The following is a 72,089-nucleotide window of genomic DNA, read 5'->3' as shown; positions in this document are numbered from 1 at the left end:
CTTCTTGCCCGTGTTTCTCACCATAGAGAATCTGCCTAAGTTGAGGCACGCCACCATGGCATACTCCTTCATGCCAAAGCAAACATCCTCTCTGTTCACCAAGAACATCATCTTCTTCGAGTTTGAGTTATTTTTCCTGAGTAGAATTTGATAAACTATTGTTTTTTATAACAACACGCCGATGCTCTGAATAAATATTGGAATTGGGTTTTCAGAACCTTATCCATAAGATCCATTGCAACAAACTTCTGGGGAATTTTTGTCAAACTGGTTTTCCATAAAACTCTACTAGGAAATTATTAGTCATGTAAATAATGGTTTTGGTTGACGACATCTTTAAAAATGAACAATAATATTTAGAATAAGTAATGAAAAAATAAAAAACCGTGACAAGGTTATATAAGATCGTGACAAACATGAGAGTTACAAGGTTTGAAGAACATGACAGTAACAAGATTTGACAAACATTATAGTAACAAGGTTTGACGAAAAACACATACTTAACTGAATAATCAAGACGAGGTTTGAAGGAACGACGAGACGAGCTTTGATGGATGAGTTGAGGCACCAGTTATGATGAGCAGCTAGAGACGGAGACGACGGGATATGAAATCTTCAAAGTGTGGGTAGGGAGAGAAATCGTCACGCACTTATAAATTTTAATTAGAGTTTGGCGTGCAGACACGCGTTGCGGGTTGTCTGGCCCTCTACATCTTCGTGTGACACACTATACAATTCGTTTGACGCACTCTACATCTACGGACAAGGGGTAGACATTCTTCAACCTCCATGTTTTCCACCAAAGAAAATCTGCCAAAGTTGAAGCCTATCACCAAGGCATAATCCTTCATGCCCCAGCAGGCCTCCTCACCATTGACCAAGAACCTTATCTCCATCGAATTTGAGCTAATTTTTCTTATAAGCATCTAATGGAGTATGGTTCCTGAAAAAAATAATGTCGGGGCTTTGGAATTGTGTCTGCAAAGCCCTATCCAAAGGATCATGGTGAGTAAACATCTCTTTTATCTTTGCCAAGTCGGGGCCAGTGGATTTCCATGAAACACGACCAGTAAAATCATTAATAATGGTTTCGGTTGGTGCCATCTGCAAAGAAACAGTTGGGTTGATTAATATCATATACTCAATGTCAGACAAAAATTAAGAAAATTGCATTTACATACCACGCAATTGTGTGGGAGTACCACGCAATTCATTTGGCGTACCACACAATTGAGTTGGCTGGCGTGCCACACAATTGAGTTGGCGTGCCACGCAATAGATTTCTCAGTATTTCAAACTAAAACCCTAAACCTATACATTTCAAACTATACTATTCTCAACATTTCAAACCTTAAACCCTAAACTAAAACCCTAAAACATTTCATACTCAACATGCAAGAGAGGGAGGAGTAGTCGAATTAACCTGAGAAATGTTGGGCGAACGTCGGGGAGACGGGCTCAGCGTCTGGGGGCTTGGCGATCGTCGAGGAGTCGGGCTTGAAGCGTTTTGGCGATCGTCGGGTAGTAGTCGGGCTCGAGGGGTTGTGCGTCGTACTATGGCGAACGTCGGGGGGAGTCGGGGATGGTGTAGTTGGGGGAGTCGGGGCTTGGGGCGTGCGAGTCGGGGGGAGGGCTTGGGGGAGAGTAACGGTCGCGGGGGGAAGAAAGAGAGAAAGAAAAGTGAAAATGGGGGAAAAGAGGTTAGGGGAATAAAACAAAAATTAATTAAGGGTAAAACTGTCCAAATTTTAAAAAAAGATTAAATATAAAAATTGAAATTACTAAGGTCATTTTTTACTTGTGATTCGTGACGCATAATGTTGGTTTATAGTGATTGTGATTTGGTGAGTTGTGATTTTAATTACTTGTGAAAGAAAAGTGAAAATGGGGGAAAAGGGGTTAGGGGAATAAAACAAAAATTAATTAAGGGTAAAACTGTCCAAATTTTAAAAAAAGATTAAATATAAAAATTGAAATTACTAAGGTCATTTTTTACTTGTGATTCGTGACGCATAATGTTGGTTTATAATGATTGTGATTTGGTGAGTTGTGATTTTAATTACTTGTGATTCGTGACGTAAAATTATATTTTGTTTGGATTATAAAAATTATGTGTATGAGAATACTCCATTTCTGCATATTCTCTTACTGAGTTGGTTTACTCTTACACAAAATTTTATTAGACTATATTGTTGCTGCGTGGATAAAAAACAAAAGTTTCTGCGTTGATAGAAACAAAAAAATTCTAAGAGATTGAGAATGATCATTATCAATGTTGGTTTTATGGTGATTGTGATTTGGTGACTTGTGATTTGGGACATATAATTATATTTAGTTTAAATTATAAAAACTATGTATGAGAATACTTCATTTCTGCATATTCTCCTACTTAGTTGGTTTATTATAACAAACAATATAATAATACTACATTGTTGCCGCGTAGATAGAATCACAAAAATTCTAAAATATTAAGAACAATCACTTACTATTGTTGGTTTTATTTTGATTGTGATTGGGTAGTTTTAGATTTTAATGACATGTGATTTTGGACGATTAATTATATTTGGTTAAAATTAGAAAAAATAATTGTATGAGAATACTTCATTTTTGCAATATTCTCATATTACTTGGTATATTATTACAAATAATATGATAATACTATATTGTTGTCGTGTGGATAGAAACACAAAAATTCTAAAAGATTGAGAACGACCACTTCCTATTTTGGTTTATAGTGATTGTGATTTGGTGACTTGTGATTTGAATTACTTGTGATTTTTTATGTATGATTATATTTGGTTTGAAAATATAAAACTGTGTATGAGAATACTTCGTTTTTGCATATTTATTTAGATGGTTTAGTCTTATAAATAATATAAAAAATTAAAAATTGAGAACGATCACTTCCTAATGTTGGTTTATAATAATTGTGATTTGGTGACTTGTGATTTGTGATGTAAAATTAAATTATGTTTGGATTATAAAAACTATGTGTATAGAATATTTCATTTCAACATATTCTCTTATTTAGTTGATTTAGGCTATATTTTTGACACTTGGATTGAAACAAAAAAAAATCTAAAGATTGTGATCATTTACCAATGTTGGTTTATAGTGATTTTGATTTGAATTGGGACGTATAATTTTATTCGGTTTGAAATTATAAACGTTATTTGTATAAAATACTTCATTTCTACATATTATCCTATTTATTGTTAAATCTTACAAATAATATGATAAGAATATATTGTTACGGCGTGAATAGAAACACAAAATTTTTAAATGATTGAGAACAATCACTTACTAATGTTAGTTTTTTAGTGATTGTGATTTGGTTGGTTAAGATTTGAATGAATTGTGATTAGAACATATAATTATATTCGGGTTGACATTAAAGCTATGTGTATGAGAATACTTAAATTTTGCATATTTTCATACTTAGTATGTTTATTAATCTTACAAATAATATAATTAGACTATATTGTAGTGTCATGGATAGAAACACAAAAATTCTAAAAGATTGAGAAAAATCACTTCCGAATGTTGGTTTGTTGTGATTTGGGACGTATAATTATATCTAGTTTGAAATTATAAAAACTATGTGAATGAGAAAATACTTCATTTCTACATATTCTTCTAAATAGTTAGTTTATTCATACAAATAATGTGACAAGACTATATTGTTGTCGCGTGAATAGAATCACAAAAATTATTAAAGATTGAGAACAATCATTTACTAATCTTGGTTTTATACTGATTGTGATTTGGTGGCTTTAGATATGAATGACTTGTGATTCGGGACCTATAATTATATTTGGTATGAAATTATAAAAACTCTTTGTAATAGAGTATTTATGATAAGACTATATTATTGTCGCGTAGATAAAAACACAAAAATTCTAAAAGATTGAGATCGATCACTTCCTAAGTTTAGTTTATAGTGATTGTGATTTAGTGACTTGTGAATTGGAACGTATAACTATATTCAGGATGAAATTATAAAAACTCTATGTAAGAGAATATTGTATCCGCGTGAATAGAAACACAAAATTTCTAAAAGATTGAGAACGATCACATACTAATGTTGGTTTTATAGTGATTGTGATTTGGTGACTTGATTTGAATACGTATATTCGGTTTGAAATTATAAAATTTTGTTTAGGAGAATACTTCATTTCTGCATATTCTCGTACAAAGATGATTTAATCTTTAAAAATAACATGATAATAATATATATTGTTGACGCGTGGATAGAATTACAATAATTCTAAAAGATTGAGAACGAATTTTTTTTTTATAGTGATTTGGTGACTTGTGATTTGAGTATTTGTGATTTGTGAAGTAAACTTATATTCGGTTTGGATTATAAAACTATGTGTACGAGAATACTTCATTTTTGTATATTCTCTTACTTAGTTGATTTAGTCTTACAAATAATATGATAAGACTATATTGTTTCCGCGTAGATAGAAACACAAAAATTCTAAAAGATTGAAAACAGTCATTTACCAATGTTGGTTTTATAGTGATGGTAATTTGGTGACTTGTGATTTGAATGACTAGTGATTTGAGACGTATAATTATATTCGGTTAGAAATTATAAATCTCTGTGTATTAGAATACTTCATTTCTACATATTTTTCGACTTAGTTGGTTTAGTTTTACAAATAATATGATAATACTATATTGTTTCCGCGTAGATATAAACACAAAAATTCTAAAAGATTGAGAACGACCACTTTTTATTGTTGGTTTATAGTGATTGTGATTTGGTGATATTCAAATTGAAATTAAAAAACTCTATGTATGAGAATATTTTATTTCTGCATATTTTCCTACTTAGTTGCCTTAGTCTCACAAAAATATGATTATACTATATTGTTGCCTCATAGATAGAAACACAAAAATTCTAAGATATTAAGAACGATCAGTTACCAATGTTGGATTTATAATTATTGTGATTTGGTAACTTGTGATTTGGGACATATAATTATATTTGATTTGAACTTATGAAAACTTTGTGTATGAGAATATTTTATTTCTGCATATTCTCATACTTAGTTGGTTTATTTTTATAAATAATATGATAAGACTATATTGTTGTCGCGTTGATAGAATCACAAATATTTTTAAGATATTGAGAATAATCACTTACTAATGTTGGTTTTATAGTGATTGTGATTTGTTAGCTTTAAATTTGAATGATTTATGATTAGGAAATATAGTTATATTCAGTTTGAAATTATAAAAACTCTATGGATGAGAATACTTCATTTCTTCATAATCATTTACTTAGTTGGTTTAGTTTTACAAATAAAATTATAAGAGTATATTGTTATCGCGTAGATAGAAATACAAAAATACTAAAAGATTGAGCACGATCACTTCATTTTGTTGATTTATATTGATTGTGATTTGGTGACTTGTGATTTGAATAACTTGTGATTTGTGACGTAAAATTATATTCTGTTTGAATAATAAAAACTATATGTATGAGAATACTTCATATCTACATATTCTCATACTTAGTTGGTTTAATCTTAAAAATAATATGATAAGACTAAATTATTGTCAATGGATAGAAACACAATTTTAGAACGATCAATTATTAATGTTCGTTTTATAGTGATTGTGATTTGGGGACTTGTGATTTGAATTTGGATGTAAATTTATATTGGGTTTGAAATTATAAAACTTTATGTATAAGAATACTTAATTTATGCATATTCTTATACTTAGTTGGTTTAATCTTACAAATAATATGATAAAACTATATTGTTGCTGCGTTGATATAAATACAAAAATTCTAGAAGATTGAGAACGATCACTTAATTATTTTATTTTATAGTGATTCTGATTTGGTGACTTTAAATTTGAATGACTTGTGATTTAGGACGTATCATTATATTCGGTTTGACATTATAAAATATTGTGTATCGGAATACTTCCTTTCTGCATATTCTCCTATTTAGATTCTTTAGTCTTACAAATAATATGATAAGACTATATTGTTGTGGTGTTGATAGAAATACAAAAATTCTAAAAGATTAAGAAATATTACTTACAAATGTTAGTTTATAGTGATTGTGATTTGGTGACTTATGATTTGAATGATTTGTTATTAGAGACATATAAATATATTCGGTTTAAAATTTTAGAAACTCTGTGTATGAGAATACTTTATTTCTGCATATTCTCCTACATAGTTGATTTATTTTTTAAATAATATGATAAGACTTTATTGTTGACGCGTGAATAGAATCACAAAAATTCTAAAAGATTGAAAACGATCATTTACTAATGTTGGTTTATAGATATTTTGTGACTTTTATTTAAATGACTTATGATTTGGGACGTATAATTATATTCAGTTTTAAATTATAAAACTATGTGTATGAGAATACTTCATTTCTACATATTCTCTTACTTAGTTGATTCAGTCTTACAAATAACATGATAAGATATATATTATTGTTGTGTTGATAGAAAAACAAAAATTCTAAAATATTGAGAACAGTCATTTACCAATGTTGGTTTATATAGTCATTTATCAATGTTGGTTTATAGTTATTGTAATTTGGTGACTTGTGATTTAAATGACTAGTGATTTGAGACGTATAATTATATTCGGTTTGAAATTATAAATCTTCGTGTATTAGAATACTTCATTTCTACATATTCTCCGACTTAGTTGGTTTAATTTATAAATAATATGATGAGAATGTATTTTTGTCGTGTGAATAGAAAACAAAAATTCTAAAAGATTGAGAACAATCACTTTCTATTGTTGGTTTATAGTGATTTTGATTTGGTGAAGTAAAATTATATCCGGTTTGAAATTAAAAAACTCTATGTATGAGAATACTTTGTTTCTGCATATTTTCCTACTTAGTTGAATTAGTCTTACAAAAATATAATTAGACTATATTGTTGCCGCATTAATAGAAACATAAAAGTTTTAAAAGATTGAGAACGATCATTTACCAATGTAGGTTTTATAGTGATTGTGATTTGATGACTTGTGATTTGGGACGTATAATTATATTTGATTTGAAGTTATATGAACTCTATATATGAGAATACTTCATTTCTGCATACTCTCATACTTAGGTTGTTTACTCTTACAAATAATATGATAAGACTATATTGTTGTCGTGTTGATAGAATCACAAATTTTTTAAAAGATTGAGAAAAATCACTTACTAATGGTTTTATAGTGATTGTAATTTGTTGGCTTTAAATTTGAATGATTTGTGATTAGAACATATAATTATATTCAATTTGAACTTATAAAAATTCTGTGTATGAGAATAATTCATTTCTGTATATTCTCATATTTAGTTGATTTAGTCTTATAAATAATATGATAAGACTATATTGTTACCGCGTGGATAGAAGCACACAAAAATACTAAAAGATTGAGAACGATTACTTCCTATTGTTGATTTATAGTGATTGTGATTCGTTGACTTGTGATTTGAATTATTTGTGATTTATGATGTAAAATTATATTATGTAAAAAATTCTATGTATGAGAATACTTCATTTTTACATATTCTCATACATATTTGGTTTAGTCTTACAAATAATACGATAAAACTATATTATTGCCACATGGATAGAAACATAAAAATTATAAAAAGATTGAGAACAGTCACTTATTAATGTTGGTTTTATAGTAATTGTGATTTGTTGCTTTAAATTTGAATGATTTGTGATTAGGACATTTAGTTATATTTAGTTTAAATTATAAGAACTTTGTGTATGGGGAATACTTTATTTCTACATGTTCTCCTTCTTAGTTGGTTTAGTCTTACAAATAATATGATAAGACTATATTGTTACTGTGTAGATAAAAACACAAAAATACTAGAAGATTGAGAAAGATCACTTCCTATTGTTGATTTATAGTGATTGTGATTTGGTGACTTGTGATTTGAATGACTTGTGATTTATGACATAAAATTATTTTCTGTTTGAATGATAAAAACGTTGTGTATGAAAATACTTCATTTCTACATATTCTCTACTTAGTTGGTTTAGTCTTACAAATTATATGATAAGACTATATTGTTACCACATGGATAGAAACACAATAATTCTAAAAGATTGAGAACGATCAATTACCAATGTTGGTCTTATAGTGATTGTGATTTGCTGACTTGTGATCTGGACGTAAAATTATATCCGGTTTGAAAATTTAAACTTTGTGTATGAAAATACTTATTTTCTACATATTCTCATACTTAGTTGGTCTAGTCTTACAAATAATATGATAAAACTATATTATTGTCGTGTTGATAGAAATACAAAAATTCTAAAAGATTGAGAACAATCACTTAATTATGTTAATTTATGGTGATTGTGATTTGGTGAATTTAGATTTGAATGACTTGTGATTTAGGACGTATAATTATATTCGGTTTGACATTATAAAAATATGTGTATCAGAATACTTCATTTCTGCATATTCTCCTACATAGTTTTTTAATCTTACAAATTATATGATAAGACTATATTGTTGTGGTGTTTATAGAAATATAAAAATTCTAAAAGATTGAGAAAGATTATTTACAAATGATAGTTTATAGTGATTGTGACTTGTGATTTGAATGATTTTTTATTTGAGACGTATAATTATATTCGGTTTGAAATTATAAAAACTTTGTGTATGAGAATAATTTATTTCTGCATATTCTCTTACTTAGTTGATTTAATCTTTTAAATAATATGATAAGACTATATTATTTCCGCGTTGATAGAATCACAAAAATTCTACAAGATTGAAAACAATCATTACTAATGTTGGTTTATAGTGATTGTGATTTGGTGGCTTTGATTTGAATGACTTATAATTTGGGACGCATAATTATATTCAATTTTAAATTATAAAAATTGTATATGAGAAACTTCATTTCGGCATATTTTCTACTTATGTTGTTTATCTTACAAATAGTATGATAAGACTATATTATTGCTGTGTGGAAAGAAACACAAATATTCTAAAAGATTTAGAAAGATCACTTACTAATGTTGGTTTTATAGTGATTGTGATTTGATAACTTGTGATTTTAATGGCTTGTGATTTGAGATATATAATTATATTCGGTTAGAAATTATAAAAACTATGTGTATGAGAATACTTCATTTCTGTATATTCCCTTATTTAGTTGGTTTAGTCTTACAAATAACATGATAAGATTATATTGTTGCCGTGTGGATAGAAACACAAAATTTTTAAAAGATTCATAATAATCACTTATTAATGTTGCTTTATAGTGATTGTGATTTGGTGACTTGTGATTTGAATTATTTGTGATTTGTGACGTAAAATTATATTTGGTTAGGATTAAAAAACTATGTGTATGAGAATACTTAATTTCTGCATATTCTATTACTTAATTGATTTTGTCTTATAAATAATATGATAAGACTATATTGTTGTCGCGTAGATAGAAACAAAAAAATTCTAAAAGATTCAAAACAGTCATTTACCAATGTTGGTTTTAAAGTGATTGTAATTTGGTGACTTGTGATTTGAATGCCTAGTGATTTGAGACATATAATTATATTCAGTTTAAAATAATAAATCTCCGTATATTAGAATACTTCATTTATACATATTCTCCGATTTAGTTGATTTACGTTTACAAATAATATAATAAGACTATATTGTTATCGCGTGGATAGATACAAAAATTCTAAAAGATTGAGAACAACCACTTTCTATTGTTTGTTTATGGTGATTGTGAGTTGTTGACGTAAAATTATATCCGGATTGAAATTAAAAAACTCTATGTATGAGAATATTAGTTGACTAAGTCTTACAAAAATATGATTAGAATATATTGTTGCCGCTTGGATAGAAACACGAAAATTCTAAAAGATTGAGGGCGATCATTTACCAATTTTGGTTTTATAGTGATTTGATTTTGTGACTTGTGATTTAGGACGTATAATTAAATTTGATTTGAAGTTATAAAAACTCTGTGTATGAGAATACTTCATTTATGCATATTCTCATACATATGATTTATGACGTATTATTATATTCAATTTGAAATTATAAAAATTTTGTATATGAGAATATTTCATTTTTGCATATTACCTAATTAGTTGGTTTAGTCTTATAAATAATATGATAGGGCTATATTGTTGTCGCATAGATAGAAACACAAAAATTCTAAAAGATTTAAAACGAACATTTTCTAATCTTGGTGTATAGTGATTGTGATTTTGTGACTTGTGACGTAAAGTTATATTATGTTTGGATTATAAAAACACTTTGTAATAGAATACTTCATTTATGTATATTCTCCACTTAGTTGATTTAGTCATACAAATAATTTGATAAGACTATATTTTTGCCGCCTCGATAGAAACAAAAAAATCTGAAAGATTGAGAACGATAATTAATCAATGTTGGTTTTATAGTTATTGTGATTTGAATTGGGATATATAATTATGTTCGGTTTTAATTAATAAAACTCGGTGTATAAGAATACTTCATTTCTGCATAATCTACTACTTAGTTGGTTTAGTCTTACAAATATATGATAGACTATATTGTTGCGACATTGATTGAAATATAAAAATTCTGAAATATTGAGAATGATCACTTACTATGTTAGTTTTATAGTGATTGTGATTTGATGATTTTAGATTTGAATGACTTGTGATTTGGAACGTGTAATTATATTCGGTTGGACATTAAAAAAACTCGGTGTATGAGAATACTTCATTTCTGCATATTCTCGTACTTAATTGGTTTATTAGTCTTACAAATTGTTAGGATCGAGATCGCTAAAGGAGACTAGGGTCTCACAAAGGTGAACGCTTACACACACGCTAGTTGATAATAACCATGTTAGAGGTTAATATCGATCTCTATTCTTCGCAAATTGTCACAAACTCTTTAACTGAGTTCAAGTGCGGAAGTGTTTGTTTTCAACTTGAAGCAACGAATAATCGGTTTAGAAGATAGTAAATGAAATAAGACACAACACAAGATTTATGGATGTTCGGGGATAAACTCCTATGTCACCCATTTTCTCAAACTTTTGAGATGGATATTCACTAGAATATTTGATCTGTTTATAACACGTACACAGACTTAGTCGAACAATCAAGGCTTAGTCATTGTTTGTTTTCGAACTTTCAATAAATTCACTTTATTGAACAAGAACAAATTCTGTCAACTTACAATAATCACCACTCACACAGAATAGGTAATATTGTAACACACTTGAGTTTCTAACACACTCTTTGAGAACTGGTAAGTTTCGAAATCTTGAGCGATTTGATAGCAAAGATTCAAGATGTCGAAATAATGCTTGTTCAAAGGTAAAAGTCCGGTGTTTAAGCATATGACTTATGTCTTCTTAAGTAGGCAAATATATCAATGGATATATTTGTGACTTCAATGGCTATGTCTGCTTCAAGAAACCACTATTCTTCTCTTTGATTGGTTGAAGCCTAGAATAATACAGCATATGATATATTCTTTGATCTTGCATGTATTTTGATTATAAAAAGTTAAGATGACATTAATTGGATTATTATTTTCTAGGAGCATACAACAAGGATAATTTGTCTTCTAGTGTTCTTGATAGTCTGAATTTTGTTGGAAGACACTGCTATTAAAAGGACTTCCTCAAACTTGCACCAAAATAGAAATAAAAAGACTGAGGTAGTCTAAAGTTGATTTCTACAATTACCTGATATTCTTTCCCTTTGGGATATTATTTGGAATGTTAAAACTCCATCTAACATATTTTCTTCTTCTTTTCAGGTGAAGTGTCATTCATGGGATCCTCTACCATTGTCCATGAATATACACATTTTATTCTTTTGTAGATTGATATTTGAGCCAATATATAAATATATGTTTAAATGACCTTTCCATTTCTATTTGAGAACAAATATGAATATTTTATTATCCCATGCAATGTTTTATTGGTAGGGCCACAAATATGCTCAATTTTAGATACAGTTTCATGTAATGCAATGAAGATGTATATAAATAAATTCTTCTGATTCGTGAGAATTCTGTCTCTTCCCCCATAAAGGAAAAAAAAACTCATTACTTCCCTTCACCCCTTCTCTAATGGAACTCACTAAAAAAGAAGAAAAAGTATTAGAAAGTAAGTTTTTCCACTATATTCTAATTCCTTGCCTTCAAAATTCGTTTGGCCGATCACAAGAAGGAATTTAGTTATCTCCCAAGAGGAGCTAAAGCAGCCTATGGTTGACCTAGAGGGTTATTACAAAGGTAATGAAGAAGCAACCAAGGAATGTGTTAGGCTTATCAAAGAGGCTTGTAAATCTTAGTCATTGTTAAACAACAAAATTCATCATCGGTATCAACAACAGAAATTAACCACAAGAGTTAATTTATCTGTAGTTACTTTACTTGGGTATATCAAAGGTCGCATTGATTAATGTATGTATATTTATTGATCATTATATTATATATTTAATCATGTATTGTAACCCCACCTCAATCTTTTTCTAACTCATCTACTCCCACATTGGTTGAATCCACACCTATTCCTAGAAATCCTCTTCCTCGTACTTCACTTGTTCGTGCCCCTACATGCTCCATTCATCCCAAGGTCACTCGAGCCAAAAACCGGATTCATTCCTTAAATATCAACTTTGCCTCTAGTGTTGAACCTATATGTGTTTCATCGGTCAATAAAGACCCTGCTTGGAGGGCTGCCATGACATCTGAGTATAATTCTCTACTACAGAACAACACATGGACTCTTGTTCCGCGAACTCAGGCTCGCAATGTGATTGGATACAAATGGGTTTTTAAACTTAAACGTAAAATTGATGGGTCAATTGAACGACACAAAGCACGACTTGTTGCAAAAGGTTTTCATCAACAATCTGGAATTGATTATGAGGAAACCTTTAGTCCGGTTGTCAAACCAACTACTATCCGAACCATTCTATGTGAGTAATGCTTTTCTTCATGGCACATTACTTGAAGAAGTTTATATGGCTCAACCGCCCGGATTTATACATCCTGATTTTCCACATCATGTATGTCGTCTACAAAAGGTCATTTATGGACTAAAGCAAGCCCCGCGTACTTGGCACTCCACGTTATGTAGGGCTTTATTATACATTGGCTTTATTGAATCCAAATCCGATACATCGCTTTTTATTTATCACAAAGGCAATATTTTGGCTTATCTACTAGTTTATATGGATGATATTATATTTACGAGAAACTCTTCACCCCATCTTATGTCTACGATATCTAAATTGTGTAAACTATTTCCTATTAAATACATGAGTGATATTCATTATTTTCTTGGAGTTGAAGCTACTCGAACTCCTACCGGTTTGTTTCTTAGTCAAGTTAATTATATTTCCACAATCCTTAAGAGAGCTAATATGGTGGATGCAAAGCCACTTCACACTCCTAGTGCCACTAGGTCTTCTCTTTCCAAACATGATGGTGAACCCTTGAGTGACCCACTTCTCTATCGAAGCATTGTTGGCGCTCTTCAATATCTTACTCTCACATGTCCTGAGTTCTCCCACCACTACTCATTGGGCAGCTGTAAAACGAATATTACGTTATCTTCGGCATACACCGTATCATGGATTACAAATTCGGTCATCGTCACAACTTTCTCTTACAGCATATTCTGAAGCTGATTAGGCCGGATGTCCTGATGATCGTCGATCCACCACTGGCTATTGTGTATTTATTGGAGACAATCTCATTTCCTGGAATTCCAAAAAGCAACAGGTTGTTGCTCGTTCTAGTACAGAGTCTGAATATCGTGCCTTGGCTCATGCTACTGCTGAACTTTGTTGGCTCCAATCTCTTCTAGGAGAACTTCACGTCACTCTGAATCGTTCTCCTATTCTATGGTGTGACAATATTGGTGCTGCATTTCTCTCTGCAAACTCTGTCTTTCATGCTCGTACAAAACACATTGAGATTGATATTCATTTTGTTCGTGAACGTGTTGCTCGTAAGACACTTATCATTCAATACATCTCAACTCGTGATCAGATTGTAGATATCCTTACTAAAGGTCTTTCATCTAAATGCTTTTCACTTTTTCGTGACAAGCTCACAGTCTGTGCCACCCCGTTTCTCTTGCGGGAGGATGTTAAACAACAAAACTCGTCATCGGTATCAACAACAGAAATTACCCACAAGAGTTAATTTATCTATAGTTATTTTATTTGGGTATATCAAAGGTCGCATTGATTAATGTATGTATATTTATTGATCATTATATTATGTATTTAATCATGTATTGTAACCCCACGTATTCATCAAGGAAAACAACCAAAAGTTATTTACGGCTAAAATAATTCTATCTATCTTTTATTTCTTTTTGCCATGGCCTCTTCCAAGTGATCAACCATGGAATTGATGCTAGTCTAATTAAATCTGCCCACAAATTATCTGTTGACTTCTTTAATTGTCCGATAAATGAGAAGCTCAATGTTCAAAGGATCCCGAGTACCAGTTGGGAATATACTTATGTCCATTCTAACCGATATGCTTCCTTCATTCTAACCGATATGCTTCTATGCTTTCTTGGAAAGAAACATTCTCATTTTAATTCCATTAAAATGACAATACCCAAGTGCTTGTGGACTACTTCAAACATAGGGTAAGTTAAGGCTTTTGTTTTGGTTGTTTACAATAAAAATAAATAAAAACTTCGAATAAAATATCAGAGCTAGGTTTCGATCCTTGGATCTGTAGGTTATGGGCCCACCACACTTCCGCTACGCCACTCTAATTCTTGTTGAATCTTATATTTGTTTGTGTCAAAACACAATAAGCATAATATGTGAAATTATCTATTTCGTTATGTCATCACCCACAATAGTCTTAAATTATCTTAGTTATTAGTTATTAATTATGACACCTATAACCATGACCATCCGCTTCCATTTAAAACAATTTTGATGGGAATTGAATCCGTAACCTTTTACCACTTAAATTAAATTATCTATATAATGAATCATGTAACATATATATGGTCTGATGTTAGGATGGATGTTAGATGGGTATTCCAGAAGTACTGTGAAGCAATGAAGTGGAAATGTTGATTGGCGAACTATTGAGAATAAAAGTAGATCTTACATATCCTACTAAGGTAGCTCAATGGTAAGAGTCGGCTTAAAAGATAAAATGTTACAAGTTCGATTACATCTAAAAACGCTTTAAGTTTAAGCAGGGGCCATGATTGTGGGGTGTCATGCTAGTTCTCCTTTAATTTCTAAAAATAGATTTACTATAGGAGATTCTTGGAGGATCGAAGGTCTATGAGATGGAATTACTATCAACCTTGCAAGGATCCAGGTTTCACTCTTGGAACTGGTCCTCATTCTGATCCAACCTCTTTGACATTCCTCCATCAAGATCAAGTTTCCATACAATAAGTGGCAAACCATTCCACCCCGACGCTTTTGTAATCAACATCGGCGACACTTTCATGGTAAGTTTCTGATAAATAAATTAGATCGGTTAAAATAAGAACTTAACAAAAACAAATTTCCTATACCAGAACGGTCAAGAACTTTGAACGGTCAAGAATTTAACCGGACAAGTAATCAAATCGGTTAGAAGAAGAAGCAAAGTATGTATCCAAAACCGGAAGTTATCCGGTTAATCTAAAGCTATGAACAACCAGTAGAAATCCTAAACCGAAATGAAGTATTCAACCTAAAACCGACGAGGAGACTACTTAAAGAAAGAAGTCAAAGATATCAAATAAAGTACAATCTACAAATTGGTGCAAACGAACACTTTGAGTATCTGCGGAAGATGATATCAAAGGATCAGAATGTGACAATTGCCATATCCATACAAGTCTGATGATACTCTGAAGGCTGCAGAAGATTGCCTGAAGAAACAGTTACCATTTTAGTACAAGTCAAAGGTGCGGCTTTCCAGATGCAGGCAACTGGCCAACCGGCAGTTGCCATATTAAGTAAAAGACAAATGAAGTCGGTCTGCTCTATGCCTTGGAATCTTAAACTGCAATTAATGCAATACTGAACCTCTGCTCAACCAATTAGATTCAAGAATTACCCTGAAGGTATCCGTTGAAGAAATGTGATCGTTGGCACATTTCACCTATAAAAGAAGGAGCTGAAGAGGAGTAAAGGCAGACACAACAATTCAGAGTGCCAACAACCAAAAGTTACAAGTTACAAGTTGTGTTTATCTCTCTACAAGATTCAAAGTTTAAGTGTGCATTTGAAGTATGATTACAATTTCTGTGAGAATTGTAAGAGTGTTTATCGAGCAGTAAATAAGTCTCGATTGTGTAGTGTGGTTGAGTATTCCTTAGTGAATATCCTTCTCGCGGTTTTAGAAGAAGGGGTGACGTAGAAGTTTTATCTCCGAACATCCATAAAAACATGTGTCTTGTTCTTTACTTTCTGTCGGTTCCGCTTTCTAACCGACTCGCACTATCATAACCGACTTACATCATTCTAACCGACTCACTAAACCTCAAACCGAATTTCTCCAAACTTTACATCTATTCATCCTGTGTGTGTGTTGCTTCAGCCTGAAACAAACCACTTCCGCACTTGAACTCGGTTCAAGGGTTTGTGACATCCTATGTAGTATTGAAACCGGTGTTAATCTCTAACCGGATTAAACGTCAACTGTTGAGTGTTGTAGTGTTAGCCGGACCCCGGTCCCCCATCAGCGATCTAGATCCTAACAATTGGTATTAGAGTAGTTAGTTTCAATACTCAAGCAACCCGAAGCAAGTAAGCATGACTTTCGAGAAGCCTCCAATGCTAGAAGGTGATGATTTTGCCAACTGGAAGATATGCATGCACTTGCACCTAATCACTATGGATGATGAGATGTCGTTCATCCTATCTGAAGGACCGATAAAGATTGATAAAGATATAAAGGATTGGACAGCTGAGGATAAGAGGAGAAACAATCTGGATAATCACGCCAAAAACCATATCTTCAAAGGTTTGGACAGAAATACCTTCTATAAGGTCAGAGATTGCAAAACCTCAAAAGAAGTATGGGAAACAGTGATTCAACTTCATGAGGGAAATGAAAGAACCAAGGAAAACAAGATAATGGTGGCTACCCAGATGTTTGAAAACATCAAGATGAAGCCAGGAGAAACCATGAGGGAGTACAGTAACCGGTTTACAAATGTGATAAATGAGCTATCATCTCTTGGAAAGAAGTATGATAACAAGGAAACAATCATCAAAGCTTTAAGATCTCTTCCGAGTGCATGGGACATAAAGACGATGGTGATGAGAGAATCAAACTGCCTAAACAAAATGAAGTTACACGATGTATTCGAAGATCTGAAGACATATGAGTGTGAAATAAGATCCAAGATCGAAAATGAAGCATCAACCTCAACCGCTACTAAGGCACTAATCACATCTATAGAACCGGTAGTTGCCGCACCGATCAAATCCGCTGAACAATTCACTGAGGATGCAATGCTTGCACAGAAGTTTGGCAGATTCATGAAGAAAAGTCAACCGACAAACAACAACTATAACTACGGTGATAAATCTAATATTAGATGTTATAATTGCAACTGTTTGGGACATTTCAGTTGGGAATGCAGAAAACCAAGTCGGGATAACCGGAAGCCGGATGATCAGAACCAAAGAAACAACTACTCACAAACCGGTGAAGGGAGGGAAATTCAGAAAGCACTGATAGCCGATGATGGAGGAAGTCTATGGGCTCACAGTGACAACGATGATGAACTCTCTTGTCTTATGGCAAACGAAGAACAGGTATTTGATTTTTCTTGTGAAGAATTTACTAAATATGATTTAGTTAATTCACTAAATGACATGGTAGTAGAGTATAAAAATCTATTAACCTTAGTACCAACCCGACTCAAATTTAGAACCGACCATATGGCACCAACCCGGTCCAATCTTAAAACCGATAGTATTCAACCTGATGAAATCTTAGAAATCGAAGCAGCACCTGAACTAACCTTTAAGATTGAACAGCTCAAGGAGTCAGTTCAAGAGTTGACCGAAGAGGAAGATGCACGAACTAGGTATCGAATAGCAGCATGGAAAAGATCCAGTGAAGCGGTGAACCAGATGTCTAATTATCAAAAACATCCCAAATGCAAATTTGGTCTTGGATACAAAAACAACAGATCCGCCAAACGGAACCGTTCCAACGAGATGAAACTCACAAAAGACAATCTTCCCTTTATAAGATTTGTCAAGAGCTCTTCAATCGACAATGAGGCACAACGTGACTCAAAACTGGAAAAAGAAATAAAATATGTAAGTCTAACTGACTCGGAAAAATGGCTTCATCCTGAGAGAAGGAAAGCCAACCGGCCAACAGGTAAATAAACCGATCCACGACCACATAGAATAAACCAAAAATCACTACAAAAAAAGGCACTCTTAGGACAACAGAAAGATGTCAAGCCAAGCACAGGAAAACTAATTAGAACCATAACCGGGAAAGTTATCCGACTTATTAAAGTCTGGATACCCAAGGGACTAATCAACCGTGGACCCAAGTAAATGTGGGTACCAAATAGTTGTAAATATGTGTATTTTATAGGTTATGAAGAAACGGCTAGGAAATTCTGAGTGGTACTTGGACAGCGGTTGTTCCAGACATATGACTGGAAACAGCAACCTTCTGACCGATATCAAAATAGAAACCGGTGCAATGATAGTTTTTGGTGACAACTCAAGAGGTAGAACTGTGGGCAAATGTAAGATTGTCCATTGTAATTTAACAATTAACAATGTACTTCTAGTTGAAAATCTACATTTTAACCTACTAAGTATTAGTCAGATGTGTGATGCTGGATATATTGTAGAATTTCTTAGACATGCATGCTTAGTTAAAAACTCTCAGGGTAGCACACTACTAACCGGAAATAGGTTAGGAAATATGTACAAGGTAGACTGGAAAAATGAAGTGGAGCATCATGTTTGCATGATAGCTAAAAATGATCAAACCTGGCTATGGCATAAAAGGTTAAACCATCTGTTAGGATTTAGGTAGCCGCTGGAGGACCGGGGGTTGAACCGGTTAGCGGTTCTCACTCGAAGGGTGGTGGTTAATCCGGTTAGAGATTAACACCGGGTTTCAATACTATACAACCTGTCACAAACCCTTGAACTAGGTTCAAGCGCGGAAGAGGTTTGCTTTCAGGTTGAAGCGGCACACTTATATGATAGGCAGAACCAGTTTTAGATGATGAAGGTTTGAGATTTGGTGGGTCGGTTTCTGTAATCTGGATATTCGGTTTAGATGGGATTAGGTAAGTTGGAGCGGTATAGGTCGGTTAGATAATGAAATCGGCAGACAGTAAATAACAAGACAGACTTTATGGATGTTCGGAGATAAAACTCCTACGTCACCCCTTCCTCTCGAAACCGCGAGAAGGATATTCACTAAGGAATACAAGTACAATCCGATCGAGACTTATTTTCTGCTCGATAACTCTCTTACAATTTACACCGAAATTGTAAAACACACACTTTAACTTCAGCACTTAGGCTTTCTTAGAATAGCACAGTCTTATCACTTGTAGAGTAAATGCTCTTAGAATTTCTCACTTGTTTCACTGTATCTTACTTGTCCCAATGTGTCCCACATTTACTCTTCTTCAACTGCTCCTTTTATAGGTGAAATATGCCAACGGTCATATTTCACTGCCTTGAATCTGATTGGTTGAGTAGAGATGCAGAGGTTCAGTGATTTAGTGATTCAGAGCCTGCGGTCACCTTTTCAGACCTGACGGTCAACCTCAGACCTGGCAGTCTGTTCTTCCGGTATGTAAGACAAACCTGCTAGGTTTGTCTTTTACTCAATGTAGACACTGTCTGTTAGACAGTTGTCTGTACTTGGAAGATATCCTTTCTGACTTATCCCGAAGTGGAAAGATCCGGTAGGACTGTCTTCTGCAGCCTACAGACTTTCCTCAGACTTGTATGGATATGGAAGTGTTCAGTCTGTTCCTTTGGTATCATTCTCAACAGATACCCGAATTATCTTCTTGTATTGGTCGGTCATTTGACTTAACCGGATGGCTTCCAGTATGAGTGATGTAACCGGACTTCTTCCGGTTATTCCTTTCCCTTGTGGCCGGTCGGCTGTCTGATATTTCCGATTTTAAGCTTTGGCCGACCTTTCTTTGTGCGGTTGTATTCCAGGTGTTCCTGGTCGGTTTAATGACCTGACCGGCTAGTTTTCTTAGCGGGTTCTTTTGTTTGTCCGGTCCGGTTCCTTGTTCCTGCATGGAAGGTTTATTTAAGTTAGGTTTGTTTGAACCGGTCTAATTTTATCTAACAATTTCTCCCTTTTTGATTATTTTATTTAAAATTATCAAAATCATGTAAGTTTGCAACCGTAGGCCGGTTGTTTTGTTTGTCCGGATTTTTGAAACTGACTTAGGAGAATTTTTCGAAAAAAATTTTTTTGAGAAAAATTTTGGAAAAGTCTTATCTTTTATCTTATCAATTTCTCCCTTTTTGATTATTTTAATTAAAATTATCAAAATCATGTAAGTTTGCAACCGTAGGCCGGTTGTTTTGTTTGTCCGGATTTTTGAAACTGACTTAGGAGAATTTTTCGAAAAATTTTGAGAAAAAATTTGGAAAAGTCTTATCTATTATCTTATCAATTTCTCCTTTTTTGATTATTTTATTTAAAATTATCAAAACTAAGTAGAGATGCAAAAGATGGTCGGTTTCAAAAATAGCTTTATATATATGATAGATAACCGAAAATAATATATAGAAATACTAAGACAAGTAAAGGAAAGAGAAAAGAGAGCCCATATTCCGAGTCCGAGAAGTCATATATGTTCCACTTTTTCTTCACCGGTTGCGGTCGACTTGCCGGTTCGGGGACTCGTTGTCTTGTAGACCGGGGCTGCAGGGGTTCTTCATCCTCCTCTTCGACTTGAGCAGCCTGCTGTGGTATACTTGTGATGACCGTTTCAGTGACCTCATTGAGCAGGTCGGCTATTTGAACTTTCTTTGAAGGTTCCCTCTTTTGCTTAGTCGGAACTGAAACGGAAGAGGCCGCCTTTTTCTTTTTGTTGCCGTCTGCGAAACCTTCCAGCCTCCGTCTTTCCCTTTCCAACCGCGCAGCATCCTTCGCAGCTTGAGCGGCTGCCTTCTTTGCAAGTCCCGGGAACTTGGCCTCCGCCCTTCGAATTCGTTCGGCTTCCTCTTCCTCTTCGGTAAGTTGGGATGGTCGCGGTGCCTCCTTCTCTTTACTTGCTTCGGCGTCCAGCTCATCCTGGACCCTCTTAGCCGTTTGGGCATCAGCCTCTACAGCCGCGGCATCCGCATTTATCTTGGCTTGGAGCAGTTCGGCAACTTGAGCGGAAAGCGCCTTGAGTTCGTCCTCGAGACCGGCATTCTTCTTCTCAAGTTCGGAGACTCGTCCGAGTGTTGTGCCGACCAGGTCGTTAGCAACCTCCGTCAATCGTTGATCGGTCTCTCTTTCAAGCCGGTCAAAGTTTTCCTTTAACTCGGAGGTCGTATCATCCAAAATTACGGTTCGCTTAAGATGTTTGCCGCGCAGAACCGCTTCTTCCCGTTGATCTTCATCAATTTCTGAGAACCGGTCCTGTGTTCTATCCAGAAGATACCTTGTGGTGTTGGCGAACTTGAGTGCCGAGCAAACGATTCTTTGGAATTTCTCCTTCAAAGGGAGAACCTCGGAGTCTTCGAATTCTTGAAAGCGGCTCTCAACCCATTCCTTTGTGAAGTCTGATTCGGAGACTTCCGGTTGTGTAAGAGGGGATTGCCCGGTGAGATTAGGATCCGCTCTTTCGTCGGATTCCTCTGTTGCTGAATTCGCCCTTGGAGGTGTTGGGCAGTGATCCGGACTTGTATCAATCCGGGGAGCTGTATAAACCGGTATTTCCCTTTGACCGTACATTGCTTCCAGCCGGTCAATTTCCTGAATAAGGTCTCCTTTGGCTTTTTCAAGCCTTTCCAACACCAGCGGTGTTAAGGTGTCTTTCGGTCCCACCTCTTCGAACTTCGCCGTAATCTTCCGGATGCGTATGGTTAGCTTCCGTAGTTGTGCCTGCGGTTTTAAAAGGTAGGTTCGGTGTAATACCTCTTCAATTATATTGGATTTTGTGAGGTCCATGATCACGTCCTCCACTCTCTTTAGTCTAAGGAGGCATTCCACGTCTGTGTAGCCCGGTAGGATTTGCCTATACGGTTTGCCGAACCGGTGCTCGTGCCATTCCAGGTATAACTCCTCAATTGTCTCGGCTCGCTGTATAGTGCCCTTTAAGACTTTCAGAGTTACCCTATCGGCCTCTGCTTCTTCATCCTCCTTCTCTTCTTCGTTACCTCTTTCGTGACCGCCTTCGTCACCACCTTCTTCACCATCCTCTTCACCGCCCTCTTCACCGCCCTCGGTGGTCTCAGGATTTGCGTTAGGATCGGCATTATCGGGGCTCTGGCCCGAATGCTCTTCTTCATTGGCCGATCTTTCGTCATCGGTCTTTTCTGTATCGGTTCTTTCAGAAAGGGAAGTCGACTCTTCATCCTCCGTTTGCTGCGGCGGTTCCGTGAAAGTTACTTTCTCTTTTCCTTTGCTTTCGGCCTTTTCTTTGGCTGGGGCCGCTTTCTTGCCGGTTGTCTTCTTTCGGCCACCTGTTGAACCGGGGGCCGGCTGCTTCCTTTCCAGGAATTGTTTGGACCGTATCAGGCTTCTTGAGGAGACGGTGACGCCCGGACCAATGTTCAGATTATGATGAAGGAAGATCTTTCCGAGAGGAACGGCGTATCCTCAAGACCGGTTTGAGTCCGGTTTCACCATTTCCATTAAATTGTGGAACACTGTCTTTGCCCAGTTAACCTTTGTTCCCTCTATCAGGCCGACCAACATCCTGATTTTGTCCTTTGTTAGACTGCTATAGTTTCCTCCCCTTGCCAGAATCGCCCTTGCGAAGATATCACAGATTGGAATATACTCCGGTTTCAACGTTGATTTCCTACCGGATACTTTTATCGGCTCCTTAGACGCCGAGAGTATCTGGCAAGCTGCCTCAAAGGTTTTAATCTCTATGTCTTCCGTTGCATCCTGGCCGGCTGTTGGAAGGTGCAGGCTCTTTGCCACCGATGCCTCGGTGAGCTTTATTTCAGTACCGCATACAGTTGCGGTGATCTTATTGTCAGAGATGGTTGCGGTATTGAAAAATTCCGTAACCGCATCCTTATAAAGAACATGAGGGCCGCCGAGAAAATACTCCAGACCGGTTTCGGCTACCCGGTCAATAACCTCCTTTGCCGCAGATGTGCCTTTCTGTCGGATTTCCTCGAAATCCACCTGAGTCAAGTGCTTAAACAAGGCCGAATCGCGCCCCATCTTAGAGAGTTTGAGAAAATTTGAGGAATAACCGCTTCAGAGAGTTTGAGAGCTTAGAGAGAGAAAGTAGTTTCGCGTGAGAATGAAATAGAATGGCCGAGAGTCCCTTTTATAGGTGCGATTTGGAAGCCCAACCGTCCCATCAACATTAGGCGGGAAATTTCCCTCCAAGACAAATGAGCGGCAAACCATGGGCGGGAACGGAATAGGCGCTAAACCATGGGCGGGGGTTTTGGGCGGGAAATTTCCCTCCAAAACTTTTGCTTTCGCCATTAATGACGCAATCCTCTTTTGAAACCGATTGATGATGCGGTTTCTAAATTTAACCGGTTATTTAGAGTGAGTAGATTTTTACAATCTTTTGAGTTTAAGCGGATTTTCTTTGAAGCCGGATAAGAACACGGTTGTTTTGATAATGTTAATCGGTTACTTAGATGTATATTCAAGATGTTAAGACAACTCGGTCATTTAAACTGAAGTGAGATTGTATTCATGAAACATTGCAGAAGGGAAACCGACAAATGGATTGAAATAGGCATACATAAAAATGGAAAAATACAGCTTATGGAAGAAACATTCTGGAAATCCTTTCCTCCACCGAATCCTTGTCAAGAATGTTCGAGGATGAAGCCGGTGTACCCGGTCCAAACTCTGGCCGATATGAGAGAATTAGTTTGCTGATGTGAGGTGCATAACCAAGACCTTTCTTGGTTATCACCATGGATTTCAGACGTTGGAAGATGACCGTGGACCAGTTGATGGCCTTTTTGCTAAAGATGTTGGTCATCATGTTGTAGGTGTTCTTTGAGTACCGCTGATTAGGGGACTGACAAAGAATGGACCGAGTGACGATCTCAAGAAGAAGTTGAGCATGTCTCCCCAAAAGGTTTTTGGGCCCATGGTCTTCCACCGGTTCCATGGTTCCAGAAAAGACGAGTGCATAATAGAATTCGTCAAGCCCTTCCAGAGGTGGAAAATCAGAGAACCCTTCTGTGGGCAGGTTGAATAGTGAGGCAAAGTCGGCTTCATCGAGCAAGAAAGTGTGATCCCTTACCGTAGAGACAATGTAATTGCCCTTGATGCAGGCGCTTCTGAAGAACGTTTTGACGTCCTCAATCAGAATCGGACCGAATTCTTCGAGGAACGGCCGAAGGCCGGTAAGGATGAGGGATTCGAACATGAGTTTCTTTGCGGGCAGCCCGTCCCATTCCTCAATGCATGAATCGAAATCGATGCTTAAAAAGTTTCCCAAGGTTCGGCTTGGCGTGACTACGGTTTTGAGAGAGATAGAATTCAAGAGATTTCAGAAGTGATATATGTGTTAGGATGTGTTGAGCTGAGTGAAGGATGGCCCTTTATGTAGGGTCGGTTTTTGGAGGGAAAACATGAGCTTTGATTGTCAGTTTTGTTTTCTTAGACAAGAGAATCTTTATGTTTCCAATGTTTATTGGGAAGAGGCAGATTGCGGAGCTCGAGGTAGGTATTAGTTGAGAAGTAACCAAGTTGGTTGGATAGTAAATGTTCAGGTGGTTGGGGGTTATCTCATTAATTAAGGATTTCTCTTTCATTAATTGCATTAACACAAACGCGGTTAATCAAAAGAGACCGAAAATATCATAGATAATACCAAAAAGGCACATATAGAGCCGAATAGGGAACAAAGATAACACCGAAGAAAAACATGATAGAAGCCGAAGTGATCATGATGATGCTGGATAAAGATACACCCGGTACGTGCAGCAAAATGACCGGGTGCAGGAAGGAGTGACTCAATGTGCGTGGGAGTTGACGACACCGGTAGGGTTGTTACGACGGTTCCTTCTCCTCCAGGCCCTCTCAAACCGCTCATAGAAAGAGTCGGTTATCTCTTTGGTCAGCACTTGGGCTTAGTTCAGACCTTCTCCGGGACAGGTCGGAACACCAAGTCCACAAGAAGGCAGCTTAGTTGGGGGATGAAGCCGATTGATCGGATACCAACCATCCAGATGAGAACGTCAAACAGCACCCTGGACCAGTTCACCGGTGTACCGGTGATTATAGCCGCCATCATGTTGAAGTTCGAGGTACTGTAGGTATTTGTGACATCTTTCCCGAAGATGCTTCTACCGATCACATCATTGAGGAGCTGATATTCAGCTCTCAAGTGTGATTTTGTACCGTGATCCTCAACCGGTTCGTCAGACCGTGCGAGGTTGAGGGAGATCTCGGCCTTTATGTTAGCCGGAACGTCGAGATCTGTCAGCCCTTGCTTTGGCATGCTAAAGCACCGCCCAAAGTCTTTTTCGGTGAAATCAAAGATGATACCTCCCACTTTAGATTGAATGTGAGTTTCAAAGTGGGGGGTCCCCCTGAATACCCTGGCGTGATAGAAGAACTCTAGTATTGATTCAGGATAAATAGTGTGTTTGTCGTCCAGGAAGTACCGAAGACCGGTATCTTCCAGGGATTTGATCATCTTGTACACTTCATAGTGTTCTGTGCTTGAACAGGATTGAAAATCAACCTGAAGGATGTTGGGGAACTGAGACATTTTTGTCTTAGTGAGAGAATAATCTTTTGTCTTGTGAGTGTTTTGGTGAATGTTTGATTTACTTAAATACTAGTTTGGGGATTATCCTATTGTCCATGTATTAAATGAGATGATATTTATTAACTGCAGGATAAGAGGTATTGCATGAAATAGGTATGTTTGCAGTATAGGGTGTTGGTCATAGACCTGGACTGTGAAAGATATCAACAGATCTTCACGTCTTTTTAGGTGCGACCAGTTTACTTTGAAAGGCCAATGTTTCAGAACAGATATCTTTAAACACTGATAATTATTCCACTTCTATTTGGAATTCAAATAATCTAGGATAACCTGCTTCTGAATCGGTCAGTCATCAGTTGTTCATCCCGATGCGGTTATTTGGTGCATGCACCAGGTAGCCGGTCGGTTTACTCTATCTGATGAACTGGGCGGTTCTTCCATAAGTATCTTGAAGATTTGAAGTCCAACAATTTAGGAGGAACTACCTGTTTTATCTGTCTGAACCGGTTTCCCTTTAAGCATCCTTAGGAAGGATCTGACTAATGTCGGTTAAGCCGAGAGTAAGTCTGAATTGAGAGAACTTAGCTTCCTGTAAAGGCTTCGTGAAGATATCGGCCACTTGTTGGTCAGTCGATACGTATTCCAGCCAGATGTGCTTCAGCGTGACATGTTCCCTGATGAAGTGGTGCCTTATGTCAATATGCTTGGTCCTAGAGTGGAGAACCGGATTGTAAGTTATTGATATGGCACTCATGTTGTCACAGAAGATCGGGGACTCTTCGGCTGTGACACCGAAGTCCTTCAGCTGTTGTTGTATCCAAAGTAATTGTGAACAGCAACTTCCCGCCGCTAGTTATTCAACTTCTGCAGTAGATGTGGCTACCGATGTTTGTTTCTTGCTATGCCATGAAACAAGCCGGTCACCCAGAAACTGACATGTTCCGCTGGTGCTTTTTCTGTCAATCTTACAACCTGCATAGTCTGCATCTGAGTAAATTGTTAGATTAAAAGACGAGTCCTTTGGATACCACAGACCGACATCAGGTGTGCCCTTTAGATACTTCAGTATCCTCTTTGCGGCTGTGTAGTGGGATTTTTTTGGATTTGCTTGGAATCTTCCACACACACCGACTACAAACAGAATGTCCAGTCTACTCGCTGTTAAGTATAGGGGAGAGCCGATCATGCCCCGGTATGCGATCTGGTCTACCGATTGGCCCTCATCGTCCCTGTCCAATTTAATTGATGAGCTCATTGGAGTAGCCGCTGAGGAGCATGTGTCCATTCCAAACTTCTTTAGAAGTTCCTTGGTGTACTTAGGTTGGCTTATGAAAGTTCCTTCCTTGAGTTGTTTAACCTGAAGACCTAGGAAGAAGCTTAATTCTTCCATCATACTCATTTCAAACTTGTCAGTCATCATTTTTGAGAATTTATCACATAGCTTAGGATTAGTGGAACCGAAAATGATATCATCAACGTAGATTTGAACAAGTAGGATATGTTCCTTCTTTTCAAATTTAAACAATGTTTTATCCACCGAACCGATGGTGAAATTATGTTGTAATAGAAATGCGGTTAGTGTATCATACCAGGCTCTAGGTGCTTGCTTTAGACCGTATAAAGCCTTATTTAACCGGTATACATGGTTTGGAAATGCAGCGCTCTTGAAACCGGGTGGTTGTTCAACATACACCTCTTCACATAGGTCACCGTTCAAGAATGCACTTTTAACATCCATTTGAAAAACCTTAAAGTTTTTGAAAGCAGCAAAGGCTAGAAAAATCCTAATGGCTTCAATCCTAGCTATAGGGGCAAATGATTCTTTAAAATCAATGTCTTCTTCCTGTTTGTAGCCTTGTGCCACTAATCTGGCTTTGTTCCTCGTGACCAAACCGTCCTCATTGAGTTTGTTTCTAAATACCCATCTTGTTCCTATGACCGATTGATCCTTCGGTCTAGGGACTAGGTACTAGACTTTACTACTCTCGAACTGGTTTAGCTCTTCTTGCATTCCCAAGATCCAATCCGGATCTGACAATGCTTCATCTATTCTTTTCGGCTCAATCTGGGATATAAAAGCGGAATTAAAGTATCCTTCCAGAAGTTGACCCCTAGTTCGAACAGGTTCTGAAGGGTCACCTATAATTTGCTCAGGAGGATGTTTACTGTTTCTTCTGAGATTCAGTTCAGGGATGTCTACCAAATTACCGTTTACTTGATCAAGTCTAGACATGTCGGTAGGCTGAACAGGATTGTCAGACCGACCGACTTCCTCGGATTGGACCGAAGTGTCAGCTTCCTGTTGTGGAACAGCTTGATCCGGCTGGGTTTCAATATTACCCATTTGGTCATGGACAAACCGCCTGAAGACCGGAGTCTCATCTTCACTATCAGAATGAATATTGTTATTTTCCAATCTGTTGTGTAGATCAAAGCATGAGCAGTATTACTTTCAACCGATTCATCGAAAACAACGTGAATTGTTTCCTCCATGGTTGCAGTTCTATTATTATACACTCTATATGCTTTACTTACTGCTGAGTATCCTAGCATGATCCCGGTATCGGTTTTTGCATTAAAAGCAGTGAGTTGGGTTTTACCATTTATATGTATATAACACTTACAACCGAAAATCTTGAGGTACTTAATTTTGGGAACCCTGTTAAAATAAACCTCATACGGTGTTTTGTTGTGAAACTTGTTAATTAAAGACCGATTTTGTGTATAACATGCAGTGTTGATAGCCTCAGCCCAAAATTTCTAAGCAATGCCGGAATCAGCTATCATGGACCGTGCGGCTTCCTTGAGAGTCCGGTTTCTTCTCTCGGCCAGGCCATTTTGTTGAGGAGTCCTAGCACTAGACAACTCGTGTCTAATGCCGGATTCATCAAGATATGCGGTTAATGTACTATTGGTAAATTCGGTACCTCGATCACTTCGAATGCTATTAATGCGAGTTGATTTTTCATTTTGCAGGCGCTTAAGAAGTGTAATTAGGTTTGATACAGTTTCACGTTTAGATGGTAGAAATATTACCCATGTAAATCTAGAATAATCATCAATAACTACCATGGTGTAAAGCATACCTCCTAGGATAACAACCTGAATCGGTCCAAATAAATCCATGTGAAGAAGATCTAAGCATCGGCTAGATTGGATGTTTCCTTTACTCTTAAAGGTTGACCTAGTTTGTTTACCCATTTGACATGCTGAGCAAACCTTATCTTGATTAAATACTATATCAGGAATGCCCTCAACTAGCTTTTTACCGCGAATGTAGTTTAAAGTTTTCATGTTTAGATGGTTTAGTCTCTTATGCCACAACCAGGTTTGATCAGTCTTAGCTATCATGCATATAGGATGTTCTACTCTAGTTTTCCAGTCTACCTTGTAAATGTTACCTATCCTATTTCCGGTTAGTAGTACGATACCTTGAGAGTTCTTAACTAAGCATGCATGTTTAAGAAATTCTACCGTGTATCCAGCATCACACATCTGACTAATGCTAAGCAGGTTAAAGCGTAGGTTTTCAACTAGAAGTACATTATCAATAGTTAGGTTACCATGGACAATCTTACCCTTGCCCACAGTTTTACCTTTTGAGTTGTCACCGAAGGTGATTAGAGCACCGGTTACTGTTCTGATATCGGTTAGCAAATTGTTGTTTCCGGTCATGTGCCTGGAGCAGCCGCTATCCAAGAACCATTCAGAGTTTCCTAGCCGTTTCTTTAGATCCTGCAAAATGTACATATTTACAACTATTTGGTACCCACATTTACTTGGGTCCACATGTGATTAGTCCCTTCGGTATCCAAACCTTGACAATCCGGACAGCCTTCTTTGCTAAGGTTTTAACCGTCCTTTTGGCACTCGGTCTCGTGTATCTCGGTTTTTCTACATAGGTCTTAAATGGTGGTGATCTTCGGTTTGGTGATCTTTGGTTTGGCTTACGCGGTTCAGAAAAGGCTTTCATATATTTGAGGATTTCGGCTTTTCTTTTCACAGGGTCAAGCCATTTTGATAGAATTCCTATCATTCGGTATCTTAAGATTTTCGGTTGTAAATGTTACATTCACATTAATGGTAAAAACTACTTATCTGCTTTTGATGCAAAATCTGATATTGGGATAATGCTAGGATACTCAACGGTTAGTAAAACATATAGAGTATATAATACTAGAACTTTAACCGTGGAAGAATCTCTTCATGTTGTATTCGATGAATCGGTTGAAAGTAACACTGCATCATCCTTTGATCTACACAACAGATTGGAAAATCATAATATCCATTCTGATAGTGAAGATGAGATTCCGGTTTTCAGGCGGTTTGTCCATGACCAAATGGGTGTTGTTGAAACCCAACCGGATCAAGTTGCCACACAGCAGGAAGCTGACACCTCAGCTCAAACTGAGGAAATCGGTCGGTCTAACACTATTGTTCAGCCTACCGATATGTCTAGCCTTGATCAAACAAACGGTAATTTGGTAGACATTCATAAACCGAATCTCAAAAGGAACACAAATCATCTTCCTGAGCTTATTATAGGTGACCCTTCAAAACCCATCCAAACTAGGCGACAAAAACTGGAGGAATACTTTAATTTCGCTTTCATATCCCAGATTGAGCCGAAAAAGGTGGATGAAGCATTGTTGGATCCGGATTGGATCTTAGCAATGCAAGAAAAGTTAAACCAGTTTGAGAGTAATAAAGTCTTGTATCTAATTCCTAGACCAAAAGATCAACCGGTCATAGGAACAAGATGGGTATTCAGAAATAAACTCAATGAAGACGGTTTGGTTACGAGGAACAAAGCTAGATTAGTGACACAAGGATACAAACAGGAAGAAGGCATTGATTTTGAAGAATCATTTGCTCCTGTAGCTAGAATTGAAGTCATTAGAATTTTTCTGGCCTTTTCTACTTTCAAAAATTTTAAAGTAATCCAAATGGATATTAAAAGTGCATTTTTAAATGGTGACCTACGTGAAGAAGTATACGTTGAACAACCACCCGGTTTTAAAAATGTTGACCTGACTAATCATGTATATCTTCTAAATAAAGCCCTTTACGGTTTAAAACAAGCTCCTAGAGCTTGGTATGATACATTAACCGCATTTCTGATACATCATGACTTCACCATAGGTTCAGTAGATAAAACCCTATTGAAATTTGAGAAAAAGGGACACATTCTACTTGTTCAAATATATGTAGATGACATCATTTTCGGATCAATCGATCCTAAGCTGTGTGATAAATTCTCAACCCTGATGACTAACAAATTTGAAATGAGTATGATGGGAGAATTAAGTTTCTTCCTAGGTCTGAGGTTAAACAACTCGAAGGAGGAACTTTCATCAATCATTCCAAATATACAAAGGAACTTCTAAAGAAATTTTGGATGGAAACATGTTCCTCTGCCGCCACTCCAATGAGCTCATCAATCAAGCTGGATAAAGATGATGACGGTCAGGGAGTAGACCTGACAGTCTATCGTGGAATCATCGGTTCACTTCTGTACCTGACAGCAAGCAGACCGGACATATTATTTGCGGTCGGAGTATGTTGAAGATTCCAGGCTAATCCCAAACAGCCTCACTATACAACCGCTAAACGAGTCCTAAAATATCTAAAAGGAATCCCTGAAGTCAGATTATGGTATCCAAAGGACTCAAGTTTTAACCTAACAAGCTATTCTGATGCAGACTATGCAGGATGTAAAGTTGATAGAAAAAGTACCACCGGAACATGCTAATTCTTAGGTGATCGGCTTGTTTCATGACACATCAAGAAGCAAACGTCGGTAGTTACATCAACCGCAGAAGCTGAATATCTGGCAGCTGGAAGTTGTTGTTCACAACTTCTATGGATTCAACAGCAACTAAAGGACTTTGGTGTCACCGCCGAAGAGTCTCCAATTTTCTGTGACAACAAAAGTGCCATAGCAATGACATACAATCCGGTTCTACACTCTAGAACCAAGCACATCGACATAAGGCATCATTTCATCCGGGAACATGTCATGTAGAAGCACATCCGGTCGGAATACGTATCAACTGATCAACAAGTAGCCGATATCTTCACAAAGCCTCTGCAGGAAGCTAAGTTTTCTTTCTTCAGAAACATCCTCGGTCTAACCGATATAAATCAACTCATTTCTTAAAACCTTTAACCTCTAAAGGAAAAAATCGGTTCAGACAGACAAAACCGGCAGTTCTTCCTAAAATGTCGGAAACCGAATTTACCATCGTATTTATTGAAAAACCGCTTTGTTTATCAGTTACAGTAAACCGACCAGTTACTTAGTACCTACACTAACTAACTGCATCAGGACCAATGACTGAAAACCAACCGGTTTGAATATAACATACTTTGGAATATTTGGCTTCCCAACAAAAATGGAACAATTGTCTGTGTTTGGACGTATCTGTTCTGAAAAGATTCTTTTTCAAAACAAAGTAGTCATACCTCAAAAGACATGAAGATATGATATATTTCATTGTCCAGGCCTATGACTCACATCCTTAGGCTGTAAACACACTTAATTCATGCAAGATATTATATCCTACCGTTAATAAACTACATTACCTCTTACCCACTAGATAATACTATTCACCTATATCACCCTCCAACTGATATATAAGTTAGATGAATATCAAACAAATACTCACACTCTCAACCTCTCATCTTACTAAGGCAAAAATGTCTCAAATCCAGAACATTCTTCAAGTTGAGTTTGACACAGCACAAGGCACAAAACACTACGAAATTTTCAAGATGATCAAGTCTTTGGAGAGTACCGGTCTTCGGTCCTTCCTAGATGATAAACATATCATATTTCCTAAAACCGTAACCGAATTCTTTCACAATGCCATATCTTTCGCGGCACTCCATTTTTTGACACTCTTATCCAGTCAAGGGTAAGAGGAATAGTTTTCGACTTCACCGAGCGAGACTTCGCTCGGTGTTTCGACCTTCCCAAAGAAGGTTTTATAGACCTGTCAGTTTCGGCTGAACAGAAAGCCGAAATATTTCTGGAATTCTCCCGCTCCAACTCTCCGGTCGATGATCACGGTGCACGATCATCGTTGAGGCCGAATATCAGTTCCTCAACGACATCATTGGTAAGGCCATCCTGGGAAATGATGTCACCAATACCTACTGTACCACGATCTTTAACATCATGACCGCCATAACGACCGTTACTCCAGTAAACTGGTCTAGGTTTCTGTTTGACAACCTAATCTGGATGATCAATACCCAACACACCGGTTTTATTCCTCAAATAAGCTCTCTACTCATCGAACTTGGGGCTCCGCTCTGTCCAGGCGAAGGGCTGAACCAATCTCAGGTATTGACTAGGGATTCCGCGGATTCTTTCTTTGAGCGGTTTGAGAAAGCTGGAAGAAAAAGCAGAGAAACATCACCTCCTCCAGCCACTTAAGAATCACTCCTTCGGACAATTGGTCATTTTGCTTCATGCACTGGTTGTATTTCCACCTATTTTAATCGGTTGTGTCTTCCTTTTGGTCTACTGTAATTCACATTTTTCTTAATGAAATTCTAGTACCTTTGAATTCTACACAAACTACACAAACTTAGTTAGTTTCCAACTAGATCCTCAACCTCGGTCTCCGTAACCGGTCAAAATTACCACTTCCCAAGACGTTTTGAAAACATAAATATTCTAAAGCATTAATGAGACAAAACGAAATCTTGATCTTAAATGCTCTTACGTTACCTCTCATTTCCAACCTATTTAAGATACCTCTCGCTCTCATTCCAATACACTCCAAGACAACATTCTACATCTCTAAGCAAATCTGAAAAATGTCTCATCCCATCCTCCGAAACTATTTGTGCATCGACTTTGACTCAATGCTATCCCTTGATCACGATGAAACAAGGGAAGAACTCTTTGATTGACACCGGCCTCCGCGGATTCCTAGAGGAATCCGGACCTCTCTTTCTTCTAGAGGTACTGGAGTTCTTCTCCAATGCAGTTATGCATAACGGTGTCATCGTCTCCATTGTAAACACCAGTGTCATCACTCTCTCGGAAAACACACTCGCCGGGATGTTCGACCTCCCAACCGAGAGGTTTTCGGACTTTCCACCACGGGTGAGCAGGACATTTGATGAATACGCTGAAATGTTCTCCGTCTACGACACACCGATTCAAAACCACGGCCTTAAAGTCCACCTTGCTCCCCACATCCAAATTTTGCATGAGATCGTGTTAGATAAAATTAGATCGGTTAAATAAACTTAACAAATCTCTTGTGCAGGAACAGGTAAAGAATTCAACCGGTCAAATTACTCAACCGGTTAAGAAACTCAACCGGTCAAGCAATCAAACCGACCAAAAACCTGACCGAACAAGAAAGACAAGATCGGTCAAATCAGAAGGCCAGAATCATTGAACAGTCGGTCAATCAGAAGCTATGGAAAAACCGGAAGTCATCCGATTAACATAAACAACCGACCAGTACAAATAGATACTTCGAGTATCTGTTGAGGATGATATCGAAGAAACAGACTTAGTATTTCCATATTCATACAAGTCTGAGGACAGTCTGCAGGCTGCAGAAGACCGTCCTATAAGATCTTTCCACTCCAGGATAAATCAGAAAGGCAATCTTCCAGGTACAGGCAACTGTCCAACCAATAGTTGCCATATTAAGTAAAAGACAAACCTAGCCGGTTTGACCTACACACTGGAAGACTAGACCGCCAGGTATGAAGACTAGACCGCCAGGTCTGAAGAGTTGACCGCCAGGTCTGAATCACTGAACCTCTGCTCAACCAATCAGATTCAAGGAAATGAAATGTGACCGTTGTCACATTTCACCTATAAAAGAAGGAGCTGAAGAGGAATAAATGTGGTTACAAGTTCTAAGAGTTTTCTACAGCCTAAGTCAAAAATTGTGTTCTATCTCTAGAAAGCTTAAGCGCTTATTTGAAGTGTATTTACAATTTCGGTTAAAATTGTACGGGTGTTATCGAGTAGGAAATAAGTCTCGATCGGATTGTGTTTGTATTCCTTAGTGAATATCCTTCTCGCGGTTTCGAGAGGAAGGGGTGACGTAGGAGTTTTATCTCCGAACATCCATAAAAACCTGTCTTGTTATTTACTTTTCGCCTGCTTTACATTCTAACCGATCTGCACTAACCTACTAATACCGCTCCAACCGATTCAACATCACCTAAACCGAATTACTAAGCTGCAAAACCGACCCAACAATCTCCAAACTTGTCTTATTCAAATTCGGTTCTGCCTATCTCGTGTGTGTGTTGCTTCAACCTGAAACAAACCACTTCCGCGCTTGAACTTGGTTCAAGGGTTTGTGACAGTTTGTGTAGTATTGAAACCCCGGTGTTAATCTCTAACCGGATTAATCACCATCCTTTGAGTGAGACGCACTAATCGGTCAGACCCCGGTTCCCCAGCCACGACCTAGATCCTAACAGATCGTCAACCGGTCGATCCTCTGCCAGACCCCCAATCAAAACTACTCTAGAAAAGCCTTTGACATGATGACCTATATCATCAGCCCAACTTCCATCAATTGGGCATCGGTCATTTTTGATAACCTGAAAACTATGGTCGAGACAAAGAAACGGTTCGGCTATACTCCTCATTTGAGCCGGATCGTTCGAGCCTTCGTTCCAAACCTTGGACTGGGTACACCGGTGAATCCTTCAAATGTCCTCACCAAGGAAGCGGTGGAAGACAAAATCTCTAGGATGTTTTAGGTTCTAAGTCGGTTAATTTTTTATTTTAACCTTGTATGTGTATTTCAAACCGATCTTCATAGCCTAGGAAGAAGAAGGCTCCGGAAGCAGAACAATCCAGAAGCAAAGCGGTTCCTCATACATCCAGGTCAGCAAATATTCAAACCGACATTCCGAATCCGGAGGCCTCCGCAGCTAGCTCTAGCCGCACCAACACCAATGACACCGAGCAGAATCAGTTAAACAAAGGAAAAGGGAAGGTCGTCGATGAGGAAAATCCGGTCACAAATTTTGATGATGAATCCGGTCTAGACAGTCAACCGGAGGCATCCGAAACCGCAGACGACGACATCCAAAAACTAGGAGAGGAACTTGTCTCAAAAATAATAGAGCAGCTCTTCAAGAAGGCACATGTTGTGAGCAATGACTTCTATCGGTGGGCTCTTCTACGAGAGGAAGTCGGTTTTGCCGACATGTTACCAGAGTGTCCCGCTCATCAAAAATGGAAAAAACTAGTGGAAATGGAGAGGACGGCGTTCGAATTGACGAAGACAAAGAGCGTTGTCACTGCTCTTAGAAGAGGAAGGATGGCTGAAACGCACGCCCGGTTAAAAGAACTCACTGGCCACATCCTTCACATTCATGAACAGAACGTCTCTCCAGATGACAAAACCAAATCGATGTGATAGTGCTGGAGACGTTAAAGACTAAGGAACAAGAGCTGACCGATGAGATGACGCGGTTGGAATCGGAAGTCGGTCATTAAAAAGTTTCGCATTTTTCAAGATCTCATCTTGACGATGATGAAGGATCTGAAGGATCCAAATCCAATGTCGGTCCTAATCTAGAAGAGGCCGAGAATGCCCCTCCTCCACCGGATTCCACGGTCAACATAATTGAAACTGAAATAGGTAATCCGCTCCCCAATCAGCCCGGGTCCCCACAAAGAGATAAATCGTCGGCGCCTGCAATAACCGAGTACCAAGTCAAGACATACATCGAGGAATTTTTCCAAGATTCCATCATTCCGTGGCAGACTAAAGTGAAAGAAAGGGCAAAAACATCACACCGGTTGGTTAAGTCTACCGGTGAGACGATCAACTCTGCGATCCAACGGCTTACAGCCATTGAAGAGAATCACGCCCTAACCGACCAACTGATCAGTTCAACGACACACAAAACTACAACTCTTGAGGACGGTCTTGTTCAAACCGACCAGCGGCTCGGTTCGACGGATCAAAGATTAACGACTCTTGAAGAGGGTCACGATCAAAGGTTAGCGACTCTTGAAGAGGGTCACACTCATACCGCTCAACAACTCATATCAATGGAGCAAAGGTTGGCATCTCTTGAAGAGGGACATTTTCAATCCGGTATCCAGACCGGTTTGATACTTCAAAGAATGGCAGTGCTTGAAGAAAAGCATGCCCTGACCGAAGCTTCACTACAAGCGGACTCCGAACAGCTTGCGAAAATGATTGCGGCCAAGCTAGCGGACGACGAGGCACTTGAGAGAGTGAATGAGATCGCGGCCCAAAAGCTCCAAGAAGCTGAGAACGAGAACATGCGGATACTGAAGGAAAGGGAACAGGCGGATGCGAACCTGGCCCGACACGTTCAGGTGGTAGAAAATGCCGGACCGGAACAAGCAGTACAAGCGAATAAGGACGCGGCTCGGCTATTCCAACAAAGGATGATAGAAGAAGAAATAGCCGAAAGAAATAAACTCTCTAATCCAGATGCTCCCTCAACCGGACCGGTCACTAAAAAGAGAAAGGTCACCAGGAAGACAGCGGTTAAACGGGCTCAATAGTTGTTGGATGACATTGCTGAACCGACCGATGCTCCTCCAATCAACCCGGATTCACCAGAAGTTGAAGAAGTTGAGGACGAGGCTATACCGCTGAGGAAGAGAGTGCGGTGCGCTAATGTGTTCCCACTCAGATTGGTCCCTCCACCAGCACAAGCTTCACCAACTACCGGCACCTCGGGCGGTCAAGCATCCTCATCCGGACTTGGCAGCGATCCGTGCAATCCGGGAAAGGGGATGATGGCTCACTATCTCCGGAAATATATGCCTAAAGACGACAAGAATAGGGAATAGACTTTCAATTATCTATTTTTTATGTCAACTTTATAATATTTCCTATTTATATATATATAAAGTATTTTTGGAAAGAGGCCTACATTTTATTCTTTACATGATTTTGAATATTTTAAATAAAATAATTGAAAATGGAGAAATTGATAAGATAAAAAAAAATTTAAAGACAAAAATTTTCCAAAATTTTTCTAAAAATTTTTCTAAATCTTTTTCAAAAATCCTTCCAAAACAAACAAATTTTTAAAACAACCGGCCTACTTCTTACTTCTTACATGATTTTGAATATTTTAAATAAAATAATCAAAAAGGGAGAAATTGATAGATAAATTAGATCGGTTAAAATAAGAACTTAACAAAAACAAATTTCATGTGCAGGAACAGTCAAAAACTTTGAACGGTCAAGAATCTAATCGGGAAAGTAATCAAACCGGTTAGAAGAGGAAGCAAATGATGTATCCAAAATCGGAAGTTATCCGGTTAATCTGAAGCTATGAACAACCGGTAGACATCCTAAACCGAAATGAAGTATTCAACCTAAAACCGACGAGGAGACTACTTAAAGAAAGAAGTCAATGATATCAAATAAAGTACAATCTACAAATTGGTACAAATGAACACTTTGAGTATCTGCGGAAGATGATATCAAAGGTTCAGACTGTGACAATTGCCATATCCATACAAGTCTGATGATACTCTGAAGGGTGTAGAAGATTGCCTGAAGAAATAGTTACCATTTTGGTACAAGTCAAAGGTGCGGCTTTCCAGATGCAGGCAACTGGCCAACCGGCAGTTGCCATATTAAGTAAAAGACAAATGAAGCCGGTCTGCTCCATGCCTTGGAAGCTTAAACCGCAATTAATGCAATATTGAACCTCTGCTCAACCAATCAGATTCAAGGATTACCCTGAACGTATTCGTTAAAGAAATGTGATCGTTGACACATTTCACCTATAAAAGAAGGAGCTAAAGAGGAGTAAAGGCAGACACAACAATTCAGAGTGCCAACAACCAAAAGTTACAAGTTACAAGTTGTGTTTATCTCTCTACAAGATTCAAAGTTTAAGTGTGCATTTGAAGTGTGATTACAATTTCTATGAGAATTGTAAGAGTGTTTATCGAGTAGTAAATAAGTCTCGATTGTGTAGTGTGGTTGAGTATTCCTTAGTGAATATCCTTCTCGCGGTTTAAGAAGAAGGGGTGACGTAGGAGTTTTATCTCCGAACATCCATAAAAACATGTGTCTTGTTCTTTACTTTCTTCCGGTTCCGCTTTCTCACCGACTCGCACTGTCATAACCGACTTACATCATTCTAACCGACTCACTAAACCTCAAACCGACTTTCTCCAAACTCTACCTCTATTCATCCTATATGTGTGTTGCTTCATTCTAAAACAAACCACTTCCGCACTTGAACTCGGTTCAAGGGTTTGTGACATCCTGTGTAGTATTGAAACCGGTGTTAATCTCTAACCGGATTAAACGCCAACCGTTGAGTGTTGTAGTGTTAGTCGGACCCCGGTCCCCCATCGGCGATATAGATCCTAACAGTTTCGTTGGCTGGCTATTATCGAGAGTAATTGTTTTGATAGATTTGTTTGATATATACTACATGCATTAACGAATGGGAAATACAAGAGCTGCATACACAGGGCAATGGTTTTCTTCTCATCTCCCAGAGAATATAAGGTGGTGAGGCCACCAGAGGAGCTCCTCTTTGTGAATGGTGATAAAAATGATAATTTAGAAAAGGATGCACAAAAAACAAATCAAAGAATGTGTTGCAGTAGTAAGAGGAGGAAATACCCATATTTCACATGGTCCGATTTGTTCGCTTTTACCCAGAATCATTACAGAGCTGATTGTTCTACTCTTCACAATTTCTTCACCCATTTATATGATATATTTCTCTTCCCCATTAACAACTACTTTCAATATCAAAAAAAGGAATGACACAGGGCTAATTAATCTAGCTATAGCCAATAAGAAGAAGATTGGTCTGATCTTGTAGGGATTTCTCTAAGGAATGAATACAATACAATTAGGAAACACAATTCTTTGTTTTATCTTTGAAACACAAAAATTCTTAAATATTGAATGATCACTTCCTAATGTTAGTTTTATAGTGATGGTAATTTGGTGGTTTTAAATTTGAATGACTTGTGATTTGGAACATGTATTTATATTCGATTAGACATTAAAAAAACTCGGTGTATGAGAATACTTCATTTCTGCATATTCTCGTACTTAGTTGATTTATTAGTCTTACAAATAATATGATAAGACTATATTGTTGCCGCGTAAATAGAAACACAAAAATCTAAAAGATTGAAAACGATCATATACCAATGTTGTTTTTAGTGATTGTGATTTGGTGATTTGTGATTTGAATGACTTGTGATTTAAAACGTATAATTATTTTTAGTTTGAAATTATAAAATCTCGGTGTATGAGAATTCTCCATTTCTACATATTCTCTTACTTAGTTGGTTTAGTTTTACAAATGATATGATAAGACTATATTGTTAACGAATGAATAGGAACACTTAAATTATAAAAAAAAATTGACTTGTAATTTGTGACGTAAAATTATATTATGTTTCGATTGTAAAAATATTGTGTAATAGAATACTTCATTTTTGTATATTCTCTTATTTATTTGATTTAGTCTTACAAATAATTTGTTTAAATTGTATTGTTGTCGCATGGATAGAAACAAAAAAAAATTAAAAGATTGAGAACGATCATTTAACAATGGTTATTTTATAGTTATTGTGATTTGAATTGGGACGTATAATTATATTCGATTTGAAATTATAAAACTCTGTGTATGAGAATACTTCATTTATACATAATCTCTTATTTAGTTGGTTTAATCTTACAAATAATATGATAAGACTATATTGTTGCGGCGTGAATAAAAGCGCAAAAATTCTAAATGATTGAGAACGATCTATTTCTAATGTTAGTTTTATAGTGATTGTAATTTGGTGGTTTTAGATTTTAATGAATTGTGATTTGAACGTATAATTATATTGGGTTTGACATTAAAAAAAGTATGTGGATGAGAATACTTCATTTCTGCATATTCTCCTACTTAGGTTGTTTTTTAGTCTTACAAATAATATGATAAAACTATATTGTTAAGGCGTGGATAAAAAAAAATTCTTAAATATTGAGAAATATCACTTACAAATGTTGGTTTTAGGTTTGAATAACTTTTGATTTGGGACGTATAATTATATTCGGTTTGAAATTATAAAACTATGTTTATGAGAGATATTTCTTTTTTACATATTCTCCTACTTATGTTGTTTATCCATATAAATAATATGATAAGACTATATTGTTGTCGCGTGGATACAATCACAAAAATTTTAAAAGATTGAGAACAATCATTTACTAATTTTGGTTTTATACTGATTATGATTTGGTGACTTTAAATATAAATGACCTATGATTTGGGACATTTAGTTATAGTTGGTTTGAAAATATAAAAACTCTGTGTATGAGAATACTTATGATAATACTATATTGTTGCTGCTTAGATAAAAACACACAATTGCTAAAACTTTGAAAATGATCATTTCCTAAGTTTAGATAATAGTGATTGTGATTTGATGACTTGTGATTTGAATGAATTTTGATTTGAATTACTTGTGATTTGGGACGTATAATTAAATTCAGGATGAAATTATAAAAACTCTATGTAAGAGAATACTTCATTTATGCATTTTTTAATACTTAGTTGGTTTAATCTTAAAAATAATATGATAAGACTATATTGTTTCTGCGGGGATAGAAACAAAAAAAATTCTAAAAGATTGAGAACGATCATTTATTTATGTTGGTTTTATAGTGATTGTGATTTAGTGAATTGCAAACTAAGTGAAACCTTGTGATTTAGTGAAACTGCTCAGTCATGTTTTAGTTTACGCCATCTTCAAAAAGGATAATAGTTTGTTATAATAAGTCGTGAAAAATTGAAAATTTGTTACAAGGTTATATAAGATCGTGACGAGGATATATACGATCGTGACGAACATGACAGTTACATGAATTGATGAACATGACAGTAACAAGGTTTGACGTACATAGTAACAAGGTTTGACGGAAAAAACTCATACTCACCTGAATAATCAAGACGAGGTTTGAAGGAACAACGATACGAGCTTTGATGGATGAGTTGAGGCAGCAGTCATGATGAGCAACTAGAGACGGAGACGACGAGAGATGAAATCTTACAATTTGTTTGATGCACCATACAATTCGCGTGACGCACTATACAATCTGTGTCACGGACTATATATTTTGCGTGACGCACTATACATATTCGCGTCATGTACTATACATATTCACATCACGCACTATACATATTTGCATGACGCATAAGACATTATGGACATTTCACATGCTCAAAATATTATTTTCTGCAAACATTATTAACTTTGAATTATTTTTCAAATTTCACTTCTTATTGGTATCATTTCGTTAAATTTCCCTAAATATATGCAAGTCCAAGTTAACTATATTACAAATTTAAAGCTCCAATTTAAACAAAATCCCAAAAGAGAATTCAAAAAAAAATTGGCTCAAAGCTTGAGAGGACAAGTATAAAAGGTATATAGACAGTATTTATTAAATTCATACTATACGTGACTTTTTTAAATTGAATATTTTTAAAACAATTATTTTAAATAATTTTGATGGAAGAAGTTATTGATGATATTGATGGGATAATGGTTTATTTGAATTAAATACAAATAAACCACATCAAACTAGCGATCTAAATCAAAATGATGAGAAAAAATATGTTTTAAAATAACTCAATACGTGGTGGTTCATTGGGGCCATGGAAACAAGCAAGTATGCAAAATCCAGGCAGAAGCAGAAGAATAGAAAAAAAAATAGAGACTTCATTTATAACGAGTGTTTCTTGAATGTGTGTTTGGTTTATATGAATTATGTACAATTGAGAAAAATTCAACATAGAACTCGTGGACTTGTCAGATGGAAAGAAAACTATTGGATTAAAATGGGTCTACAAAGTAAAGTACAGTGAGGATGGTTTAATTCAAAAACATAAATCTCGACTTGTCGCAAAGGGTTATTCTCAACAACCGGGAGTTGACTTCTCATAAACTTATGCTCATGTGGAAAGAATGGAGACAATCCGTACTTGTGTAGCCATTGCAGCTTAGTTGGAGGTAAAAATACATTTCAACTTAATGTAAAATCAGCTTTTTTAAATGGATAAATTCAAGAAGAGGTGTATGTTGAGCAGCCCGAAGGTTTTGAGATCAAAGAAAAAGAGAAGAAAGTTTATCGACTAAATAAGGCACTGTATGAGTTAAAGTGTTGGGAAAAACCCTGACAGAAACACAAAAGAAGAAAATAAATGAAAGAACACACTAACAGATTTTGATAACGGAGTTCGGCCAAAATGTTGTCTACGTCTCCGAGCACTAAGGCTATTAATTAATAAGGAAGAAGAGATACAAATATTGGGTGCAATAAAACAAAGAGGGGAAAGTTTCTTTTATACACTAAGAAACTTCCTCAACTCCCATCATCTTCCGATGTGGGATTTATTCTAATTGTGAATATAGTTTCTTTTATATACTAAGAAACTTTTTTCACTCCCATCATCTTCCTATGTGGGATTCTAATTGTGCCAAAATTAACAAATCTCCACATTGGCACAATATCCAAATACTAATCTTCAATATTAAAAATAGCTCTTCAGTGCTTCCAATTGGCGCTCTTCAGCGCTGACTCAAACGCGGAATATTTTTACCAAATCTAAACAAAGTTCAAATTTGGTTTTTCCCATGTCTTTCATCTCCAACTTCTTACCCAATTGAGCCTTCAATTTATCAATTTCATATTGGCTCTTTGATGCTATCAACATATCATCAACGTAAAAGAGTAAATAGATATAAGACTCATCTTGCAGTTAGCGCAAATACAAACATGAATTGAATCTGCTTCTTGTGTACTTGTGCTCAATCATAAATTTGTCAAGTCACTTTGTACCATTGTCTCGACAATTGCTTCAACCTGTACAATGATCTGTTCAACTTGCAAACCCAATTTTCTTTATCAGCAACTTTGAATTCATCTAGTTGATTAATGTAGATTTCCTCGTTCAAATGACTGTGTATGTCTGCAGTCTTCACATCTGGTTGAGCTAGCTCCAAATTCATTTATGCTACTAAGGCCAACAAAATTCTAATGGGAGAGTGTTTAACAACAGGAGAAAGTACCTCATTATAATCAACTCCTTCCTTCTGAGCGTAGTCTTTAACTACCAATTTTGCCTTGTAGCGAATATCAAATTTTTCGGGAAATCCTTCTTTCTTAGCAAAGATCCATTTACAACCAATAGTCTTCTTCTCTTTTCGTAGATGCGTCAACTTGCATGTCTCATTCTTCTGAATAGATTGCAATTCATCTTCCATAACACCTCTCCTTTTTCCATTTTCAGTACTTCGACTGTCATCTAAAAAAGTGGATGGAACATCATTTACGACTAGAAGTGCATAGGCCGCCAAGTCAACAAACCGACCTGGTTTTTGAATAACTTGTCTTGGCATGTTCACATCAATTGATTCATGTTGTTCTAAGGGTTCTTGGGTTGGAACCTCTTCCTCATTTAACTCTTCGTCTGTCGTCGGAGAGTCACTTATAGTTGGGCTTATCTTTATCTGCTCAAACTCCACCTGTTGCGGAGCACAATCAATCTTGTCTGGTGTTACCTTATTCAACATTGAATAATCATCAAAAGTAACATCTCTACTGATAATAGTTTTCTTTGCATCCAAACACCAGAGGCGATATTCTTTAACTCCCGTAGTAAATCTCATAAAAAGAGTCTTTTTTCCTTGTGGATCCAACTTTGATTCAACTAAATAATAATATACAGTATGACCAAAAATATACAAAAAATCATAATCAGTTGCAGGTTTTCCAGACCATACCTCTAATTGAGTCTTGTCACCAAGTGCAGATGATGGTAGGTTATTTACCAAATGTTTAGCGTATGACACAGCTTCTGCCCAAAAGTTCTTGTCTAACCCAGCATTAAACAACATACATCGAACTTTCTCCACCAATGTCTTGTTCATACGTTCTGATACTCCATTCTACTGTGGTGTTTTCCTGACTGTGTAGTGTCGAACTATGCCACATTGTTGGCATAACTTCTGTAATGGATCATTCTTGTATTCTCCACTGTTATCAGTCTGGAGAACTTTGATCTTTCTTCCTGTCTCGTCTTCAACTTGAGTTTTCCATTTAAGAAAAATCCCAAACACTTCATCTTTGTTCTTCATAGTAAATACTCAAACTCTTCTGGAAAAATCAATAATAAAAGTAACAAAATAATGTTTACCTCCAAGAGAAGGAGTCTTGGCAAGTCCCCAGACATCTGAGTGCACATAGTCCAAAATACCCTTGGTGTTATGGATAGTAGTGCCAAATTTTACTCTCCTTTGTTTTCCCAGAATACAATGTTCACAAAAATCTAATTTACAAACTTTTGTATCTTTTAGCAATCCTTCCTTGACAAGAGTTTGCATAGATTTCTCACCAGCATGCCCCAATCGCACATGCCATAGCTTTGTTGCCTCTAACTCTTTACTACTCCCGGAAGTTGATACATTTGTTGTCACATTAACTATCATTTTCAAATTTCACATGTAGCTCTTTTGACTCCAAGGCCCCCAAAGAAATGAGATTCTTTTTCATATTCAGTATGTACCGAACATCTCTGATAATTCTGGTGGATCCATCATCATTTCTCAGCTTGATTGAACATATCCCTTTTATTTTACATGTACTAGCATCTCCCATTTAAACAACTCCAGCATCAAGCACCTTAAAGTCAAATAACCACTTTCGAACTGGTGTCATATGATAAGTGCAGGATGAGTCCAATATCCACGCGTCAGGATGTGATGTTGTGTGTGACATCGATAAAGAGTATTCTGAATCTGCATCACCTTTGTTTTCTGCAATATTTGCATCTTCAGAATCTTTCTCTTTCTTCTTCCACTTTGGGTAGTTAATCTTCCAATGTCTTTTCTCACGACAGAAAGCACATTCATCTTTGGCAACTCTAATTTCGGATCTTCCTCCTTTCCCTTTTGATTTGCTTTGCTGACGGTACTTGACCATCAATGCTTCATCTGTTGTACCTATTGTTTTCTCAATTCATGACTATATAAAGCAGAACTTACATTATCAAAAGAAACATTTCCCTTCCCATGAAGTAACGTTGTTTCTAAGTGTTCAAATTCATCAGGAATGGACGCTAGTAACATCAAAACAAGATCTTTATCCTCAAACTTAACATCAAGGTTTAACAGATTTGCTACTAATTCATTAAACTTAGTAATATGTTCATTCATAGAAGTACATGATTGGTAGTCAAACCGGAACAACCGCTTCTTCATAAGGAACTTATTCTGACCACTCTTTTTTAGAAATTTGTCCTTCAATGCTTGCCACAGTTTTTGTGCAGAAGTTTTAATCTTCACAACATACTTCTGCTTTCTGGACAGGCATGATCGAATTGTTCCGCACGTCAATCGATTCATGATACTCCATTATTTTTCTTCTATACCATATGGCTTTCCGACCTCAATAGCAACATCTAGACCTTGTTGAAAAAGACAATCTACAACCTCACCTTACCACATGTCGAAATGCCCAGTTCCCTCAAAGATTTCCACTACAAACTTCAAATTCGACATCGGTGTCCTCATCCAGGATGACGAAGGAGTTAACGCCCCTTTTGAAGACTCCATCATGCCAAGGACGAACATTCGGCTCTGATACCACTTGTTGGGAAAAACCCTGACAGAAACACAAAAGAAGAAAATAACTGAAAGAACACACTAACATACTTTGATAACGGAGTTCGGCCAAAATGTTGTCTACGTCTCTAAGCACTAAGGCTATCAATTAATAAAGAAGAAGAGATACAAATATTGGGTGCAATAAACCAAAGAGATGGGAGTTTTTCTTTTATACACTAAGAAACTTCCCCAACTCCCATCATCTTAGATGTGGATTTATTCTAATTGTGAATAAAGTTTCTTTTATATACTAAGAAACTTTTTCACTCCCATCATCTTCCGATGTGGGATTCTAATTGTGCCAAAACTAACAAAATTGATAGTTATTTCATCACGAAAGGCTTTAATCGAAGTACATGTGAATCATCTCTCTATATGAAGACTATTGAGAAATATTTCTTGATTGTATGTTTATATTTAGATGAGCTCATCTATTTTGGAACAAACAAAGCTATGATGGCAGAATTCAAAAATCAATGATGAAAGAATTTGAGATGACAGACTTAGGACTCATGAAATATTTTCTTGGTATACAAGTTAAGAAAAGTCCATGAAGAATCTTTCTATCTCAAGAAAAATATATTAAAGATCTTCTCAAGAAATTCAATATGAGTCAATGCAAGCCCCTCTCCACTCCTATGGCGTTGAATGAAAATTTTCAAGTTAACGGCGATGGTGAGAAAGCTGACTCAAGTAGTTATAGAAAGTTGATTGGTTCCTTAATCTATCTCAACACAAGACCGGATATCACATATTCGGTAAGCTTGCTTTCTAGATTTTTAAATGAGCTAAGTAAAATTCATTTTGCAGCCGCAAAAAGAATCCTTAGATATCTTAAAGGATCAAAAACTCAAGACATTGAATTCAAAAAGGAAAGTGAATGTAAGTTGGTTTGGTATACAGATACTGATTGGGCAGGCTCGATTGATAATCGAAAAAGTAACTCCGGTTATATCTTTTGTCTTGGATCAAATGTAATATCTCAAGAAAACAGAAATATGTGGCATTATCATCAGCCAAAGTAAAGTATATAGCATGTACTGATGCAGCTTGTAAAGCTATTTGGCTTCAAAGAATTTTAAAGGACATGAAGTTTGAGCAATGTAAGCCGACAATTATTCATTGTGACAATATGTCAGCTATTGCAATGACAAAGAATTCCGTTTTTCATGTGGTCCAAACATATTGAACTACGACGTCATTTTATTTGAGATTTGGTTACTCAAGAAGTAATTTCCATTAAGTTTATCAAGACGGATGATCAGCCAGCAGATATCATGACCAAAGCCGTCTCGATTGACAAGTTCGACAAATTCAAGAAGAAATTCAAGATTACTAATTAAGAGGGGTGTTAAAAATAATAAATAATTAATAATCTCGGAAAACATTAAATGTGACGATGAAGCTCAAGAGTTGAAGATGAAGCGTGAGAGGAAGATGAAGCTCAAGAGATGCATCGTTTAATGTCAAGAATTGTATTTACTTTGAATTCTTGATCTTTCTATCTTATCCTTTTAAATTGAGAATCACTCATTAATTTTTCAATATCAAAATTAAGTGAGTTGCAGCTACTTAAGATTTCTATCAATAAAATCTTATTTTCTTATTTATAATATTTTCCGCACTTACAATATACCCATTTATTATTCGGCCCATCAACAGAATAATAAATGATATTTCTATTTCTACACAAATATATCCCCATATTTATTATAAATGTCTAAATAAGTCCATAATCTTTAAACTTTAGTTGGACTTTAATCTTGATAGGATAACAACTAATACACGATTACTAAATAATATATGTACCCAAATATTAGAAATAATTCCAACATTCTACTCTATTAAAATATTGGAGACATGAAACAAGTAACATTCTACTCCATCAAACATGTTTTCTTCTTCTTTTAAGGTGAAATGTCATTCATGGGATCCTCTACCATTGTCCATGAGTTGCTTAGGGAGAAGGGATTTACATTTTCTAAGAGATGAAAATACACCTTTTATTCTTTTCTAGATTGACATTTGAGCCAATATATAAATATATGTTTAAATGACCTTTCCATTATATAGAGTTTTATTTGTGAACAAATATGAATATTTTATTAGCCCATGCAATGTTCTATGGCCACAAATATGCTCAGTTTTAGATACAATTTCATGTAATGCACATGAAGATGTATATAAATAGATTCTTCTGTTGCGTGATAATTATGTCTCTTCCCCATAAAGGGAAAAATAAATCTCATCACTTCCCTGCACCCCTTCTCTAATGGAACTCACTAAAAAAGAAGCAAAAGTAATAGAAAATAACTTTTACCCTTATGATTCTAATTCCTTTGCCTTCAAAATTCGTTTGGCCGATCACAAGATGGGATCCAGTTATCTCCCAAGAGGAGCTAAAGCAGACTATGGCTGACCTAGAGGGCTACTTCAAAGTTGATGAAGAAACAACCAAGGAATGTGTAAGGCTTATTAAAGAGGCTTGTCTTAGCCATGGCATCTTCCAAGTAATCAACCATGGAATTGATGCTAGTCTAATTAAATCTGCCCATTCTAACCGATATGCTTCTATGCTTCCTTGGAAAGAAACATTCTCATTTCAATTCCATCAAAATGACAATACCCAAGTGCTTGTGGACTACTTCAAATGAAAATCTGTTAAACTAGGTATAACCGATATGATTTTATGCTTCCTTGGAAAGAAACATTCTCATTTCAATTCCATCAAAATGACAATATCCAAGTGCTTGTTAAACTAGGTAATGAATTTCAAGACATAGGGTAAGTTAAGGCTTTTGTTTTGGTTGTTTACAATAAAAATAAATAAAAAAAATCGAATAAAATATCAGAGCCAGGTTTCGATCCTGGGACCTGTGGGTTATGGGCCCACCACGCTTCCGCTGCGCCACTCTGATCTTTGTAGATTTATATAATTGTTTATGTGAAAACACAATAAGAATAAGAGTTATTATAATTATGTGAAATTATCTATTTAGTTATATCATCACCCACAATAGTGTTAAATTATCTTAGTTATTAGTTAGTACACCTACAACCATGACCATCCGCTTCCATTTAAAACAATTTTGATGGGAATCGAATCCGTAACCTTTTACCATTTAAATTAAATTATCTATATATTATTATTTAATGAATCATGTAACGTATATATGTATAAGATTAATATGCATGTGTTTGTTATAAGTCTGATGTTTGAATGGATGTTAGATGGGTATTCTAGAAGTACTGTGAAGCAATGGCGAACTATTGAGAATAAAAGTAGATCTTATATACCCTACTAAGGTAGCTCAATGGTAGGAGTCTGTTTAAAAGATAAAATGTTACGAGTTCGATTACATCTAAAAACGCTTTGAGTTTAAACAGAGGCCATAGTTGTGGGTTTTCATGCTAGTTCTTTTTTAATTTTTAAAAATAGATTTATAAGCTATAGGAGATTCTTGGAGGATGGAAGGTCTATGAGATGGAATTACTACCAACCTTGCATGGATCCAGATTTCACTCTTGGAACCGGTCCTCATTCTGATCCAACGTCTTTGACATTCCTCCATCAAGATCAAGTTTCCAAACAATAAGTGGCAAACCATTCCACCCCGACGCTTTTGTAATCAACATCGGCAACACTTTCATGGTAAGTTTCGTTGTCTGGCTATTATCGAGAGTAATGATTTTGATAGATTTGTTTGATATATACTACATGCATTAACGAATGGGAAATACAAGAACTGCGTACACAGGGCAGTGGTTTTCTTCTCATCTCCCAGAGAATATAAGGTGGTGAGGCCACCAGAGGAGCTCCTCTTTGTGAATGGTGATAATAATGATAATTTAGAAAAAGATGGACAAAAAACAAATCAAAGAATGTGCTGCAGTAGTAGGAAGAAATACTCATATTTCACATGGTCCGATTTGTTCGTTTTTACCCAGAATCATTACAGAGCTGATTGTTCTACTCTTCACGATTTCTTCACCCATTTATATGATATATTTATCTTCCCCATTCGCAACTACTTTCAATATCAAAAAAGGGATGACACAGCTAATTAATCTAGCTATAGCCAATAAGAAGATTGGTCTGATCTTGTAGGGATTTCTCTAAGGAATGAATACAATACAATTAGGAACACAATTGTTTGTTTTATCTTTCAAGCAGCAATGGCATAAGTGATTGTCTCCATCTCATTCGGGCGCCACATTGTCTTCTGAACGCAAAGCAGACCTTCATTGTCGTTAGAGTACGTCAATCTTATCTCCCATTGCATTGCTCTAAACAAACTCTCCAGTTCGCTTATTATATCTACATGGTCCCGCACTATCAGCTTTCCTTCCGGTCTAAGTATACGGTCTGTTTCAGCTACCAAAGCCTTGAAGTTGCATCTGTATAATGTATAATATTAATAAATACCAACTTAGTTTTCTGTAAGGAAGAAAAACACAAACAAGTAGCAAAAAGATACATACTTTCTCTTGATCTTTGAGAATAGATGATCAGCGTGAAGAAGATCGTATGATCTAGGATAAGTACTGAACGACTCGCACCAATCATGATACGTTCCGAATAAACCTCGCTCGAAGATAATTGGAAGTGTATCTGGGGAGTCTATTGGGACAACATTCATCACCCATACGTTCAACTCCTTTAGAGCAGCAGCAAACCTAACAATAATATAAAGTTTAATAATATTCCCAAGTACAAAAGAAAATAAAGAATTTTAATTACATACCCTCCATAAATAGCTTTCATGTCCATCACATTCCTCACAGTGGACCAATTAATTCCCAGTCCTCCAAGATATGACTTGTTCACCACCCGCTTCCAATGTTCATGATCTGCTGTGAAATCCTCCGGTGCTGGTTTGCCATACACTCCAATTTGAGAACCCAATAACCAATAAGGTGTCTTCGTTAACCTCTCTGACCATTGCTCTGGCCACTGAGATCCTCGTTCTGTCGCATCAGTTGGTAATTTGTGCATACACGCTTGCAATGGTACACTCCTGTGTTTATATACATAACACACCATTTTTAAGTGGTATTTCATGACGATCACAATTACATTGGTAAAGTACGATGGTTAAAATTGAAAATTACAAAACATGCCTTTTTTTCCTTATTTTATTACAGTAAATGGTGAGAATAAGGAAATACGTGAACATACCAGGCTGCATTTGGATCATCAGATTCATGGCAGAGTGGAGGTTTATCTTCTGATCTTTGTCCATAGCATTCGTTTGTCATAGGCTTCTGATATATTGCTATACCAACTCCATTTACTCTGTCTTTCGTTATTGAAACCACTTCCCAACACATTCCCTTTGTTAGCTGTTTCATGGCTGCAAAGTAAAATCACATGTAACATATGGTGTTAACAACAACAACAATTGAATTACTGTCAAGGAAACGATAATATACTGTACTAATATAATCATCTACCTTCCCAGATCTCAACATCTTCTGTAAGTTTTTGGTAAACAGGTGTAGCAGACCACACAAAGTAGCCTCCAGGCCGAAGTAATCGGTTCAGCTCCAACAGTAGTTTACCGCCTGCATGAAGTAACGAGTTGTTTTGTTATATATTCAGAAAAATATTATCATAAATCACAATGATTTAGAAAAATAATATAATCAGGATCTTCTAGAAAAAAAAATGTCATAATACCGAAGTAAACAAAAAAAAAAGTTACACTACAATTTGAATCATGGTCTAGAAAATAATTTGTATGCCAAATAAACAAAAATTGTACTATATAATCTTTTTATGAAAAATATCAACTTTCATAGAAAAAAAATAAGCGCAAGAAGCGTTCAATGGTTACAAGAAAAATCGTACTATATGATCCAGATCATGATTTAGGCATTGTTCAAACTTGGGTTATTTGGATAACCAGAGGGTTGTTTTCAAATAACCTTGTCCAGTGCAGGTTATTAAAATTAATTATTTAGGTAAAAGGACGCTAATGGTGTACATAAATAATAAATAAACAAGATATTTTGGTTTATGATTTGAATCATGTTATTGATGGGGCTGGATGATTCAGTGGTGTGTTATTCGAGATTAAACACAAATAATCCAAACCTAACAAGGCCCTAGAAATATCTTAACCAAACGAAAAAAATCACTTTCAGTTTGAACTTTTGACAATTATTCAATAGGATCTTGATTGTGATAAAATACCAGTTTCTAAATGGCTCAATTGGTTATGCAAAGAAATTAGCAAATTGTGCAGATAAATCCCTCCCCATATTAAAGACAAATAGGAATCGTGGAATTCTTGTGTTTAAAGCTGAAAACACTTAAGAAACAAGTATCATAAAAGCTTAAGTTCCAAAGTCAACTAAGAAGATTATCGAAACCGTAATAAAAAAAATCAAGAGAGTACCTTCAATGTGCCAGGGGACCCTACAACGAGCACAATGGACAACATCAAATACTCTTGCAGGGTATGGAAGTCTCTTGGTGCCCATTACTGCAGATATAGCAGGGATGCCTCTTTCAAGTGCAAATTGAACCTGTGCTTCATGTTCATCTTTCGGGGCCACAGACATGGTGAGCACATCTTTATCAAAGAGATAGCCTCCAAAGCTAGCAACCCCACACCCAACATCTAATACCACCCGAGATCGCTTTCCCCAACCAATATCAGGTACAGACTGCAGAAAACAAAAAGTATATGTATCCATCATGCTAAAAGTGTACATTGGAATTTTTAATTCTAGTCAAGGGGAGACAAACAATTTCAAAGCACTCAAAAACAATTCATTTAAGAATTGATCACACACTTAGGGAGTGTTAAAACTGAAAATTAAGTGTTGAACGTTGAATGCCTAATTTTAAGTGTCGAATTAGTCAAGTGTGTAAAATAAATGCCGAATAAACCAAAAGAAAATATCAAAATTTTAAGTGCCTGATGCAAGTTCATTTGATAAATTGAGGATCTAATGTAGGGAAGTAGTTATAGTAAAGCAAGCCAGAGGTCAAAGTTGTCTTCTGTGCGATCTTACTATTTTGCAGATTTAAGACATTCATAGCTTATGAAATTAAGCCATATTTTTCAGCTTAATTATAATTTGAGCTGAATTTAAATAGTTAAGTGATTTTAGATGACAGTTATCATAATAAACTTAATTCAAATCAGCACAGTTATTTAGATTAAATAATAAATGTGTTGCCAAAAACTGCAGTAGTTAGAAAATCCAACCTGTTGTATGAAATCAATATAATGAAGTGCTCCATGTTTAAACTGGGTTCCACCACCAGGAAACGTAAGATAATCACCACTAACTTTCACCCAGTTCTGGTGTCCCTTAATCTCAGCAAGTTTCGTATGTGGAACATTATGATACCATATCTGCAAAAGACAAACATTATAAGAAATTCATCTTAAACAAATAAAAATAAATACACAGCACAAAAAGATAAGAAGAACCATGCACCTTTTCCCTGCTAGTAGGCCAATCAACGGATTTTTGGTATCCTTCTGGAAGAGGAACAAGACAGGTGGGAGGATCCTCTGGGCAATGTCTCTCCCTGTGCTCATAATGCTTTGTTGATCTTAGGCTCTTTATAGCTTGCAGGTTATCAAGACAAGGAATGTAATCTGGGCCAGCGGTGACATTGTCCATCAGATTCCTGTGATTCTTTTTCATTTCTTTTCTTCTAGATTATTCCATCCTAATTAATGGCTTAAGACAAACCCTAATTTCCCAAACTTTCTTTCTTGGTTTGATCAATGTATTCTCAATAATTATGTTTCTTTAGTTGATGAAATTCGATAATGACCTGATTCTTCTTGATGAAACGCTAATCTGGGTTAGTAACCCCTGTCTCTACTCCATTAAATAATATGTAGTAACCCCCCATATGTCATCTTAGCCCTCCCGAATTAGTTCTACCAAACTCTTGTACTAACCCAATAAATTCGTCAAGGCCCTTTTATCGATCGATCGCTCTCGATTTCTCCGTCGTTTACATGAAATGAATTTCCTTGATCTTGGTTAGCTAGATTTATTCTGACGACTCTGTCTGTACTGGAAATATTGGGGGAGGATCTTATGATATACCGATAGTCTGTCTTTATGTATGTATAGCAGAAAGAAAATAGACCCCGATAGATCATCAATTTAATTATCCCCATGTCTGTATGTATATCTGACGAATTATGCTCATCAATTCTAGGATTCTTAAAAATAGGCTCCTGTAAAACTTCTGTCTTTTATTTTAGTTGGTTGTTACTTGACAGGCTCGCATATGGTCGGATAAAAATTTCATCTCCAACAACTTTCTCTGTTTTGACTGGTTGAAGTCGATGATGATGATGCTCCTTTGCGTTTTTCCTCGATTTTGTTGACAGGTATTGATTCAAGTTTTGTTTCTAGATTTTGCCACAAACAGTGACTATATTTTTTGAATATCTTGATATAACAAGTCAATTTGATTTGCAACTGTTGTTTCTAATTTGTTAGGCAGAGATGTTTTCAAGGTTGTTTATTCGCTCGCCCAGTTTCTGAATGCTTTCATCGATGGTTTGAGATTTCGTCATCAAACTCTAAATTGGTAAGTAACATAACTCGAATCAAATTAAATAGGTGAGAACGAGATCGTCTAGGTAAGGAAGAAAAAGACCCGAGAGTGAATGCTCATGGTAGTTTTATTAAATGAGGAAAAATAATGTTTGAACATTCATAAATTGTTTTTAAAATTCAAAACTCATGATCTAACATTAAAAAGTTGTAATTTAAGAGTGGTACTTATCTAGTTATTTATACCTAGAGTAATGTTCAAGGTTGTGTTTATTATTTTTCTCAATTAAAAAGTGTGGTTTTAATTTACTTTTTTCTATTTCTCTAGTACATTTACATGAGTGGATATTCTGGGTTGAATCATTCATGGGAAAGTTGACAACAACAATTTATAAACTGGATCATTGTCAATTCTAAATATAAAAAATTCGTTATGTTTTAATCTTTTCTTTTTGAGCAATCTTTTTTTTGTTACCAGCGTTATTGTATTTTAAATCAAAACCATGTAATATTGTTGTTTTGGAGTAGGGTTTTTGCGATAAAACTATAGAAATTTGTACATGGACTGGCTGTGAACCAATTCTCAAAGCTGTGAACCAATTCTCAAAGCTTAAATAAATTTGATTCCTCACATGTCATGTAAGTTCGTTTATTTGTTTTCTGTAATGTACTATAACCATTTAAATAACTTAAACTTTAATTTTAAATGATAGCTTCCATTACTTGGTTACAATTTATTTAAGGTACACACAAAGAAAAATGTTTGGATGACTTAAACTTAATCACTAATTAATTCTTGGAGGGAACAACTTAATCACTAATTAATCTGTTTGGATGACTTAAACTTCTGTTACAATAATTCTTTTTAACAAAAAAAATTAGTCTTACCTAATTTTTTAAACAAATATAATATATCTAATAGAGTTTAAGATCAGTATTATAAGAATATATAAGAAGAAATTATAGATAATTAGTTAGACTAAATTAGGTACATAAACATTAAATACAAGACAAAACATCATATTCTATATATTTATTTTAAATTAAGTTTGATAATTATTTGAATATCTAACTCTATACATTCAATATTCACTTAACTTGTGATTAAATCATAAAAGTTGAAAATACATCACTTCTGCATATTATTTTCTTAATTGCTTTAGTTTTAAAAGAAATAATAATATATAATAAAACTATATTGTTGTCCACATGAATAAAAACACAAAACTTCTAAAATATTAGGAACAATATCACTCAACTTGTGATTTTGAATTTAAGAGTATTAAGTATTACATGATTAAATCACTACAGTTGATGATACTTCATTTCTGTATATTTTCTTACTTAATTAATTTAGCCTTAAAAATAATATATTGTTACCTACGTGAATACAAACACAAAATTTTAAAACGACTGGGAACCATCGATGGTTTTATAGTGACTTATAATTTGAGATGTATAATTATATTCAGTTTGAAAATATAAAAAATTTTGTGTAAGAGAATACTTCAGTTCAGTATATTTTTGTACTTAGATGGTTTAGTCTTACAAATAATATAATAAAATTATATTGTTGCCGCGTGGATTGAAACACAAAAATTCTAAAAGATTGAAAACGATGACTTACTAATGTTAATTTTATAGTGATTGTGATTTGGTGACTTGATTTGAATGACTTATGATTTGAGATGAATAATAATATTTAGTTTGAAATTATTAAATTTTGTGTATGAGAATACTTCATTTCTGCATATTCCTACTTAGTTAGTTTAATCTTAAAAATAATATGATAAAAATATATTGTTGTCGCATAAATAAAATAACAATAATTTAAAAATTTGTTATTTACTAATGTTGATTCTATAGTGACTATGATTCGGTGAATTTAGATTTGAATGACTTGTGATTTGTGATGTAAAAATATATTCAGTTTAAAATTATAAAAACTAAGAATATTTCATTTCTACATATTCTACTAGTTAGTTAGTTTAGTTTTACAAATAATATGATAAGACTATATTGTTGTCGCGTACATAGAAACACAATAGATTGAGAACGATCCTTTATTAATGTTGCTTTATAGTGATTGTGATGTGTGATTTGTGACGTAAAATTATATTTCGTTTGAATTATAAAACTATGTGTATGAGAATACTTCATTTTTGTTTATTCTCTTACTTAGTTGATTTAGTCTTACAAATAATATGATAAGACTATATTATTGTCGCATGAATAAAAACAAAAAATTCTAAAAGATTTAGAACGATCATTACCAATGTTGGTTTTAAAGTGATTGTGATTTGATGACTTGTGAATTGAATGAGTAGTGATTTGAGATGTAAATTATATTTGGTTTAAAATTATAAATTTCTGAGTATTAGAATACTTAGTTTTAATATATATTCTCCGACTTTGCTGGTTTAGTTTTAAACCAATATGATAAGACTATATTGTTGTCGCGTCGATAGAAACACAATAATTTTTAAAGATTGAGAATGGTCACATTCTATTTTGGTTTATAATGATTGTGATTTGGTGATGTAAAAATATATTTGGTTTGAAATTTAAAAATTTTGTATATGAAAATAATTTATTTATATATATTTTTCTACTTAGTTAGTTTAGTCTTAAAAAAATATGATTAGACTATATTATTACAGCGTGGATAAAAACTTAAAATTCTAAAAGATTGAGAACAATCATTACCAATGTTGGTTTTATAGTTATTGTGATTTGGTGACTAATGATTTGGGACGTATAAATTATATTTGGTTTGAAATTATAAAACTGAGAATATTTCATTTATTCGTATTTTCATACTTAGTTGGTTTAATTTTACAAATAATATAATAAGATTATATTGTTGTTGAATGGATAGAATCACAAAAATTCTAGAAGATTGAGAACAATCACTTACTAATGTTGATTTTATAGTGATTTTGATTTGGTTCTTTAAATTTGAAAGATTTGTGATTAGGACATCTAATTATATTTAGTTTGAAATTATAAAAAACTCTGTGTGAGAATATTTTATTTTTGCATATTCTCATACTTAATTGGTTTAGTCTTACAAATAATATAGATTATATTGTTACTGTGTAAATAGAAACACAAAAATTTTAAAATATTGAGAACGATCATTTCCTATTATTGATTTATAGTGATTGTGATTTGGTGACTTGTAATTTGAATGACTTGTGAGTTGTGACGTAAAATTATATTTTGTTTGAATGATAAAAACTCGGTGAATGAGAATACTTCATTTCTGCATATTCTCATACTTAGTTGATTTAGTCTTACAAATAATATGATAAGACTATATTGTTTCCAAAGGGATAAACACTAAAAATTTAAAAGATTGAGAACGATCAATTATCAATGTTGGTTTTATAGTGATTGTGATTTGGTGACTTGTGATTTGAGTGAGACATAAATTATATTCGGTAATTATAAAACTCTATGTATGAGAATACTTCATTTCTGTATATTCTTATACTTAGTTTGTTTTGTCTTACAAATAATATGATAAAATGGTATTGTTGCAGTGTGGATAGAAATACCAAAATTTAAAAGATAGAGAACGATTACTCAATAATGTTAGATTCATAGTGATTGTGCTTTGGTGGCTTTAGATTTGAATGCTTTGTGATTTGGACGTATAATTATATTCGGTTTGACATTAAAAAACCCGTGTATGAGAATACTTCATTTCTGCATATTCTCCTATCTAGTTGGTTTATTAATCTTAAAAATAATATGATAAAACTATATTGTTGTGGCGTGGATAGAAACACAAAAACTTCTAAAAGATTAAGAAAGATCACTTAATAATGTTGGTTTATTGTGATTGTGATTTAGTGACTTGTGATTTGAATGTCTTGTGATTTGAATGTCTTGTGATTTGATATGTATAATTATATTCGGTTTGAAATTATAAAAACTCTATGTATGAGAACACTTTATTTCTGCATATTCTTTTACTTAGTTGGTTTAGTCTTACAAATAATATGATAAGACTATATTGTTACCGCGTTGATAGAAACATTAAAATTATAAAAAATTGAGAACGATCACTTACTAATTTTGATTTTATAGTGATTGTGATTTAGTGACTTTAGATCTGAATGTCTTTTGATTTGGCACGTATAATTATATTCGGTTTAGATTATAAAATTATGTGTATGAGAATATTTAATTTCTGCATATTATCCTATTTAGTTGGTTTATTTTTACAAATAATATGATAAGACTATATTATTGCCGCGTAGATTGAAACACAAAATTCTAAAAGATTGAGAACAGTCAATGGTTTATAGAGATTATAATTTGGTGACTTGTGATTTGTAACTTAAAATTATATTCTCTTTGAATTATAAAAACTCGGTAGATGATCATTTACCAATGTTGGTTTTATAGTGATTGTGATTTGGTAATTTATAATTTGAGACCTATAATTATATTCAGTTTAATCTTAAAAATAATATGATAAGAATATAATATTGCCGCGTGGATAGAATCACAATAATTCTATAAGATTCAGAACGATTATAGTGATGGGAATTTGGTGACTTTAGATTTGAATGTCTTGTGATTTGAAATGTTTTAAAATTATAAAAACTATGTATATGAGAATATTTTATTTTTGCATATTCTACTACTTAGTTGGTTTAGTCTTACAAATAATATGATAAGGCTATATTGTAGTCGTGTAGATAAAAACACAAAATTTTAATAGACTGAGAATGATCACTTATTAGTTTTTTTTTATAGTCATTGTGATTTGGTGACTTTAGATTTGAATGACTTGTGATATGAGACGTTTTAAAATTATAAAAACTCAGTGAATGAGAATGCTTCATTTCTGCATATTCTCCTACTTAGGTTATTTAGTAGTACAAATTATATGATAAGACTATTTTATTTTCTTGTGGATAAAAATATAAATATTCTAAAAAATTGAGAATGATCATTTACCAATGTTGATTTTATAGTGATTGTGATTTGGTAACTTGTGATTTGACACGTATAATTATATTCAATTTGAAATTAAAAATAATATGATAATAATATAATGTTGCCGCGTGGATAGAATCACAATAATTGTAAAAGATTAAGAACGATTATAGTTATTGCGATTTGGTGACTTTAGATTTGTAAGACTTTTGATTTGGGACGTATAATTATTTTCAATTTAAAATTATAAAAAATCTGTGTATGAGAATACTTCATTTCTACATATTCTACTAGTTAGTTGGTTTAGTGTTACAAATAATATGAAAAAGCTATATTGTAGCCTCTTAGATAAAATCACAAATTTTTTAATACAATGAAAACGATCACTTATTAATGTTGATTTATAGTGATGGTGAATTGGTGACTTGTGATTTGAATGATTTGTGACCTAAAATTGTATTCTATTTGGATTATTACAAATGTTGGTTTTATAGTAATTGTGATTTGAATGACTAATGATTTGAGTCATGTAATTATATTCGGTTTAAAATTATAAATATTTGCATATTAGAATATTTTATTTTTACATATTCTCTGACTTAGTTGGTTTAGTTTTACAAATAATATGATAAGAATATATTGTTGTTGCGTGGATATAAACACAAAAATTATAAATGATTGAGAACGATCACTTACTAATGTTAGTTTTATTTTGATTGTGATTTGAATGTCTTATAATTTGAGATGTATAATTATATTCGGTTTGAAATTATAAAATCTCTAAGTATGAGAATATTTCGTTTTCTGCATATTATTCTACTTAGTTGGTTTAGTCTTACAAATAATATGATAAGACTATATTGATTTCGCGTTGATAGAAACACAAAAATTATAAAAGATTGAGAATGATCACTTACTTATTTTGGTTTTATAGTGACTGTGATTTGATGACTTGTGATATGAACGACTTGTGATTTATGTCGTAAAATTATATTCGCTTTGAATTATAAAAACTAGGTGGATGAGAATGTTTCATTTCTGTATATTCTCTTACATAGTTATTTAGTTTTACAAATAATATGATAAAACTACATTATTTTCATGTGGATAAAAACACAAAAATTCTAAAAGATTGAGAATAATCACTTCCTATTATTAATTTATAGTGATTGTGATTTGGTGACATGTGATTTGAATGACTTGTGACGTAAAATTATATTATGTTTGGATGATAAAACTCTGTGTATGAGAATACTTCATTTTTTCATATTCTCATACGTAGTTGATTTAGTCTTACAAATAATATGATAAGACTATATTGTTTCCATATGGATAGAAACACACAAAATTTAAAAGATTGAGAACGATCAATTATCAATGTTGGTTTTATAGTGATTGTGATTTGGTGACTTGTGATTTGAGTTGAGACGTAAAATTATATTCAGTTTGATATTATAAAACTCTATGTATGAGAATACTTCATTTCTGCATATTCTCATATTTAATTGGTTTAGACTTACAAATAATATGATAAAATCATATTGTTGCCGCATGAATAGAACTACAAAAATTGAGAAAAATTGAGAAAAATCACTTAATTATGTTATTTTATAGTGTGATTTGGGGCATATATATATTCGATTTGACATTATAAAATATGTTTAACAAAATACTTCATTTATGCATATTATCATACTTAATTGATTTAATCGTACAAATAATATGATAAGACTTTATTATTGTCATGTAGATAAAAATACAAAAATTCTAAAAGATTGAGAACGATCATTTACCAATGTTGGTTTTACAGTGATTGTGATTTGATGACTTATCATTTGAATGATTTGTGATTTGAGATGTATAATTATATTCGGTTTGGATTATAAAACTCTATGTATGAGAATACTTTATTTCCGCATATTCTTCTACTTAATTGGTTTAGTCTTACAAATAATATGATAAAACTATATTATTACCGCGTTGATAGAGAACAAAAATTATAAAAGATTGAGAACGATCACTTATTAATTTTGGTTTTATAATGATTGTGATTTGGAGACTTTAGATTTGAATGTCTTTTAATTTGGAATGTATAATTATATTCGGTTTGAATTATAAAATTCTGTGTATGAGAATATTTCATTTCTACATATTATCCTATTTAGATGGTTTATTCTTACAAATAATATGATAAGACTATATTGTTGTCACGTAGATAGAAATACAAAAATTCTAAAAGAATGCGAACAATCACTTATTAATGTTGGTGTATAGAGATTATGATTTGGTGACTTGTGATTTGTGACGTAAAATTATATTCGATTTGAATTATAAAACTTAGTGGATGAGAATGTTTTATTTCTGCATATTCTCATACTTAATTGATTTAGTCTTACAAATAATATGATAAGACTATATTGTTTCCATATGGATAGAAACACACAAAATTTAAAAGATTGAGAACGATCAATTATCAATGTTGGTTTTATAGTGATTGTGATTTGGTGACTTGTGATTTGAGTTGAGACGTAAAATTATATTCAGTTTGATATTATAAAACTCTATGTATGAGAATACTTCATTTCTGCATATTCTCCTACTTAGTAGGTTTAGTCTTACGAATAATATGATAAGGCTGATTATTTCCGCATTGATAGATACATAAAAGTTATAAAAGATTGAGAATGAACACTTACTATTGTTGATTATAAGTGATTGCGATTTGGTTATTTGTGACTTGTGACGCAATATTATATTCTGTTTGGATGATAAAAACTGTTTATGATAATACTTCATTTCTGCATATTCTCTTACTTATTGATTTAGTCTTACAAATAATATGATAAAACTATATTATTACCACATGGATAGAAACACAAAAATTCTGAAGAATTGAGAACGGTCAATTTATCATTGTTGGTTTTATAGTGATTGTGATTTGGTGACTTGTGATTTGAATTGGGACGTAAAAATAAATTCGGTTTGAAATTATAAAACTTTATGTATGAGAATACTTCATTTCTGCATATTCTTATACTTAGTTGGTTTGGTCCTATAAATAATATGATAAAATTGTATTGTTGTCGCGTGGATAAAACTACAAAAATTCTAAAAGATTGAGAACAATCACTTACTTATGTTATATTATAGTGTGATGTATAATTATATTCGGTTTGACATTATAAAAATTTGTGTAGCAGAATACTTCATTTTTGCAAATAGAGCAACAAAGTGTTCGGTTTTACTGAAACGCCTTTGATTGTTTTCACTACTTTTTGTTGCAAAAAACTTGGATCTATGAAACAGTTTTGTCCTTTCCAAAAAGAAATGTGTTGAGTAAAAAGCCAGTTACGGTAAAGATATGCTCCTGCACACTGGACATGGTCTCATGGATGTTAACGTTAGATGCCTTGATACAAAAGGAAGACGCTATACATGTAAAAACACAAGTACATTATGAAGAATGTGCAAGACCTTTGCCGCATAACAGGAAGCAATGAATAGCATTACGTTCCTTCAACCTTTTCTTAATCTGTTCCCGAGCGCCAATATAAGTAACACCATAGACTGATGTCATCACTGTCTGTTTCACTAGTTTCCTATCCACCTATATGTTTGCAATTGATCAGTACCATAAAACCCCTATACTATTTGGATAACAAACACTAAACGAGCATACCATCATCAAAAGAAATAGATTCATGATTCCCCTTGTTTTATTGGCAACAGTAAATACATGGTTCTTTTCGGTAAATGAGTACAGAAAAAATATGGTTTCTAATACTTTGGTTTTCCAGAATTTGATGTAAATCATGTAATGAATGCAGTAGTAGATTGGACCAACCTGACTGACCAACAACCTTGCCCTCAATGCATCCCGAAATATTGCAGGATCTTTTTCAGCATCTCTTCTCATAATATCAAGTACTCTGTTTGGGAAATCAAGCACTTTTAGTTTTTTTTTTTTTAATGTAAACTTTTATTAAAAATAGCGCAATATGCATTCACACGTTACAAAAGTGAAGGAAAAAAATAACGTAAGAATTTTAAATGTCAACAAGATCGAAAAATTCTCATCGCGTTCAAGCCCCCATTTTTTGGATTGAAGCGAATGAGTGTAACATAAATCCTTTGAGACGCTCGTATTCATGTCTTTTACCTTCAAAAACTCTTCTATTTCTTTCTTTCTTTCCAGATCGTCCAAACATTTTTAGTCATACAGAAGGAATGGTATCTTTAAGTCATGAATATGATATTGTGGTGGTCTGGGCTAGAGACTTGGAATTATGCAGCATATATATGGTAGAACATGCTTATGATTAACATGTCATTAACTTCTTTGAGTATAATAGAAATTCAGAGAGCAGCACAAATCCTATAATATATATGCACTTGTTCTAAGAAACATGTTCCTAGTGTCAAAAATACATTATTCAAATCTCCTTAATCTGGAATCTCCTACTAGGAATGACCAAGAACTAACAGAAGTAAGGTCCTTCCTAGATATAAATGAAAATAATTACCCAAGTTAAACCATCATATAGCACCTGGTGGACAGGAAGATGAGAACTTGTTGTCTCAGGAGAAGAGCTTCTTAGAGCTTCAGTGAGATTAATGCAGACAGCCAGGCACTGAAAAGGATCTTCCGCATTTAGCCACCACCGTCTGCCTTCAAGAGGCCTGTCTGCAGAGTCAAATATGTCCTCAAAGTGATTTTCGGTAAATGCTACTCTCCCCTCATGAGATAATTTGTCCACACTGCCTGCATAAAGATTAATTAGCCAAGTGTATCTTCAACCAGCGCAAACCAGACTTCCCAAGAGGGTATCCCTCTGCAAATTCCAGAACACCACGGCAAACATCTGAACCAAGATGGTTCAAGTATGGATGCATTGGGTATGCTCGACCTCGAAAGTCAAGATTGTGAGGGTAGAAGAACCCTTCTTCGTCTCTCATTCTACGTGCTACCTGCTTGGCAACAAAGGTCTTGTCAAGAGCCAAACTAAATTTTATAGACAGTTTTGAACATATTGGAATGGAACCTACTGCAAGTTTAAGCTCCAAATCACAGCGTTGACCATGCCTCTCCCTGTTTTCTTTTTCAACAGATCTAACTTTCCACTTCCACTTCTTAAGAAGCGCTTCATCTTCCGTATCTGGTTTGTCTGGTATAGGAATCTGCATTGCCAACAGGATGTTAATAATATTTCTCACCAAAATAGAACTGAATTAACCAGAATATCACAGAACATTAGGGAAAGATAAAGAAACTAACATCATTACGGTCAACCACATCTGCAAGACAACCTCCAATAGACCATATTCTATCGACAATGCTGAGAACCCTTTTGTTTACCCTCCATCTGGTACTTCCAAGAGTGTCAAGGGCCTGGCACGTCACAAGTGATTGAACAAACAAATAGTAATTTCCAACAATTAATATTTGGAATTTCATTGATAGTTAAGAATGTCACGACACTAAAAGCAGTTTCCACTTATCACAAAAACAAAAGAATATTTCAGAAAAGACTAACACTATGTTGGGTAGAAAATCACTGAAGAAGGAGATCTCTAACCTCGAAAACAGGCTCTAGTTGCTCTCTATGGGCCCGTTTTACCTCTTCACGTTGCTGTTTTGCTCCATGTGTGCGCATAACATAAGAGGGTAAGAACAAGTATGCTCCTTTGTCATAACTACACAGGAACAGTAAAAGATACTGTAGGCAAAGTTGGAGGTTATTATGTAGATTCCACTTTTAGATAAATAAATAAAAATCTAACTTCAAGTACCCCGTCCACTTCACTGGAGGAATCAACATTGGCATATAAGGGATGACCACGTGCCTAGCCTGTCCATGAGGAAGACAACCAACTCACATTATCCAGTTTCCAAGGGCAACTTATATGTCTTTTTAATTAATTAGAAAGTTGGTGGAAAAGTAAGATTATGACAATCCATTCATGCAATCAAAAAGTTTAACATGCCATAAGACAACTAAGACCAATATCAGATTAGCTCAGGTTAAAGGTTGATGAAGCTAATCGTTTTGTGAACTCTTAACTTGCATGAATATAACTATAACAGCATGACATGTTGCAAATACATATTCACATATCTGAAGTAGAAGAATATCAATATAGTTACTCACTGATCTCTCCAAACCCTTAAGCACAAGTGCGTCACACTGAATAGCACCATACCTTCTACCAACCTTCCTGTCATTGCTAAACAAAGCCAAAGTTATTATGATATGAAGAGAGATATTAAGACTGAAGCAATTATGATTAGTACTTTGTTTCTTTCACAACTGTTATGAATGTGTGGATGAATGCAGGCCGGATCTCAGGTGGATAGTCTGCAGACTGATCAATTGGTGATTGTATGTAGGCAGTTTGCAAAAGCAATTCAATTAGACGACTCCCTACCTGGAATCAGAGCAGGAATTTGAATCCCACAAAGCCTAATATAGAACTGAACTGAAAACCATGAAATGGAAAAAAAAAAAAAAAAAGATAACCTTTGCTTTGACAACTTGACCCCAGGGTCTGGATTCATCCTTTTTGTTCACTATCTGCCGGACTGTATGCAGCTTTTGTTGTTTGATCAAGTTAGTAACCTTTTTCCGCAGTCTTCTAACATCTTGATCCATTATATCAGATCCAACTTCTTCTATTTGAGTATCTTTGTTTTTGCTTACTCCTTTCTTCTTTGTTTTTTCCAGAAATTTCTGTATTTTAGCCTTCACATAAGAAAACAAATTGAAATGTGAGACATGTATGATTCATGAATCAGATATATGCAGAGAGAAGTCATCTTTGTTCATCATCTCTGAGATTTTACTCTTTTCTCTTGTTGCTTTAGTCCACACAGTAATGTACCAGGAGACAATCAAACAAAGTCATCAATAATTGGAAAATAACAAAATCCTAAAGTTCTAGAACAAACATATCTATCTTCCTACCAAAGATGAAAATCATCACAAAGATTCATCATTGCAACCAATATCTTATGTACCCAGTACCTTCCATATATATCTGCTAACATCTGCATGACACACTAATGATCATTTATTCAACCTCTTTATGATTAGACTATATTGTTGTCGTGTAGATATAAACAAAAAAATTCTAAGAGATTGAGAATGATCATTACCAATGTTGGTTTTATATTGATTGTGATTTGATCACATGTGATTTGGGACGTATAATTATATTTGGTTTAAATTATAACAATTATGTATGAGAATATTTTATTTCTGCATATTCTCCTACTTAGTTGGTTTATTATTACAAATAATATGATAATACTACATTGTTGCCGCGTGGATACAATCACAAAAATTCCACAAGATTAAGAACAATCACTTACTAATATTAGTTTTATATTGATTGTGATTTGGTGGCTCTAGATTTTAATGAGTTGTGATTTTGGACGTATAATTATATTTAGTTTGAAATTATAAAACTTTGTGTATTGTAGAATACTTCATTTTTGCATATTCTCCTATTTAGAAAATTTTCTAAAAGATTGAGATCAATCACTTTCTAATGTTGGTTTATAGTGATTGTTATTTGAATGACATGTGATTTGTGGCATAAAATTATATTATCTTTGAATTATAAAAACTGTGTTATAGAGTACTTCATTTATGTATATTCTATTATTTAATTGATTTAGAATTATTGTTACCGCAAAAATTCTAATAGATCGAGAACAATCATTTACTAATTTTGGTTTTATACTGATTGTGATTTGGTGGCTTTAGATATGAATGACTTGACATTTTGGACATATAATTATATTTGGTTTGAAATTATAGAAACTTTGTTTATGAGAATATTTATGATAAGAGTATATTGTTGCCACGTAGATAAAAACACAAAAATTCTAAAAGATTTAGAATGATTACTTCTTAAGTTTGGTTTATAGTAATTGTGACTTGATGACTTGTGATTTGAATGACTTATGATTTTGGGACGTATAATTATATTCAAGTTAAAATTATAAAAACTCTATTTATGAGAAAACTTCATTTATGCATATTCTTCTACTTGGTTTAATCTTACAAATAATATGATAAGACTATATTGTTTCCACGTGTATAGAAACAAAAAAATTTAAAAGATTGTGAACGATCACTTACTTATTTTGGTTTTATAGTTATTGTGATTTGGTAACTTGTGATTTAAATGACTTGTGATTTGGGACGTATAATTATATTCAGTTTGAAATTATAAAACTATGTTTATGAGAATACTTCATTTTTGCATATTCCCCTACTTAGTATGTTTAGTCTTAATATGATAAGACTGTATTGTTGTCGTGTGGATAGATACACAAAAATTCTAAAAGATTGAGAATGATCCCTTACTAATGTTGGTTTTATAGTGATTGTGATTTGGTGACTTGTGATTTGAGATGTATAATTATATTCGGTTTGAATTATAAAACTTCGTGTATGAGAATAATTCATTTTTGCATATTCTCCTACTTAGTTGGTTTAGTCTTACAAATAATATGATAAGATAATATTGTTGCGGTGTGGATGAAAACACCAAAATTCTAAAAGATTGAAAACGATCATTTACTAATGTTAGTTTTATAGTGATTGTTATTTGGTGACTTTAGATTTTATTGACTTGTGATCTGGACGTATAATTATATTCAGTTTGACATTAAAAAAATTATGTGTATGAGAATATTTCATTTCTGCATATTTTCCTACCTAGTTGGTTTATTAATCTTAAAAATAATATAATAAAACTATATTGATGTGGCGTGGATAGAAACACAAAAATTCTGAAAGATTGAGAAAGATCAATTACAAATGTTGGTTTATAGTGATTTGACTAATTTGTGATTTGATACATATAATTATATTCGGTTTGAAAATTATAAAAACTATGTGTATAAGAAAATAATTCATTTCTTCATATTCTCCTATTTAGTTGGTTTATTAATACAAATAATATGATAAGACTATATAGAATCACAAAAATTCTAAAAGATTGAGAACAATCATTTACTAAATTTTGTTTCATATTGATTGTGATTTGGTGGTTTTAAATTTGAATGACTTGTGATTTGGGACCTTTAATTATATTTTGTTTGAAATTATAAAAATTATGTGTATAAAAATACTTATGATAAGACTATATTGTTTTTTTTAAACTGTTAAAAACCATTTCATTAAAATCCTAAAAGTGAGAAGGTCAAGAATCAAAGCTAGACAAATCTTAGATATGATTAAAAAATAACAATCAAACGACCCCAAAGAACTTAATTAGTAGTAATCAAACATAAAAGAAACGGAGATTACAAGACAAGATTAAAAATTGTATAAAATTCTAATTATCCCGATCAGGATTTTTATTTTCATACCAACCTGATGTTTCAATACGTTATCTTCCTCTTCCCCTTCCCTTTCCTTTCTTCTTACAATGAAAGGGGGATGAACTGAAAAGGTTGATGAATACTGCCTATTCTTATTTTGATTTATTTCTTTATATGAATCCGTTCTGATTTGATATAAAGAATTTTTCTTCAGGATTTCCGGGCTCTTCACATTGTTGTTCTCAACTTGAATTTCGAGATCATTGTCTTTGTTTCCTTCATCTTCAACTTTGGAATCCTCAGCAACTTTGGAATCCTCAACAAATTTGGATTCCTTTGTATCAACTTTGGAATTTCTTCTTCTTTTGATTAGCCTGAGTATGTTCCTCTCTATTTTCATTAGCAACCACTTCAATTGGATTTGATTGAGAGTCCTCAACTATCTCTTTAACATGATTAGATTGAGTTTCACCTCCTTCTTCGTACAGATTTCTTTTTGTATAAAATTTTCTATATCTTCTATTTCCTGTTCTTTAACCACATTTTTTCTCTTTGAAAATAGGCACCTCTGTTTAATTTTCCTGCACCTCTACTTTCTAACCTTTATGAATTTTCTGATCTTCTTACTTAACCAAATCACATTTTGGGCTTGCATGTTGGAAGGTATTGCAGAAAGAGACTCTATCTGGCCTCCACTCATAAGTGATTTTCATGACAGTAGGTTTTCTTTTCTATCTACTACTGTCATACTTTTTGACAGTGTATTTCTAGGATGCATCTCAATGCTAATTCTAGCAAATGATAGGTGCTCTTCTTCTTCAGTAATTGAGTTCATGTACAATGGTTTACCCAATAAAACTGCAAAATGACTAAAGGCTTCAGAATTGTATATATATGTACAAGTATATTCTAGAGTTTGAACGATATATGTGCAGTTTTTTTGGATTACTCAATAGGTTCAAGTCTTCAAACCATTTTTCAAACTTCATACAGTTGGATCTTATATATGTATGCCCAATTTCTAGAATTTCCTCCAGATTAGATCCCTTCTTAAATTTAAGGAAATATAAATCATGGACCTTTACTGAAATCGTCTCCAACCCTTTATATTCTCATTGCTTCAACATTACATCTTTAGTAATTATGAAGGATACTATGTTTTTCCCTATGTAGTTTCCCACAACTACATTTTCTCATTCCTTTATACAGTTTTTCTCTACTTCAGTAGGCAATTTATATTCAAATGGTGAATTCAATACCTCTAATTTTATTTGTGTATTGCCCAACTAGATTTTCCCTTTATAGGCATGATCCTCTGCTTTTTGGCATTGTTGTTCTTCTAATGATTTAGATTTGAGAGCCTTCATCAGCCCCTTTATTATAGAAATTGACCATTGAACAATTTCTTCATATTCTTCTTTTTTCAGTAGATTCCAGTCTTGAAGATATTGAATGTTGAGTTGAATTATAATTTGTTGGGATTTCTTCTTATTGATGACAATTTCTCCTCAGTGGGCATGCATAAGGAACTTTGTAATCTGAATCTTGAGCCCAAACAGATTAGCTCTTTCATTATAGCGTATCTTCCAAGCTCTTTCATTATCCCCTGTTTTTCTGCATCATTTTCAACAGGAGTTACCAGTGTTATTGTATATTAAATCAAAACCATGTAATATTGTTGTTGTAGAGTAGGGTTTTTGCGATGAAACTATAGAAATTGTACATGGACTGGCTCTGTTAACCAATGCTCAAAGCCTAAATAAATTTGATTCCTCACTTGGTAAGTTCGTATATTTTATTTTATGTAATGTACTATAACCATTTAGATAACATAAAATTTAATTTGAATGGATAACTTCCCTTACTTGGTTACACTTTATTTGAATTAAGTACAAGTGATCAATTAAGGTAGACAAAAAAAAAATATTAAGTTCATAATGCAATAGTAATTCTTGGAGAGGAAAAAACTTAATGATTAATTAATCTGTTTGGATGTCTGAAACTTCTGTTACAATAATTCTTTGTAACAAAAAAAAATTTAGTCTTACCTAATTTGTTAAACACATATAATATATCTAATAGAATTTAAGATCAGTATTATACGAAGAAACTATAGATAATTAGTTAGACTTAATTAGGTACCATAGACATTAAATACAAGACAAAAACCTCATATTCTATATATTTATTTTTAAATTAGGTTTGATAATTATTTGAATATCTAACTCTATACATTCAATATTCTGTCGACTTATTAGGAAGCAATATTACTTCATTTGTGATTTTGAATTGGAAAAATATTAAGTATTAAATGATTAAATCATAAAGGTTAAAAATACATCAGTTCTGCATATTCATATTCATTTTCTTAGTTGCTTTAGTTTTAAAAAAAGAATAATATATAATAAAACTATATTGTTGTCCACATGAATAAAAACACAACACTTCTAAAAGATTGGGAATAATATCACTCAACATATGATTTTGAATTTAAGAGTATTAAGTATTACATGATTAAATCAGTACGATACTTCATTTTTGTATATCTTTTTTACTTAGTAATTTAGTCTTAAAAAATATATTGTTACAAGCGTGGATAAAAACACAAAATTTTAAAACGATTGGAAACAATATCACTTACTAATGTTGG

General features: G+C 34.4%; 2 protein-coding genes, 1 non-coding gene and 2 pseudogenes across 3 annotated transcripts; 2 read left to right on the top strand and 3 right to left on the bottom strand.

The window, feature by feature from the left end:
* The first annotated feature begins 15,039 nt into the window (after nucleotides 1–15,039).
* Nucleotides 15,040–39,703, top strand: LOC124921817 (annotated as a pseudogene).
* A 7,516-nt stretch (nucleotides 39,704–47,219) lies between these two features.
* Nucleotides 47,220–50,679, top strand: LOC124921803 (bi-functional coumaroyl CoA and feruloyl CoA ortho-hydroxylase Diox1-like). Its single transcript, XM_047462503.1, is given in 6 exon segments — nucleotides 47,220–47,369; nucleotides 47,422–47,585; nucleotides 50,051–50,197; nucleotides 50,199–50,225; nucleotides 50,227–50,263; nucleotides 50,332–50,679. Coding segments are annotated over 6 exon segments (873 nt in total).
* Nucleotides 49,458–49,529, bottom strand: TRNAM-CAU. Its single transcript has one exon. It is a non-coding gene; the product is annotated as a tRNA-Met (tRNA).
* LOC124937559 (probable methyltransferase PMT26) lies at nucleotides 50,629–53,965 on the bottom strand. Its single transcript, XM_047477845.1, has 8 exons — nucleotides 53,832–53,965; nucleotides 53,013–53,283; nucleotides 52,066–52,176; nucleotides 51,791–51,965; nucleotides 51,357–51,629; nucleotides 51,094–51,288; nucleotides 50,732–51,009; nucleotides 50,629–50,675 (listed from the first exon to the last, which is right to left on the bottom strand). Exons 2-7 carry the CDS (start codon nucleotides 53,176–53,178, stop codon nucleotides 50,778–50,780), a joined length of 1,152 nt encoding a protein of 383 aa, XP_047333801.1. The 5' UTR covers nucleotides 53,179–53,283; nucleotides 53,832–53,965; the 3' UTR covers nucleotides 50,629–50,675; nucleotides 50,732–50,777.
* Nucleotides 53,966–64,506: 10,541 nt separating this feature from the next.
* On the bottom strand, nucleotides 64,507–69,839 carry LOC124921795 (annotated as a pseudogene).
* Between the last annotated feature and the right edge of the window lie 2,250 nt (nucleotides 69,840–72,089).

The sequence above is a fragment of the Impatiens glandulifera genome, chromosome 1 (genome assembly GCF_907164915.1).
Source record: "Impatiens glandulifera chromosome 1, dImpGla2.1, whole genome shotgun sequence".
In the NCBI taxonomy this organism is placed as follows: domain Eukaryota; kingdom Viridiplantae; phylum Streptophyta; class Magnoliopsida; order Ericales; family Balsaminaceae; genus Impatiens; species Impatiens glandulifera.
This window is presented reverse-complemented; position numbering and strand designations above follow the sequence as displayed.

Bases quoted from the DNA above. Each gene is read 5' to 3' on its own strand.
- LOC124937559 (XM_047477845.1), bottom strand. From the start codon at position 53,178: ATGTCTGTGGCCCCGAAAGATGAACATGAAGCACAGGTTCAATTTGCA. The intron at 51,630-51,790 runs GTATGTTCACGT...ATATAAACACAG, and splicing joins GATGATCCAAATGCAGCCTG to GAGTGTACCATTGCAAGCGT. The intron at 51,010-51,093 runs GTATGTATCTTT...TACATTATACAG, and splicing joins TTCTCAAAGATCAAGAGAAA to ATGCAACTTCAAGGCTTTGG.